Source organism: Phyllobates terribilis, unplaced genomic scaffold (assembly GCF_046119375.1).
Source record: "Phyllobates terribilis strain yellow unplaced genomic scaffold, ASM4611937v1 Scaffold_136__1_contigs__length_4911898, whole genome shotgun sequence".
NCBI lineage: Eukaryota > Metazoa > Chordata > Amphibia > Anura > Dendrobatidae > Phyllobates > Phyllobates terribilis.
Genome location: NW_027362896.1, coordinates 3,232,450 through 3,290,963, shown reverse-complemented (window position 1 = coordinate 3,290,963; position 58,514 = coordinate 3,232,450). Strand labels below are relative to the sequence as shown.

The 58,514-nt window shown below is 44.2% G+C and overlaps 1 protein-coding gene across 1 annotated transcript; it reads right to left on the bottom strand.

Moving 5' to 3' along the window:
• Positions 1-26,926: 26,926 nt before the first annotated feature.
• On the bottom strand, positions 26,927-53,632 carry LOC141204978 (uncharacterized). Its single transcript, XM_073664021.1, has 7 exons — positions 53,550-53,632; positions 34,215-34,364; positions 33,906-34,085; positions 33,699-33,822; positions 33,518-33,615; positions 33,232-33,322; positions 26,927-28,936 (listed from the first exon to the last, which is right to left on the bottom strand). The coding sequence occupies exons 2-7, from the start codon at positions 34,284-34,286 to the stop codon at positions 27,588-27,590; spliced, it is 1,914 nt and encodes a 637-aa protein (XP_073520122.1). The 5' UTR covers positions 34,287-34,364; positions 53,550-53,632; the 3' UTR covers positions 26,927-27,587.
• Positions 53,633-58,514: the final 4,882 nt, after the last annotated feature.

Here is a 58,514-nt window from a genome sequence, read left to right as displayed (position 1 = left end):
CTGCAACGCATCAGGGACCTTCCAGAGGCTGATGGAATGCTGTCTAGGGCACCGAAACTTCGAGACAGTCCTCCTTTACCTGGACGACGTGATCGTCTATTCGAAGACCTACGAGGACCATCTAAAGCACCTGGCCGAGGTGTTCGAAGCCCTGGCAGGCTTATGGCCTGAAGGTGAAACCATCGAAGTGTCACCTGTTGAAACCAAAGGTCCAGTACCTAGGGCACGTGGTAAGCGCGGAAGGAGTGGCCCCCGACCCTGACAAGGTCACGGCAATCAAGAGCTGGCCAAGCCCCTCGAACATCAAAGAGGTGAGACAGTTCCTCAGGTTGGTAGGCTACTACCGAAGGTTCATCCCCGGGTTCACTAAGATGGCAGCTCCTATGCAGGACCTCCTAATCGGACAGTCTAAGTCCAGGAGCCAAAAGCCGCCCTTCAAGTGGGATAAACCGGAAGAGGAGTCCTTCCGCCAGTTAAAGATGGCCCTCACGGGGGATGAGATCCTGGCCTACCCTGACTATGGCCTGCCTTTTATCCTCCACACAGACGCAAGTAATGTGGGACTGGGAGCCGTACTGTCCCAAAACCAACAGGGCAGAGAAAAGGTGATCGCATACTCCAGCCGGAAGCTGAGGCCCACAGAGAGGAACCCGGAGAATTACAGCTCCTTCAAGCTAGAATTCTTGGCGGTGGTGTGGGCCGTGACGGAACGCTTCAAGCATTACCTGGCCTCCGCAAAGTTCACCGTGTACACGGACAACAACCCGTTGACACACCTGGACAATGCAAGACTGGGTGCCCTAGAACAGCGGTGGATGGCCCGTCTCTCCAACTATGACTTCGTGATCAAGTACCGGGCCGGCAAAACCAATGCCAACGCTGACGCCCTATCGAGGATGCCTCACTTACCTGAAGGTGACGAAGACCCAGAAGAGCTGGAGGAGGTAGAACTCCCCGCGTTTCACCGGTATGGAGCCGCTCAATACTCCCACCGCGTGAAGGAGGAGGATCTAACAACCGTGATGATCAATCCCCTACCTCACCACAGCTGGGCCGAGACCCAAGATAGTGACCCGGCCATCCGCCTGGTGAAAGACCTGCTGACCCAGGAAGACGCCCGCATGGATCCGGATGCTCCAGAGGAAGCTAGACAGCTATGGAAGGAGAAGAGCAAGCTGTTCCTCTACGAAGGCAAGTTGTGCAGAAGGATTGTCAACCACTGGACACACGAGCTGACCTGGCAAGTCGTGGTCCCAAGGCAGGATGCAGCTATGGTCCTGGGGGCTTACCATGACAGAGCGGGACACTTCGGTTGGAAGAAACTGGAGTTCCTGCTAAGAGGAAGGTTCTTTTGGGTCGGCATGAGAGGAGCTGTAGAAAAATGGTGCAGAGACTGTGGCCCTTGTCACCTAAGGAGGAAGGACCGTGCCAGCCAGAAGACACCCTTGAGGCCCATCGTCACCACGCAGCCTCTTGAGCTGGTAGCTCTGTACCATGTCAAATTGGCTCCCAGCCGGTCAGGATACATCTATGCCCTGACAATCGTGGACCCCTATTCCCGTTATCTAGTGGTGGTCCCGGTAAAGGACTTGACAGCCCAAACAGCGGCCAGAGCCTTCCAGCAATACTTCTGCCGTCCACACGGGTATCCGGAACAGGTCCTGACAGACCAGGGTCCAGCGTTCGAGGCTGAAATCTTCCAAGAGTTCTGCAACCTCTATGGCTGTAAGAAGATTCGGACAACGCCTTACCATCCACAAACCAACGGGATGTGCGAGAAGATGAACAATATAGTCATTGATCTCCTGAAGACGTTGCCCCTGGAGGAACGCAGCCTGTGGCCAGAAAAACTGCCGGACCTGATAGACTTATACAATCATATCCCGGTGAACGCTACCAACTGCACCCCGGCTTACCTGATGCGAGCCAGACCAGGTAAGCTGCCCGTAGACCTGGAAATGGGAGTCCTAACACCTGAGGACACCTCTCCGGATGCAGACTGGGATACGGAAAGGCAACTGCAGTACAAGAAGGTACAGGAGAGTGTGGAGAAGAGCCTGGCCCAGGTGAGAGAGAGGCAAGAAAAACTCTTCAACCAACACGCCCCTGCTGGTCCCCTAGAACCTGGTGAGCAAGTCCTAAAGCGAAAAAGAAGGCTACATAAGTTGGACGACCAGTGGGAAAGGGAACCCTACACCGTACTGCAGTCTGATCACGACAACCCGAAGGTGTGCGTGATCACCAAGGACGGAGGAGAAACCACTAGCACAGTCTCCAGAGACCACCTCAAAAGATGCCCCGAGCAACTCCGTAGTGCAGAAGAGGATAAGAGTGACCTTGAACCCGCAGAGGACAAGGAAGAAATGATCAGCACCGTTCTCGGAGAGTTCCCTCAGTCCTGGACTCGCATAAATGATGCCATAGTGGTACCCGTCCTGCATTTCCTGCAACCGGCACAGCAACAACCAACACCAGAGCCGGAAGGTGAAGAGGAGCAAGCAGTTCCAGAGGCAGAAGAGCCTGTACCAGCAGCCCAGGAGAGTCAACCCTCTGCTGACCGTGAGCCTGCCATGCCTGCGGTAAGCCAAAGGACCCGCAGACAGCTGCCTGCCCTACCTGTACACCCAGCTGGTAGCTGTACCCCTAACGCTACTGGGGATAGCCAGGTTGGTCCACCACCAGACAGTGGGCTACGTAGGTCAACCAGGAGCACAAAGGGGCAGATACCCGCTCGCTGGAAAATATAAGAGCGCGCTAAAATTGTAAATAACCCAGTTGCCAAATGTTGAATTGTTTGCCAAGTTACATGCCTGTTTGGTAATTCTGTGTTTCAGTTTCTTGCAGCTACCGTAAGGACTCACAGGTTATGGACTTTTTATAACCGGGACCTTGTATGGACTGCGTTCGGAGCCTGACCAAGGAATGAACTAAGACTGTGAAGGACTTGGGGTAGGACAGACCCCCACCTGGTTAAGGCTCCCCGTTATATTGGTGATATGGACACCCGGTCACAGACCACACTGTGACCTTAAGAACTCAATTTGTGCGTCACTTTCCTGATAATGTTTTATGGTCATGCATATTGTCTCTGTTTATTGTTTAGTCCCGGAGTACTAAAGTTTACTAGGGGGGAATGTGTCACCCTGGCCTGGATGCCACAAAATGTAATAAAGCTGTGTCTGAGAGCAAGGGGGAGGTTCTCTAGTCAGGGGAACATTAGCATGCAGTACCTCCTGTCTCGGGCCAGTAGGGGGAGCAGGCTGCTCCTATAAAAGCTGGTGCTGGGGGCAGGGTTAGAGAGAACTTGAAGGCCTGTCTCAGGACTGAGACGTGTCCCAGAGCAGAGCAGGGACAGAAAGTTGTATTGCACCTAAGAGGAAGTGTGGCAGGAGGAGAGCCACAAGCCAGAGACAAGAGGCGAAGAGAGCCTGTCTTGGCAGATCACGGACTTAATTTACCAGACTTTGGTGTCTGAGGCTGGAAGGATTCCACATCCCCCAGCAGAGAACCAGTCCACAAGGGACTGTATATTCCTTGGCCTAAGAAGCCTGGAGGCCCTGCCACAACCGAAGGGACCAGTAAAGCCGTACAAGGCTGGGAGCAGAAAGGAACCCACGTCGCAGGCCATACAGGCGAGAATACACGGAAAGCTCGGAAACGTGGGCTGTTACCCTATAACGAGGAGATAGCCAGAAGGAGCGCAGGAAGCACGGTAGGCCTACACCCTCACCCTGACCAGGGCCAATTTCCCCGTTGCTCTCAGACATCCAGGTCCCCTCCTAGCTGGGATTGTTTATGGGTCAGTTTACCTGTTTCAGTAAAGACCCTGGACCGCAACCTATTGTCTGTGTGCTCCTTCGCGCCTCCAGCACTACCGGTACTGGGACTCTCACCACCATCACTCCCACCATCCACTACACTGCCCTGGGGCCGCACTCTTCCCGTGGGGAGTCGCTCCATCCCAGCTGCACACCTCATCAGCCCCAGCGGTCTGCCTTGCAGCGGCGGTACCTAATGACCGCAAATCCACGGGTGGCGTAGTCGGACATAATCAATAGCACATAACGGACTACCACTGGCCTGACCACCCTGAGCCACGGAACCGGGTTGCCACTACTACTCCCACCGTTTCCCTAATTGCCCGGATCCGAGTGCCCCACGGCCCAGGGGGCGAGTCACAAACCACCCTCGGGGATTAAGGGGTTAATTGCTCTTTGGAGAGCCGGTCATCCTAATGTATACCAATACCCCTGCTTCTCGTCCACATTCTCCTCTTTGTGGAGAATGGATTTGTCTCTTGGAAATGAACTGATGCAGGGTCTTATATCTGACATCAGCTCCTGCCCAGAGCGTTATCCCATCATTCTCCTCTGTGTCTCCCTAAACTTAATCTCCCAATGCAGTACAGACCCACAGGGAAATTAACCCCTTTTAGTTGCAAGTTATGGATCTTGAGGGGAAAACTGAAGGGGAACTAAAGGAGAATCTTGTGATTAATAAAAATACACCTTATTTTTTATATGTATGGGAAGCCATGAAGGACGACCTTAGAGGAATATTTATAATAGACATCTCAGCAGCTAAATCCCGAACTAAGCAGCAGGATCAATTGGTGTTTCAGGAATTGGGAGATGCAGAGAGTGCGATGATTACAGATCCAACGCCGGCTGCGCAAAACAGGCTGAAAGCAGCTCAGGACCTGCTGGATCAGGGAACATTGCTGCTGCAGGAAGGAAGAAGATGTTTCACAAGATGCAATATTGTGAAGAGGGGGATAGACCAGGTCACTTATATCTGTGAAAGCTGACGCCCAGAGGGACTCCGCCTTTATATCCAGTCTGCAGACTAGGAAAGGTAATGTGGTACAGTCCACAGTGGACATACTGAAAGTGTTGGAGGAATACTATGCAACGCTGTATACTTCTCGGGTTCAACCCTCAGAAGAACAGACCCAGACCTTCCTAGATAAAGCTCAGCTCCCGGTCCTTTCCTTAGACTCTCAGAATTTATTAGATGAACTACTTGATATAGAAGAGCTAGAATGGGCACTGAGCTCAATGGCCAACAATAAAGCACCGGGAATGGATGGTATTCCAGTGGAAGTACAGTACAGACCAAAAGTTTGGACACACTTTCTCATTTAAAGATTTTTCTGTATTTTCATGACTATGAAAATTGTACATTCACACTGAAGGCATCAAAACTATGAATTACCACATGTGGAATTATATAGTTAACAAAAAAGTGTGAAACAACTGAAAATATGTCTTATATTCTAGGTTCTTCAAAGTAGCCACCTTCTGCTTTGATGACTGCTTTGCACACTCTTGGCATTCTCTTGATGAGCTTTAAGAGGTAGTCACCGGAAATGTTTTTCACTTCACAGGTGTGCCCTGTCAGGTTTAATAAGTGGGATTTCTTGCCTTATAAATGGGGTTGGGACCATCAGTTGTGTTGTGCAGAAGTCTGGTGGATACACAGCTGATAGCCCTACTGAATAGACTTAGAATTTGTATTATGGCAAGAAAAAAGCAACTAAGTAAAGAAAAATGAGTGGCCATCATTACTTTAAGAAATGAAGGTCAGTCAGTCCGAAAAATTTGGAAAACTTTGAAAGTGTCCCCAAGTGCAGTTGAAAAAACCATCAAGCGCTACAAAAAACTGGCTCACATGAGGACCGCTCCAGGAAAGGAAGATCAAGAGTCACCTCTGCTTCTGAGGATAAGTTTATCCGAGTCACAAGCCTCAGAAATCGCAGGTTAACAGCAGCTGAGATTAGAAACCAGGTCAATGCCACACAGAGTTCTAGCAGCAGACACATCTCGTCAACAACTGTTAAGAGGAGACTTTGTGCAGCAGGCCTTCATGGTAAAATAGCTGCTAGGAAACCACTGCTAAGGACAGGCTAAAGAACACAAGGAATGGACGTTAGACCAGTGGAAATCTGTGCTTTGGTCTGATGAGTCCAAATTTGAGATCTTTGGTTCCAACCACTGTGTCTTTGTGCGACGCAGAAAAGGTGAACGGATGGACTCTACATGCCTGGTTCCCACAGTTAAGCATGGAGGAGGAGGTGTGATGGTGTAGGGGTGCTTTGCTGGTGACACTGTTGGGGATTTATTCAAAACTGAAGGCATACTGAACCAGCTTGGCTACCACAGCATCTTGCAGCGGCATGCTATTCCATCCGGTTTGCGTTTAGTTGGACCATCATTTATTTTTCAACAGGACAATGACCCCAAACACACCTCCAGGCTGTGTAAGGGCTATTTGACCAAGAATGAGTGATGGGGTGCTACGCCAGATGACCTGGCCTCCACAGTCACCAGACCTGAACCCAATCAAGATGGTTTGGGGTGAGCTGGACCGCAGAGTGTAGGCAAAAGGTCCAACAAGTGCTAAGTATCTCTGGTAACTCCTTCAAGATTGTTGGAAGACCATTTCCGGTGACTACCTCTAGAAGCTCATCAAGAGAATGCCAAGAGTGTGCAAAGCAGTCATCAAAGCAAAAGGTGGCTACTTTGAAGAACCTAGAATATAAGACATATTTTCAGTTGTTTCACACTTTTTTGTTAACTATATAATTCCACATGTGGTAATTCATAGTTTTGATGCCTTCAGTGTGAATGTACAATTTTCATAGTCATGAAAATACAGAAAAATCTTTAAATGAGAAGGTGTGTCCAAACTTTTGGTCTGTACTGTATATAAGAGATATAAGGAAGTATTACTACCAGTATTATTGGAGGTATACAATTCAAAGGGGAATCATTGCCACATCCATGCACGAAGCCATAATTACAGTGTTACCTAAATAAGGCAAGGCCCCCGCTTGCTGGCATCCTATAGACTCATCTCTCTTTTAACAGTAGACGTCAAACTTCTTGCTAACAGACTCTCAAAAGTAATCTCAATAATACACCCTGATCAGTCTGGGTTTATGCCAAATAAGTCCACAGCGATCAATCTCAGAAGGCTTTATTAATATACAAGCAAGGGCTGATAATATTGGTCAAAGGGGGATCCTGTCTTTGGACACAGCTAAGGCCTTTGATAGTGTAGAATGGCCACATTTGTGAGCTACATTGCGGCAGATGGGCTTTGGTGACAAATTTATATAATGGGTGCAATTGCTTTATTCTGACTCAAAGGCCAAAATAAGAGCGAATGGCTCTAAGGCTAATCGATTTTTGTTGCACAGTGTTACAAGACAAGGGTTCCCCCTGTCTCTCTTATTGTTTTCAATAGCAACTGAACCTCTTATGGCAGTAATTAGTAAAATGTCTGAGATAAATTGATTTAAATATGGGACCAAGGAAGAGAAGGTGGCATTGTTTGCCGATGATTTACGATTATTCCTTGGGGATGCTCGGGCGTCTCTGGAGAGCATGATGGCGATTATCTCTAGCTGACTTAGTCCTTCCAAAGACCATACTAAGGACTAGGGAGCACTTATTACGGGTGGAGAAATGGCCATTCGGGCAAACAGGAAAAAGAAAGGAAAATTCAAAAAAATGGGGATCATCACCATAATTACAATAAAACGGCGAGGTTCCAGCAGACTGGCTGATCCGACTGTTAGGCCACGGCTCCACGGTCAGTATTTTCCCACGGGAGTGGGAGCCAAAACCAGGTGAAGAACAATCAGAGAAAATGTATAATAGAAACAAGTCACCAATTCTGCATTTATCACCTACTCCTGGTTTTGGCAGTGACTCCTGAGAAAAAATACTGACCAAATACTAATAGTGGGGCGGTGGCCTTAACGGCAAACCCAGCAAGAAGTAAGAATGAAGTCGCAACAAAACACTGAGCTGCAACAAAACACCTTAAAATTTGAGATTGATTTGTCCTTTCTGTCTGACCATTGTTTTCAGGGTGGCAGGCACAGGAAAATAAATGAATTCCCAGTTTATTACAAAAAGCTCTGCAGAATTTGGAGACAAATTACACTCCCCTATCAAACACAATGTTAAGAGGAATCCCATGTAGCCTTACTTTATGAGAAATAATAAACCTGGAGAATGTCTCTGTATTAGGTAATCCTCTGACAAAGGAACAAAATGAGCCCGTTTAATGAATCAGTGAACGACCACCCAAAGACAGTCTTCCCACCAGACAGAGGCAAATTCGTGATGAAATCCATGGACAGATGAGCTCACTGTCTTTCTGGAATTGCAATGGAGCCAATACTCCAACCGCACTGTTATGACAGGCTTTAGCTTGTGCGCAAACTTCACAAGCAGATACAAAATCTTTAATATAATTATTCATAGATGACCACCAAAAAAGCCTAGTAATAGCTTTCTGCATAGCTGTGAACCGCGGATGACCACTCATGATTAAATCATGAAACTCCTGCAACGGACACAATCTTAGGTATACAACTACAAATAATTTGGACCTAGGCGTGGCGAAAGGAGCAAACGATTGGACTTTACGGATCTCAGCTTCAACCTCCAAGGATATCACAGAAACCAGAATGCCCTCAGGGAGAATGGAGGTTTTGGAGGAGAAGCAGAACTAAAACTGCTTGGACCCCGGCCTGAAAGTGATAGAGAAATTGAATCTAGAGAAAAATAAGGACCCTCTGGCCTGTCTAGGAGTTAGCCATTTAGCTGATTGAATATACGCTAAATTCTTCTGGTCAGTGATCACAGAGATTTGATGAACTTCTCCCTCCAGAAAATGTCTAATGGCTAATTTAACAGTGAGTAACTCACAATTCCCAACAGCAGAATTTCTTTCAGCAGATGAAAATTTTCTTGATAAAAAACCACATGGCCACAAATTGGTCAGAATCTTGGACATAAAACGGCCCCTACCCCGACCTCCGAAACATCCACCTCCACAATGAATGGTTCTTGGAGATGAGGTTTGATTAGAACAGGAGCAGACATAAAACACTCCTCAATTTTTCAAAAGCCCTCATAGCTTCCAGTGGCCAAACCTTGAGATCTGCCCCCTTACGTGTGAGGTCAGTAATCTGAGAAAAAAAAACTAAAAGAATTTTCTATAAGGCTAAGTGCCCACGTAGCGTTTTTCAAGCGTATATGCTAAGGAATTTCCGCAGCATAAACGCTTGTTAAACGCTAGGTAATCCGCCCCCCATGGTCCCCAAGGGGATTCCGCAAGTTCTATGCCCATGCTGCGGATTTTTCCGCAGCGTTTATGCTCCGCTCAAAAATCCGCAGCATGTCCATTAATTTTGCGGAAGCGCGGCGTAATCGCCGCCATTGACTTGCGGATCCCATGCACGGATTATATGCGTTTCAATGTGCGGATGGTACCCAAGTCTGGAGGAGAGGAGACTCTCATCCAGACCTGGGTACCATTGTACCTGTAAAAAAAAAGAATAAAATAAAAAATAAAGTTTATATTCACCTTCCGACGGCCCCCGGTCTCCTTCCCTTTGCTTGCGGGCAGGACTGTAGGACCTGCGGTGATGTCACAGTCATGTGACCGCAGGCCCTTCAGTGCAGTGTCCCGTGATCAGCTGGCAGCTAACCTGCAGATGTAGGGTTAATCTGCAGGTTAATAGTGTTTGGGGACATGATAGGTTCTCTTTACATTCTTTGTGGTTAGGCTTCAGACAATAGTGATTTTTCCTACATGCAGCAATGCAAAAGTACTGCTGTATATAGTGCAAGTGATCAAACGATCACAGCCTCAAGTCGCCTAAGGGGACTAACAAAGAAAAATAAATAAATGTTAAAAAAAAATCAACACCTGTTTTCTCACATTAAAAATCAAGATATTAATAGGGTTGTCCAGTCTTAAACTATAAGTCTGCAGACTTGTGAATCCTCATATGGCACGCCCTACTCGCGAGGATTTGCCGGCAACAGCGGTCATGTATGCGACATGCATACTTCCATCCACAATCTGACTAGACTGTTTCTGGCCTTGCATTGAGCAAGCCCATGCACATGTAACCATAATGTGGCCAGGAGGAGTATGCAAATTACATACTTGCTGTCATGCACCAGCCTATACCGGCAGCGGAGAATCCTCAGAGCATATTGCTTTCCATACAAGTATTCACAAGTCTGTAGTCACTCTATGTGGCCTCTTGTAGCCTAAGTCTAGACAATCCCTTTAAAGTACATTTATATTGGCCAACTGGCCGCTAACCCCTTAAGCCCCGAGGCTGGTTTGCACATTAATGACCAGGCCAATTTTTACAATTCTGACCACTGTCACTTTATGAGGTAATAACTCTGGAACGCTTCAACGGATCCCCCTGATTCTGAGAATGTTTTTTCGGGACATATTGTACTTCATGATTGTGGTAAAATTTCTTCGATATCACTTGCGTTTATTTGTGAAAAAAACGGAAATTTGGCGAAAATGTTGAAAATTTTGCAATTTTCAAAATTTGAATTTTTATACCCTTAAATCAGAGAGATATGTCACACAAAATAGTTAATAAATAACATTTCCCACATGTCTACTTTACATCAGCACAATTTTGGAACCAAAATTTTTTTGTTAGGGAGCTATAAGGGTTAAAAGTTGACCAGCGATTTCTCATTTTTCCAACAAAATTTACAAAACCATTTTTTTAGGGACCACATTTGAAGTCACTTTGAGAGGTCTTTATGACAGAAAATACCCAAAAGTGACACCATTCTAAAAACTGCACCCCTCAAGGTGCTCAAAACCACATTCAAGAACTTTATTAACCCTTCAGGTGCTTCACAGGAATTTTTGGAATGTGGAAGAAAAAAAATGAACATTTAACTTTTTTCACAAAAATGTTACTTTAGACCCAATTTTTTTTTATTTTCACAGGGGTAACAAGAAAAAATGGACCCCAAAATTTGTTGTGCAATTTCCCCTGGGCACGCAGATACCCAATATGTGGGGAAAAAACACTGTTTGGGCGCACGGCAGGGCTCGGAAGGGAAGGAGCGCCATTTGACTTTTTGATTGTAAAATTTGCTTGAATAATTAGCGGACGCCATGTTGCGTTTGGAGAGCCCCTGTGTGCCCAAACATTGGAGCTCCCCCACAAGTGACCCCATTTTGGAAACTAGACCCCCCAAGGCACCTATCTAGATGCATAGTGAGCACTTGGAACCCCCAGGTGCTTCACAAATTGATTCGTAAAAATGAAAAAGTGAAAAAAAAAAACACTTTTTCATTTTTATGAATCAATTTGTGAAGCACCTGGGGGTTCCAAGTGCTCACTATGCATCTAGATAGGTGCCTTGGGGGGTCTAGTTTCCAAAATGGGGTCACTTGTGGGGGAGCTCCAATGTTTGGGCACGCAGGGGCTCTCCAAACGCAACATGGCGTCCGCTAACAATTTGAGCCGATTTTCCATTCAATTTGTTAGCGGACACCATGTCGCGTTTGGAGAGCCCGTGATGTGCCTAAACAGTGGAGCTCCCCCACAAGTGACCCCATTTTGGAAACTATACCCCTCAAGGATTTTATTAAGGTGTATAGTGAACATTTTGAACCCAGAGGTACGACACAGAATTTGTTTACATTAGGTCATCATATTGAATAAGTTGTCATTAGTCTTGAGCGCAAGTGCTCGCTACTTGAGTTTGCATCGGGTACTCAGGTATGCACCATGTACAGCGTGTGCTCGAGTGACATGCTCGAGTCCCTGCTCCGCATGTTTCACGGTAATTAGACACCCAAAAAAAAACATGCGGGGATCGCTCGTGCATGGCAGGCAATCCCCGTAAAGTTTTTTTGGCCGTGAAGCATATGGGGCAGAGACTCGAGCATGTCACTCAAATACCCACGATACTCAATGCATACCAGAGCACCCGATGCAAACTCAAGTAGCGAGCACTTGCGCTCAACACTAGTCGCCATATCGTCATCTTTTTTTCTTACTATTGAAAAAAAATCCCAACCCCATCACAACCCTAACCCCAACCCTAACCCTAACCCCAGCCCTAACCCTAGCACAACCCTAACCGTAGCACAACCCTAACCGTAGCACAACCCTAACCCTAGCACAACCCTAACCCCAAACCCAGCCCTAACCCTAGCCCAATCCTAACCCAAGAGTTTATTTTTGACGCCGTTCCTCGTGCGGCATAAGTGATTAGACGACTTTATTCTTCGGGTCGGTGTGATTACAGCAATACCAGAATCATATGGGGTTTTTATGACTGACAGCTGTCACACACTAAAAGACACATTTTTTGTAAAATCTAGTTTTTGCATCGCCATATTTTGAGAGCTATAATTTTTCCAGATTTTGGCAGACAGTCATGTGACGGCTCGTTTTTTGCGGGATGAGTTGACGTTGTTATTGGTGCCATTTTCAGGCACGTGACATTTTTGATCGCTTTCTATTCCGATTTTTGGGAGGCAGAATAAACAAAAACCAACAATTCAGGAATTGTTTTTTTTTTGTTTTTTTTTTATTCTGTTCCGCGTGTGGTAAAATTGATAAGGTAGCTTTATTCTTCGGGTCAGTACGTTTACAGCGGCACCACATTTATATTATTTTTCTATGTTTTGCACTTTTACATAATAAAAGCAATTTTATAGAAAAAATTATTTTTTAGCATAGCTTTATTCCGAGAGCTATAACTTTTTTATTTTTCGGCTGATGGAGCTGTATGGCAGCTTGTTTTTTGCGGGATGAGATGACGTTTTCAGCGGTACCATTTTAATTTATATTTGTCTTTTTGATCGCGTCTTATTCCATTTTTTGTTTGGCGGTATGGTGATCAAGCATTGTTTTTGCTTCGTTTTTTTTTTTTTTTGACCGTGTTCACTGAAGGGGTTAACTAGTGGGACAATTTTATAGGTCAGGTTGTTCCGGACGCGGCGATACCAAATATGTGTACTTTTATTTATTTATTTTTTTATAATAATATTTATTGATGGGTACATTATATTTTTATTTTTGGTGGATTATTTTTTTTTAATTTTCTTTTTTCACTTTCTGATAGTTTATACACTTTATTACTTTGTCCCACTCTGGGACTTTCACTTTTTTTTCTCTGATCGCCTGCATGGCACAGGAATGCAGCACCATCCCTGTGCTATGCAGGCTGTCAGCGCTGGACAGGGAGAAGACTGTTTGGAGATGCACTGCGCATGTCCAAACAATCTTCCTGCTGTCTGGTGACCCGGATGTTGTCATGACGACATTGGGTCGTCATGGCAACACCCGGGAAGCCTTTGCAGACAGCGCTGGAAGAGGAGGTGAGTATCTGCGATCACCTCCCCTTGCCCCCGCAATGCTGCGATCGACTGAGATCGCAGCATCGCGGGGGTTAATGTGCTGGGAGCAGTGCAGGACCGCTCCCTGCACATAGTATCGGGTGTCAGCTGTGACAATCAGCTGACACCCGGCGGCGATCGCGCCCGCACAGCCTGTGTGTGCGCGCGATCGCCATGACGTACTAATACGGGTCTGGCTCTTAAGTCCCAGGGCACAGACGCGTATTAGTACGTCAAATGTTGTTAAGGGGTTAAAGGGGTTGTGCCTCAAACAAAAGTACATTTTAATCAACAGATCTTGGAATAAAAATAAGTTCCACAATTGGATGTGTTAAAAAAAAATATTCCTGTGCTGAGATAATCTTATAAATGTGCCCCTGCTGTGTACTGTGTAATGGCTGTGTCTGACCGTGCAGGAACATGGTCTGATCATACCACAGCTCCTGGGCAGTGGAGGACGCAAAAGAGTATACAGAGAGGACAGAATGCAAATTATTCTTTCTTGTGAGGTAAAACATTTCCCTGCCTCTTTTTAAACAATATTTTCCTCAAAGAATCATTTGTGATCCCCTGTTATAACGTCTGTATACTTTTTTCTGCCCCCCACCCAGGAGATGTGGTATGATCAGACCATGTTTTGTACACGGTAAGACACAGCCATTACACAGTACACAGCAGGGGCACAATTATAAGATTATCTCAGCACAGGAACATTTTATTTAAACACATCCAATTGTGGAAGATATTATTCCAGGATCTGTTGATGAAACTGACGAGGGGCAGTACCCCGAAACACAGTGTCTGTAAATTGAGTTTCTGGTTCTGGCCTATATCCTAAGTCATGTGATAAGGCTCGTTAAAGGGTCACTGTTGACTTTTAGAATTGCTACTTCCTGTAGGTGGCACTAGAGTTCTAGTCCTCTTGCTCGCTGAAGAGACAATTTGCATATTTCCCAGAGGAGCATTGTGGCTTTAAAAGTCTCCTCACCGTGATGTGCTTAACATGTCACTCTCCACAAGGAGAAATGTTACCCCTTAGATACCGGTCTGACGCCTCTCACCCAGCCAAACCAGAACTCACACTTTGCACTGACGAGGGGCAGTAGCTCGAAACACAGTGTCTGCATATAGAGTTTCTGGTTCTGGCTTCTATCCTCAGTCACGCGATAAGGCTCGTTAAAGGGTCAATATTGACTTTTAGGATTGCTACTTCCTATAGGTGGCACTAGAGTTCTAGTCCTCTTCCTCTCTGAAGAGACAATTTGATTAAAATGTGCTTTTGTTTGTGGTACAATCCCTTTTCCATCTCAGAGAAAACTTTCGGCAAGCAATGCATCTTACCATATAACTAAGTGTGTAATAGTATATGTGAGAATTTGGCTGTGCTTGCTGGTTCTGATGGTGGCCACGTAACTGCAAGTGTTTGATTTCCATAGTTGTGATTACCTGCCTAATAGATTCTCATTCGATTCTCTTTACTGAGAGAAGTAGATGACAATCTGGTGAACTGATTCACATTACCTTTTTCGGGGTTTGTCTACAGGAACTTCTCTCATGCTTTGACCAATGGAACAGGTGTCAGGAGAAAGACAAAACTAGAGAGGAACAGAGACCCAGTGACTTTCTAGTAAGTGTTTCACAAGTACACACATGACACACCATCAGATTCACCAGGTGTAAGCAGATGTTGTTATAGAAAACTTAGTTTTTGCATCATTTCTTTTATCCTCTTCATCCTCAAAGTACCAGACAAACTGGAAGTTACTCACAAAACACACGGACTGACGGCAGCCATTTTTAGTTGTTATAACTATTCTTATACTTTATCGTCCTATGCCCGTAGATGCATTCTTCACTAAAATCGGGTGCTTAGAAAAGAAAAGAGCAGCGACAGAAAGCTCCACAAATAAATGAAGAGATTTGTAAAATTCCTCAAGTTACAGACTTTCTTTAAAAGAAAATCTACAGAATCTGATCGGCCGACTGAACGTGATGTCAATAACAACAGCGGTGAAAATGTCCATCTCCATCTCACTGCTCTGAGCATGTGGATTATTTCATTGTAGAGCCCCAAACATCTGACGCAGAGCCAGAAAATGTCCATCTCCATCTCACTGCTCTGAGCATGTGGATTATTTCATTGTAGTGCCCCAAACATCTGACGCAGAGCCAGAAAATGTCCATCTCCATCTCACTGCTCTGAGCATGTGGATTATTTCATTGTAGTGCCCCAAACATCTGACGCAGAGCCAGAAAATGTCCATCTCCATCTGACTGCTCTGAACACGCGGATTATTTCATTGTAGTGCCCCAAACATCTGACGCAGAGCCAGAAAATGTCCATCTCCATCTCACTGCTCTGAGCACGCGGATTATTTCATTGTAGTCCCCCAAACATCTGACGCAGAGCCAGAAAATGTCCATCTCCATCTGACTGCTCTGAGCACGCGGATTATTTCATTGTAGTGCCCCAAACATCTGACGCAGAGCCAGAAAATGTCCATCTCCATCTCACTGCTCTGAGCACGCGGATTATTTCATTGTAGTGCCGCAAACATCTGACGCAGAGCCAGAAAATGTCCATCTCCATCTCACTGCTCTGAGCACGCGGATTATTTCATTGTAGTGCCCCAAACATCTGACGCAGAGCCAGAAAATGTCCATCTCCATCTCACTGCTCTGAGCACGCGGATTATTTCATTGTAGTGCCCCAAACATCTGACGCAGAGCCAGAAAATGTCATTGACGAGATGCGGGTGCTCAGGAAGGGGTGGAAGCGGCTTCAGAGTTTCCATCAGATATTGGGCTGTGCAAATGGAAAGTGAAAAGTTATATTGGCGCAAAGTCTTAAAAAGATCCCTCTACACCAGATGTTTCCAACTGTGACCAGCTAACATTTATTGTCCGATATGTTTTGCCCACTGGACTCCTTGAAAGATTTCTACAATTCATTCCTGTTATTGGTCACACTGGCAAACAAACAGCCGAGGTGATTGGTGATATGCCTTGTAAAAATGGTATTAATATTAAAGATTGTAGGGGTCAGTCTTATGATAATGCTGCCAATATGAGTGGGAACTACAATGGGGTCCAAGCACATGTTAGGAATTCATTCCCTGTGCGGTCCATTCCCTTAACCTGGCAGGAAAAATAGTGATGAAACTATTCCAGAGACATAAAGTTGTTCCAAAGTGTTAAAAAAATCTGTATGTATTTTTTTCAGCATCTGCTGGTAGAAAAACTAAACCCTCTCTGGTTACCAGTTGTGAAATCGCTTTCTACCACAAGGCGGTCAGCAAGATAAGAAGCAGGTTTAGCTTTGTACAAAGGATCCAGCCAATATGTAATCGTATAGACAGCATGGCTACAGACCCTGACTTCAGTTCATGTAAAGTCTGAAGCTTTGGGTGAGAAATTCAGTGAACTTGATTCTCCCTTCATTCTTCTAGTGAGGCATGAGATTTTGGATCGGTTTCATAAAACCAATCTGTCCCTTCAAGAGGCATGTAAATACTGCTGTAGTTTTACTTCAGTCTTTGTTAGACTTTGTCAAAAGTCTGAGAGAAGAATTTGATACACACAGAGGGTACGGAAAGTATTCAGACTCCTTTACATTTTTCACTCTGTTTCATTGCAGCCATTTGGTAAATTCTAAAAAGTTCAATTTTTTTCTCATTAAAGTACACTCTGCACCCCATCTTGACTGAAAAAAAACAGAAATGTAGAAATTTTTGCAAATTTATTAAACAAGAAAAACTGAAATATCACATGGTCACAAGTATTCAGACCCTTTGCTCAGACACTCATATTTAGGTTACATGCTGTCCATTTCCTTCTGATCCTCCTCGAGATGGTTCTACTCCTTCATTGGAGTCCAGCTGTGTTTAATTAAACTGATAGGACTTGATTTGGAAAGGCACACACCTGTCTATATAAGACCTCACAGCTCACAGTGCATGTCAGACTAAATGAGAATCATAAGCTCAAAAGAACTGCCCAAGGAGCTCAGAGACAGAATTGTGGCAAGGCACAGATCTGGCCAAGGATCCAAAAGAATTTCTGCATTACTCAAGGTTCCTAAGAGCACAGTGGCCTCCATAATCCTTAAATGGAAGAAGTTTGGGACCACCAGAAGCCTTCCTAGACCTCGCCATCCAGTCAAACTGTGCAATCGTGGGAGAAGAGCGTTATTGAGAGAGGTAAAGAAGAACCCCAAGATCACTGAGGCTGAGCTCCAGCGATGCAGTAGGGAGATGGGAGAAAGTTCCACAAAGTCAACTATCACTGCAGCCCTCCACCAGTCGGGCCTTTATGGCAGAGTAGCCCGACGAAAGCCTCTCCTCAGTGCAAGACATATGAAAGCCCGCATAGAGTTTGCTCAAAAACACATGAAGGACTCCCAGACTATGAGAAATAAGATTCTCTGGTCTGATAGAACTTTTTGATGATAATCCTAAGCGGTATGTGTGGATAAAACCAGGCACTGCTCATCACCGGCCCAATACAATTCCAACAGGGAAACATGGTGGTGGCAGCATCATGCTATGAGGGTGTTTTTCAACTGCAGGGACAGAACGACTGGTTGCAATTGAAGGAAACATGAATGCGGCCAAGTACAGAGATATCCTGGATGAAAACCTCTTCCAGAGTGCTCTGGACCTCAGACTTGGCGGAAGGTTCACCTTCCAACAAGACAATGACCCTAAGCACACAGCTAAAATAACAATGGAGTGGCTTCAGAACAACTCTGTGACCATTCTTGTCTGGCCCAGCCAGAGCCCTGACCTAGACCCAATTGAGCATCTCTGGAGAGACCTGAAAATGGCTGTCCACCAACGTTCACCATCCAACCTGATGGAACTGGAGAGGTTCTGCAAGTAAGAATGGCAGAGGATCCCAAAATCCAGGTGTGAAAAACTTGTTGCATTATTCCTAAGAAAACTCATTGCTGTACTAGCTCAAAAGGGTGCTTCTACTCAATACTGAGCAAAGGGGTTTGAATACTTATGACCATGTGATATTTCAGTTTTTCTTTTTTAATACATTTTCAAAAATTTCTACATTTGTTTTTTTCAGTCAAGATGGGGGGCAGAGTGTACTTTAATGAGAAAAAAAAATGAACTTTTTAGAATTTGCCAAATGGCTGCAATGAAACAGAGTGAAAAATGTAAAGGGGTCTTTCCTTACCCACTGTATAGAACATCGAGACTTCTTTTTAGAATTGGGCCACGTCCAAATGCAGATTGTCCAAGATGTGCAACAGGAGATGCACATTTGTTACACATGTTCTGGGAGGTCTGTAGATTGAGCTCCTACTGGAAAAACACACTATCTTTAATAAAAAAGGGTATTTGGTGTGCAAATCCAAGCAGACCCCAAAATATGCATATTGGGATATTGGAGAGAATCTGTCGATTTTGAATCCCCCATGGCTATAGGTCTTTTGCGAACATTGTATCAAGCACGCAAACTTATTGCACAACATTGGCTAGACGCTCAACCACCGACAATTTATAAGTTAATAAATAAGCTAAACAATATTATTTGGTTAGAAATAAAGGTATACAGAAAGAGAAAAGCAACCAAGAAATTTGACAACATCTGCGGACCCTGGTTGAATATTCCAGACCTGCCATCTGGAGTTATTCTGAGAGATATCATATGGCAAGTTCTGGTTTCATGAACACTTGTGGTATGATCATTCCAGGTTAAATGATGTAAGTATGTTCAGTACACATGCAAACTAATTATTATAACTGAATGGCAGATATTCTAATGTATACACATCATAAAAAGTAATAATCATATGAATATAGATTTCCCTGGAGTGTTATTGGGGAGGGGGGTATTAGTTTGTTTGAATGAAAAAAAATCGAATCCTTGGAAGCAGATGACAATTTTATTGTATTTTATGTATAACAATAATATATAATGATACCATGTAACATTGAATCTCTCTCTGTTCTACTGATCTTTCTTTGTAAAACGTTATTGTGTCATTTTCTTAATAAAAATGATCTGATTGAAAAAAAAGTGTCTTATAGTCCAAGTCCAAGAAATACGGTAAGTTCTAAAGTAATTTTCCTTTCTCATTTAATTATATGATGGTCTTATGTGTTTTTCTACAATTTGTCAATAAAATATATAGTTTCTCCACGTCTGGGTTATTTTTGATGGTTAAAAAAATACGATTTTCCAGTAATTAATTTTTTATAATCTAGGCATGATAATGGCTTCTCTGTGTGTGAGATATTAACCCCTTAAGCCCCGCGGGTGGTTTGCACGTTAATGACCAGGCCAATTTTTACAATTCTGACCACTGTCACTTTATGAGGTAATTACTCTGGAACGCTTCAACGGATCCCCCTGATTCTGAGATTTTTTTTTCGTGACATATTGTACTTCATGATTGTGGAAAAATTTCTTCGATATCACTTGCGTTTATTTGTGAAAAAAACGGAAATTTGGCGAAAATTTTGAAAATTTTGCAATTTTCAAAATTTGAATTTTTAAGCCCTGAAATCAGAGAGCTATGTCACACAAAAGAGTTAATTAATAACATTTCCCACATGTCTACTTTACATCAGCACAATTTTGGAACCAAAATTTTTTTTTGTTAGGGAGCTATAAGGGTTAAAAGTTGACCAGCGATTTCTCATTTTTCCAACAAAATTTACAAAACCATTTTTTTAGGGACCACATCACATTTGAAGTCACTTTGAGAGGTCTTTAAGACAGAAAATACCCAAAAGTGACACCATTCTAAAAACTGCACCCCTCAAGGTGCTCAAAACCACATTCAAGAACTTTATTAACCCTTCAGGTGCTTCACAGGAATTTTTTGAATGTGGAAGAAAAAAATGAACATTTAACTTTTTTCACAAAAATGTTACTTTAGACCCAATTTTTTTATTTTCACAGGGGTAACAAGAAAAAATGGACCCCAAAATTTGTTGTGCAATTTCCCCTGGGCACGCAGATACCCAATATTTGGGGAAAAAACACTGTTTGGGTGCACGGCAGGGCTCGGAAGGGAAGGAGCGCCATTTGACTTTTTGATTGTAAAATTTGCTTGAATAATTAGCGGACGCCATGTTGTGTTTGGAGAGCCCATGTGTGCCCAAACTTTGGAGCTCCCCCACAAGTGACCCCATTTTGGAAACTAGACCCCCCAAGGAACCTTTCTAGATGCATAGTGAGCACTTGGAACCCCCAGGTGCTTCACAAATTGATTCGTAACAATGAAAAAGTTAAAAAAAAAACAACACTTTTTCATTTTTATGAATCAATTTGTGAAGCACCTGAGGGTTCCAAGTGCTCACAATGCATCTAGATAGGTGCCTTGGGGGGTCTAGTTTCCAAAATGGGGTCACTTGTGGGGTAGCTCCAATGTTTGGGCACACAGCGGCTCTCCAAACGCAACATGGTGTCGCTAACAATTTGAGCCGATTTTCCGTTAAATTTGTTAGAGGACACCATGTTGCATTTAAAGAGTCCCTGTGTGCCCAAACATTGGAGCTCCCCCACAAGTGACCCCATTTTGGAAACTAGACCCCCCAAGGCACCTATCTAGATGCATAGTGAGCACTTGGAACCCCCAGGTGCTTCACAAATTGATTCGTAACAATGAAAAAGTGAAAAAAAAAACACTTTTTCATTTGTATGAATCAATTTGTGAAGCACCTGAGGGTTCCAAGTGCTCACTATGCATCTAGATAGGTGCCTTGGGTGGTCTAGTTTCCAAAATGGGGTCACTTGTGGGGGAGCTCCAATATTTGGGCACACAGCGGCTCTCTAAATGCAACATGGTGTCCGCTAACAAATTTAACGCAAAATTGGCTCAAATTGTTAGCGACACCATGTTGCGTTTGGAGAGCTGCTGTGTGCCCAAACATTGGAGCTCCCCCACAAGTGACCCCATTTTGGAAACTAGACCCCCCCAAGGCACCTATCTAGATGCATAGTGAGCACTTGGAACCCCCAGGTGCTTCACAAATTGATTCGTAAAAATGAAAAAGTGAAAAAAAAAACACTTTTTCATTTTTATGAATCAATTTGTGAAGCACCTGGGGGTTCCAACTGCTCACTATGCATCTAGATAGGTGCCTTGGGAGGTCTAGTTTCCAAAATGGGGTCACTTGTGGGGGAGCTCCAATGTTTGGGCACACAGGGACTCTCTAAATGCAACATGGTATCCGCTAACAAATTGAATGGAAAATCGGCTCAAATTGTTAGCGGATATCATGTTGCATTTGGAGAGTCCCTGTGTGCCCAAACATTGGAGCTCCCCCACAAGTGACCCCATTTTGGAAACTAGACCCCCCAAGGCACCTATCTAGATGCATAGTGAGCACTTGGAACCCCTAGGTGCTTCACAAATTAATTCGTAAAAATGAAAAAGTGTTTTTTTTTTCACTTTTTCATTATTACGAATCAAACACTTTTTCATTTTTACGAATTAATTTGTGAAGCACCTAGGGGTTCCAAGTGCTCACTATGCATCTAGATAGGTGCCTTGGGGGGTCTAGTTTCCAAAATGGGGTCACTTGTGGGGGAGCTCCAATGTTTCGGCACACAGGGACTCTCCAAATGCAACATGATATCCGCTAACAATTTGAGCCGACAATTTGTTAGCGGATATCATGTTGCATTTGGAGAGTCCCTATGTGCCCAAACATTGGAGCTCCCCCACAAGTGACCCCATTTTGGAAACTAGACCCCCCAAGGCACCTATCTAGATTCATAGTCAGCACTTGGAACCCCAGGTGCTTAACAAATTGATTCATAAAAATGAAAAAGTGTTTTTTTTTTCACTTTTTCATTTTTACGAATCAATTTGTGAAGCACCTGGGGGTTCCAAGTGCTCACTATGCATCTAGAAAGGTGCCTTGGGGGGTCTAGTTTCCAAAATGGGGTCACTTGTGGGGGAGCTCCAAAGTTTGGGCACAGAGGGGCTCTCCAAACGCAATGTGGTGTCCGCTAACAATTTGAGCCGATTTTCCATTCAATTTGTTAGCGGATACCATGTTGCATTTAGAGAGTCCCTGTGTGCCCAAACATTGGAGCTCCCCCACAATGACCCCATTTTGGAAACTAGACCCCCCAAGGCACCTATCTAGATTCATAGTGAGCACTTGGAACCCCAGGTGCTTCACAAATTGATTCATAAAAATGAAAAAGTGTTTTTTTTTTCACTTTTTCATTTTTACGAATCAATTTGTGAAGCACCTGGGGGTTCCAAGTGCTCACTATGCATCTAGATAGGTGCCTTGGGGGGTCTAGTTTCCAAAATGGGGTCACTTGTGGGGGAGCTCCAATGTTTGGGCACACAGGGGCTCTCCAAACGCAACATGGCGTCCGTTAACAATTTGAGCCGATTTTCCATTCAATTTGTTAGCGGACACCATGTCGCGTTTGGAGAGCCCGTGATGTGCCTAAACAGTGGAGCTCCCCCACAAGTGTCCCCATTTTGGAAACTATACCCCTCAAGGATTTTATTAAGGTGTATAGTGAACATTTTGAACCCAGAGGTACGGCACATTATTTGTTTACATTAGGTCATCATATTGAATAAGTTGTCATTATTCTTGAGCGCAAGTGCTCGCTACTTGAGTTTGCATCGGGTACTCAGGTATGCACCATGTACAGCGTGTGCTCGAGTGACATGCTCGAGTCCCTGCTCCGCATGTTTCACGGTTATTAGACACCCAAAAAAAAACATGCGGGGATCGCTCGTGCATGGCAGGCAATCCCCGTAAAGTTTTTTGGCCGCGAAGCATATGGGGCAGAGACTCGAGCATGTCACTCAAATACCTACAATACTCAATGCATACCAGAGCACCCGATGCAAACTCAAGTAGCGAGCACTTGCGCTCAACACTAGTCGCCATATCGTCATCTTTTTTTCTTACTTTTGAAAAAAATCCCAACCCCAGCCCTAACCCTAGCACAACCCTAGCCCCAGCACAACCCTAGCCCAATCCTAACCCAAGAGTTTATTTTTGACGCCGTTCCTTGTGCGGTATAAGTGATTAGACGACTTTATTCTTCGGGTCGGTGTGATTACAGCAATGCCAGAATCATATGGGGTTTTTATGACTGACAGCTGTCACACACTAATAGACGCATTTTTTGTAAAATCTAGTTTTTGCATCGCCATATTTTGAGAGCTATAATTTTTCCAGATTTTGGCAGACAGTCATGTGACGGCTCATTTTTTGCGGGATGACTTGACGTTGTTATTGGTGCCATTTTCAGGCACGTGACATTTTTTGATCGCTTTCTATTCCGATTTTTGGGAGGCAGAATAAACAAAAACCAACAATTCAGGAATTGTTTTTTTTTTTTTTTTTTTTATTCTGTTCCGCGTGTGGTAAAATTGATGAGGCAGCTTTACTCTTCGGGTCAGTACGTTTACAGCGGTACCACATTTGTATAATTTTTCTATGTTTTGGCGCTTATACACAATAAAAGCTATTTTATAGAAAAAAATATTTTTTAGTATCGCTTTATTCTGAGAGCTATAACTTTTTTATTTTTTGGCTGATGGAGCTATATGGCAGCTTGTTTTTTGCGGGACGAGATGACGTTTTCAGCGGTATCATTTTTATTTATATGCGTCTTTTTGATCGCGTGTTATTCCACTTTTTGTTTGGCGGTATGGTGATAAAGCATTGTTTTTTGCTTGGTTTTTTTTTTTTTTTTTTTTTACCGTGTTCACTGAAGGGGTTAACTAGTGGGACAGTTTTATAGGTCAGGTTGTTCCGGACGCGGCGATACCAAATATGTGAACTTTTATTGTTTTTTTTTTATTTTTTTTATAATAATATTTATTGATGGGTACATTATATTTTTATTTTTGGTGTATTTTTTTTTTATTTTTTTATAATATTTTTGCACATTTTTTTTTTTTTTTTTTCCACTTTCACACAGTTTATACACTTTATTACTTTGTCCCACTCTGGGACTTTCACTTTTTTTTTTCTGATCGCCTGCATGGCACAGGAATGGAGCACCATCCCTATGCCATGAAGGCTGTCAGAAGTGCACAGTGTGAAGATTGCTTGGAGATGCACTGCGCATGTCCAAGCAATCTTCCTGCTCTCTGGTGACCCGGATGTTGTCATGACGACATCGGGTCGTCATGGCAACACCCGGGAAGCCTTTGCAGACTGCGCTGGAAGAGGAGGTGAGTATCGCAGATCACCTCCCCTTGCCCCCGCAATGCCGCGATCGACTTCGATCGCAGCATCGCGGGGGTTAATGTGCTGGGAGCGGTGCGTGACCGCTCCTTGCACATAGTACCGGGTGTCAGCTGTGACAATCAGCTGACACCCGGCGGCGATCACGCCCGCACAGCCTGTGTGCGCGCGCGATCGCGATGACGTACTAATACGGGTCTGGCTCTTAAGTCCCAGGGCACAGACGCGTATTAGTACGTCAGATGTTATTAAGGGGTTAACCTCCCATGCCGGCGATGTTCCAGCGGTGTCAGCACTTGCGTTCCGGGGGCTCATATAAGGTTGTTATGTCATGTGAGCCCTGCGTCCAATTAGCGCTGGCATCACTGTTCTCACTTTCGGACAAATCGAACAATGAGACGAAGTCAGAGAGAAGCTGCAGCCCTGGCTTCCTGTAGATGTTCAATACGTCCGAAGGGGGGACAGTGAAGCCAGGGCTGATTGGGCACAGGGCCCACGTGATGTAACAACTTCACATGAGCCCCGGGAATGCGAATCCTGACACCGCTGGAATGGTGCCGTCATGGGAGGTTTGTTTAAGTGTTTTTATTTTAACAGGACCAAACATGAGGAATGAGAAGGGGTTGCCCTACTAGTGGACAACCCCTGTGTGGGTTCTCTGGTGCTTAACAAAAGCTGATTGACGGCTAAAACATTTCCCACATTCTGAACATGAAAAAGGCTTCTCTCCTGTGTGAGTTCTCTGGTGGCCATCAAGATGCGCTTTTCGGTTAAAACATTTCCCACATTCTGAACATGAAAAAGGCTTCTCTCCTGTGTGGGTTCTCTGTTGGCCATCAAGATGCGCTTTCTGGCTAAAACATTTCCCACATTCTGAACAGGAAAAAGGCTTCTCACCTGTGTGAATTCTCTGGTGCTTAACCAAATCTGATTTCTGGTTACAACATTTCCCACATTCTGAACATGAAAAAGGCTTCTCTCCTGTGTGGGTTCTCTGGTCTGATGAGACGAAGATAGAACTTTTTGATGATAATCCTCAGCGGTATGTGTGGATAAAACTGCTCATCACCTGCCCAATACAATCCCAACAGGGAAACATGGTGGTGGCAGCATTATGCTATGAGGGTGTGTTTCAACTGCAGGGACAGGACGACTGGTTGCAATTGAAGGAAACATGAATGCGGCCAAGTATAGAGATATCCTGGATGAAAACCTCTTCCAGAGTGCTCTGGACCTCAGACTTGGCCAAAGGTTCACCTTCCAACAAGACAATGACCCTAAGCACACAGCTTAAATAACAAAGGAGTGGCTTCAGAACAAATCTGTGACCATTCTTGACTGGCCCAGCCAGAGCCCTGACCTAGACCCAATTGAGCATCTCTGGAGAGACCTGAAAATGGCTGTCCACCAACGTTCACCATCCAACCTGACGGAACTGGAGAGGTTCTGCAAGGCAGAATGGCAGAGGATCCCCAAATCCAGGTGTGAAAAACTTGTTGCATCATTCCCGAGAAAAATCATGGCTGTACTAGCTCAAAAGGGTGCTTCTACTCAATACTGAGCAAAGGGTTTGAGTACTTATGACCATGTGATATTTCAGTTTTTATTTTTTAATACATTTTCAAAAATGTCTACATTTCTGTTTTTTTCAGTCAAGATAGGGGGCAGAGTGGAGAAAAAAAATGAACTTTTTAGAATTTGCCACTGGCTGCAATGAAACAGAGTGAACAATGAAAAGGGGTCTTTCCTTACCCACTGTATAGAACATCAAGACTTCTTTTTAGAATTGGGCCACGTCCAAATGCAGATTGTCCAAGATGTGCAACAGGAGATGCACATTTGTTACACATGTTCTGGGAGGTCTGTAGATTGAGCTCCTACTGGAAAAACACACTATCTTTAATAAAAAAGGGTATTTGGTGTGCAAATCCAAGCAGACCCCAAAATATGCATATTGGGATATTGGAGAGAATCTGTCGATTTTGAATCCCTGATGGCTATAGGTCTTTTGCAAACATTGTATCAAGCACGCAAACTTATTGCACAACATTGGCTAGAAACTCAACCACCGAAAATTTATAAGTTAATAAATAAGCTAAACATTATTATTTGGTTAGAAATAAAGGTATACAGAAAGAGAAAAGCAACCAAGAAATTTGACAACATCTGCGGACCGTGGTTGAATACCCAGACCTGCCATCTGGAGTACTCCTGAGAAATAACATGGCAATTTCTGGTTTCATGAACACTTGTGGTATGATCATTCCAGGTTAAATGATGTAAGTATGTTCAGTACACATGCAAACTAATTATTCTAACTGAATGGCAGATATTCTAATGTATACACATCATAAAACAGTAATAATCATATGAATATAGATTTCCCTGGAGTGTTATTGGGGAGGGGTATTAGTTTGTTTGAATGAAAAAAAATTGAATCCTTGGAAGCAGATGACAATTTTATTGTATTTTATGTATAACAATAATATATAATGATACCATGTAACATTGAATCTCTCTTTGTTCTACTGATCTTTCGTTGTAAAACGTTATTGTGTCATTTTCTTAATAAAAATGATCTGATTGAAGAAAAAAGTGTCTTCTAGTCCAAGAAATACGGTAAGTTCTAAAGTAATTTTCCTTTCTCATTTAATTATATGACGGTCTTATGTGTTTTTCTACAATTTGTCAATAAAATATATAGTTTCTCCACGTCTGGGTTATTTTTGATGGTTAACAAAATAAGATTTTCCAGTAATTAATTTTTTACAATCTAGGTATGATAATGGCTTCTCTGTGTGTGAGATATTAACCTCCCATGCCGGCGATGTTCCAGCGGTGTCAGCACTTGCGTTCCGGGGGCTCATGTAAGGTTGTTATGTCATGTGAGCCCTGTATCCAATTAGCGCTGGCATCACTGTTCTCACCTTCGGACAAAACGAACAATGAGACGAAGTCAGAGAGAAGCTGCAGCCCTGGCTTCCTGTTGATGCTCAATACGTCCGAAGGGGGGACAGTGAAGCCAGGGCTGATTGGGCACAGGGCCCACGTGATGTAACAACCTCACATGAGCCCCGGGAATGCGAATCCTGACACCGCTGGAATGGTGCCGTCATGGGAGGTTTGTTTAAGTGTTTTTATTTTAACAGGACCAAACATGTGGAATGAGAAGGGGTTGCCCTACTAGTGGACAACCCCTGTGTGGGTTCTCTGGTGCTTAACAAAAGCTGATTGACGGCTAAAACATTTCCCACATTCTGAACATGAAAAAGGCTTCTCTCCTGTGTGGGTTCTCTGGTGTCTTTCAAGATGCGCTTTCCGGTTAAAACATTTCCCACATTCTGAACATGAAAAAGGCTTCTCTCCTATGTGGATTCTCTGGTGTCTTTCAAGATGCGCTTTCCGGTTAAAACATTTCCCACATTCTGAACATGAAAAGGGCTTCTCTCCTGTGTGAGTTCCCTGGTGTATAACAAGACTGCATTTCCGGTTAAAACATTTCCCACATTCTGAACAGGAAAAAGGTTTCTCCCCTGTATGAGTTCTCTGGTGCTTAACCAAATCTGATTTCAGGTTACAACATTTCCCACATTCTGAACATGAAAAAGGCTTCTCTCCTGTGTGGGTTCTCTGGTGTCTTTCAAGATGCGCTTTCTGGTTAAACCATTTCCCACATTCTGAACATGAAAAAGGCTTCTCTCCTGTGTGAGTTCCCTGGTGTATAACAAGATTCCCTTTCAGTGTAAAACATTTCCCACATTCTGAACAGGAAAAAGGCTTCTCTCCTGTGTGAGTTCTCTGGTGATTAAGAATACTTGATTTGCTTATAAAAAATTTCCCACATTCTGAACATGAAAAAGGCTTCTCTCCTGTGTGGGTTCTCTGGTGTATAAAAAGACTGCATTTCTGGTTAAAACATTTCCCACATTCTATACATGAAAAAGGCTTCTCCCCTGTGTGAGTTATTTGGTGTCTAAAAAGATTCCCTTTCAGTGTAAAACATTTCCCACATTCTGAACAGGAAAAAGGCTTCTCCCCTGTGTGAGTTCTCTGGTGAGTAACAAAAATTGATTTGTTTATAAAAAATTTCCCACATTCTGAACAGGAAAAAGGCTTCTCCCCTGTGTGAGTTCTCTGGTGTCTAACAAGATCTGATTTCTGGTTAAAACATTTCCCACACTTGTGACAAGAAAATCTATTCTCCGCTGTGTGAATTTTTTGATGTTTAAGATAAGATTTTTCGAGGGGAAAACTATTTCCATATTCTGTACATGAAAATGGCTTCTTTGAATTAGGAGCAGTTCGTTTTTTAATGCTTATTTTGCGACTTCGATTTTCCTTAGTAGTTGGTAATGAATCAGAACACAGGACCTGTTTCAAAGGATCAGATGACAGATCTTTGCAGTAAAGGGATGATGGTATATATGGAGGAGTAATGGCATTCACTTCAGTTGTCTGTTGTGGGATCTCAAGATTATCCGATTTAAAAATTGAAGGTGTCAGCTGTCCCTCTGATCTCCTGGTACAGTCATCTGCCAAGAATAAAACCAATTATTATTTTAGAATAAAATATCCTTGAATTTTATATTTTTTAACATTTCTAGTTAAACTGTAAAATGGTCAGTTATGAAAACATATTGAATTATTCACCAAGAAAACCTCATAGGATGAACCAGTAGAGCAAGGTGTGCAAATTTTTGTTCAGTCTGCCTCCGAAATATGCAATAAAAAGCCACCAAAAAATGTTATGTAGGCGAAAATAATACCACTCAAGTCCATCATGTGTTAATGGAAAAAAATGGGGGTTTCCACATCACTAGTGGCTCAAAGGCTCTTGAAAAGCAACTTGGCTTCCATAAACCAATCCAGCAATATCCGCTCTCCCAAAGTCAGATCTCCCCCTCACTTTTGAGCCTTGTGTGTATCCAAACCACATGTACCATCCATGTATTTGGCATTACTATAGTGAGAATAACCCACTTAATTTACGGTGTGTGTCTCCTGGAGCACAATCTGGGCACTATGTGTTGGGTAATAAAATGGTATATTTGCAATTTTCACTCTCCAACATCCACTGAGTGCTAATTTCCGGAAAGTGCCTGTGGAGTCAAAATAGTAACAACTTCTAAAGATTGATTCAATGAGGGTTATAATTTCCAAAATGTAGCCATTATGTGGGGATTTCTACTGCTGATTTTCTGACATTTTATTATATTAGGGCTTCTGGAAATGTTGTGTCCCATCTCCTCTGGGATCTGCACCTGCGATGTCACCAAATAAGAGATAATCAGCCGCACTCATGGAGATATCCTTAGTAATAGATTTATTGTGATAGAACAAAGCCACATGCTGGGTTACGTTTCAACCCTATCAGGGTCTTTCTGAAACATTTCTAGAATAAGAGATATACAAAGTTAGCCGTGCTGTACAAATATACATGAGGTCCTAAAAACTGACTATACATGAATGATATGAACATAAATCATGGGGAACAAAAACAAAACAAAAAACATATTGTATAATAATACTGACCATAAGGAGCGTTGTCCAGGTGAGTTAGTGTGGAGCGCTGTGTGCGTTTGCTGTGGTGCCATTGGTGTCAGTGGCAGCGTGTATATGCGCGCTTAGCTCTGTACACACTGCGTCTGAAGCCTCGTTCTGGCTCTCAGTCCTGGGTCACTTCCGGTGCCTTGACACCGGAAGTACCGAGCTAAGCGCGTATATACACGTTCCCATTGACACCAATGGCGCCAGAGCACCACTGCAAGTGCACACAGCGCTCCACACCAACTCCCCTGGACAACGCTCCATATGGTCAGTATTACTCCTGGTGTCCACTTTTCCTTTATACTACTAATTACATCTCAGCTACTTTTATGTCTTTTCCAACAGCCTCCACCGTACCACGGTTGGACAGTACATTTTTGCTAACAAGCATAAAACTTCCTTATACTTCGGACATTACCATACCTAGGTTTGTACCATTTCAATGTCTTCTTTCCCCCTCCCCCTTCCAGAACATATCCGTCTCACGTATTAACTAAACCCTCCCTAGGTACATATACACCGCGTGAAGAATTATTAAGCAAATGCGTATTTTGATCACATGATACTTTTTATACATGTTGTCCTACTCCAAGCTGCATAGGCTTGAGAGCCAACTACCAATTAAGTAAATCTGGTGATGTGCATCTCTGTAATGAGGAGAGGTGCTGACTAATGACATCAATACCCTATATAAGGTGTGCTTAATTATTAGGCAACTTCCTTTCCTTTGGCAAAATGGGTCAGAAGAGAGATTTGACGGGCTCTGAAAAGTCCAAAATTGTGAGATGTCTTGCAGAGGGATGCAGCAGTCTTGAAATTTCCAAACTATTGAAGCGTGATCACCGAACAATCAAGCGTTTCATGGCAAATAGCCAATAGGGTCGCAAGAAGCGTGTTGGCCAAAAAAGGCGCAAAATAACTGCCCATGAATTGAGGAAAATCAAGCGTGAAGCTGCCAAGATGCCAATCACCACCAGTTTTGCCATATTTCAGAGCTGCAACGTTACTGGAGTATCAAAAAGCACAAGGTGTGCGATATTCAGGGACATGGCCAAGGTAAGGAAGACTGAAAAACGACCACCTTTGAACAAGAAACATAAGATAAAACATCAAGAATGGGCTAAGAAATATCTTAAGACTGATTTTTCAAAGGTTTTATGGACTGATGAAATGAGAGTGACTCTTGATGGGCCAGAGGCTGGATCAGTAAAGGGTAGAGAGCTCCACTCCGACTCAGACGCCAGCAAGGTGGAGGTTGGGTACTGGTATGGGCTGATATCATCAAAGATGAACTTGTGGGACCTTTTCGGGTTGAGGATGGAGTGAAGCTCAACTCCCAGACCTACTGCCAGTTTCTGGAAGACAACTTCTTCAAGCAGTGGTAAAGAAAGAAGTCGGTATCGTTCAAGAAAAAGATAAATTTTCATGCAGGACAATGCTCCATCACATGCATCCAACTACTCCACAGCGTGGCTGGCCAGTAAAGGTCTAAAAGAAGAAAAAAATAATGACACAGCCGCCTTGTTCACCTGATCTGAACCCCATAGAGAACCTGTGGTCCATCATAAAATGTGAGATCTACAGGGAGGGAAAACAGTACACCTCTCGGAACAGTGTCTGGGAGGCTGTGGTGGCTGCTGGCACGCAATGTTGATCGAAAACAGATCAAGCAACTGACAGAATCTATGGATAGAAGGCTGTTGAGTGTCATCATAAAGAAAGGTGGCTATACTGATCACTAATTTTTTTTGTTTTTTGTTTTTGCATGTCAGAAATGTTTATTTCTAAATTTTGTGCACTGATATTGGTTTACCTGGTTAAAATAAACAAGTGAGATGGGATTATATTTGGTTTTTATTAAGTTGCCTAATAATTCTGCACAGTAATAGTTACCTGCACAAACAGATATCCTCCTAAGATAGCCAAATCTAAAAAAAACACACTCCAACTTCCAAAAATATTAAGCTTGGATATTTATGAGTCTTTTGGGGTGATTGAGAACATAGTTGTTGATCAATAATAAAAATAATCCTCTAAAATACAACTTGTCTAATAATTCTGCACACAGTGTATATGTGCACATATGTTTGGCTCTAGTCCTTATCCCTCAAATTCTTGCTTTTAGTGTTCCTATTGTTCTTACCCCTATATGAATCCATTATTACTAGTATTGAGCGAGTATGTTCTATTAACCCTTTCGCCGAGTATGCTCAGGCCGAGCTCCGAGTATTTATAGCTGCTCGGTGATATGTTTGAATCGCTCCCGTGTGCATGATTTGCGACTGTTTGACAGCTTTATTACATGTGAAGAATGTGTAAGAAATAGACATTCCTCCCACGTATTAAAACTGTCAAACAGTCGCAAATCATGCACACGGGAGTGATTCAACCATATCACCGAGCAGCTGTAATTACTTGGAGCATGGCCCGAGCATACTCGGAACAGAACATACTCGCTCAACACTAATTATTACTTTATTTTTTTGTTTGCTTTTTGGTTGTTTTGTTGTCTTCATGTCATGTAGTTGCATAGAATAAATGTAATATGGTTTTTGTTCCCCATGATTTCTGTACATATTATTCCTGTACAGTCAATTTTTAGGACCACAGGTATATTTGTACAGCATGGCTAACTTTGTATATTTCTCTTCTTCTAGCGATGTTTGAGAAAGACCCTCATATTAGGTAATATTAACTCAATATATAACTCTAATAGTTTCTGTCTATATCACACGTCCCTGTTGGACCTTATCTAGGATCTATTGTCCACCTGGCTTATCCTTCTGACACCACTCCTCTACCTCTATATTTATTTTTTTGGTGGGGTTCTAGGAATTGTCACTATAATATTCTGTAGCCTATAATAGGCAGAACCTGCCATATCTGTTATACCTGTATTAATTTTGGTTTGTTTTGTTTAGTGATGGATTTGCCTTGAAAAAGACCGGTAAAACGGTGGAAATGTTGGCCCATGCTCTGGGCTTATGCTCTGTTTACAAGAGGGGTATATTTCTTATTCAATAAAGCATTCAATAAAGGCCCATCATAATATTTTTCTTCAAGTGATTTTCCAACTTGTCAGCACATTCTATGCACGCTGTCATTTGGCTTTAGTTTACAGATCTGGACAGGTAACGGTCAGCAGGAGAATGTTGTGATCTAGAAGCAAAATGGTGATCACACGATTGTGATACGGCCGGACTACACCACCGATAAAACAGCCACAGCCGGTGACTGAGAAGAATCTGTGACTTCTCAGCATTTAGTGGTTACTACTCACCTGGGTGGTCATATGTAGGAATCTTCTCTTTACACCGCTCATCACCCCTCACATATGTCTCTGTAGTATTAATATGGGACAGATCTTCACCCTGAGACAAATATTATAAAAGATACAGACAGAAGAAGTCACATCTATGATCAGCTCTAATCCTGCCATCTCCACCGTTCTCATTACACAAGTATAAAACATATAATACTGGTGGATAAAACAAGACTGAACACAAGACCTTCACAGCCGTCTACACATCATAAGGGAGATCTCATGACACCTTCTCTCCATCTACCTGATGATCCTGAGGAACATTGGGATCTTCATGTTTACAGTCCTGTGGAAGAAGAGGACGGGGACATCTCTCTGGTGTTGTCCTCTTACTGGATAGATCTGGAGGAAACACATACAGGGACTGAATTCATTCTTTACATACAGATAATTATAGGCCGTGTGTATTTAGTCCTGTCTATTACCTGGTGATGTGAGGGGCTGGGGAACCTCCATCATGACGTCCTTGTACAGATCTTTCTGTCCTTTTAAATACTCCCACTCCTCCATGGAGAAATAGATGGCGACATCCTGACACCTTATAGCAATCTGACAGATACAATGATACAGTCATCCCCCCGATCCCTTCATAGCGTTACTGTATAATGTCCCAGCATTCCCAGCAGTGTCACCTCTCCAGTCAGCAGCTCAATCATCTTGTAGGTGAGTTCTAGGATCTTCTGGTCATTGATGTCCTCATGTATCAGGGGGTGAGGTGGAGGCCCTGTGATTGGGCTCAGGGGTCTTCCCCATCCCTCAGACACAGGGTCCTGACGGTGCTCACTAGAGGTCTTCTTCACTACTGTGTAATCCTGGTTATGGAGAGACACATGAATAAATCTCACTACAGACATTTCCAGAGTCCTCACCTCTCCAGTTCTGTCCATTTGTTATTCCCATAGATAAGAATGATGTAATGTGACGTCATCAGAATCTCTCACCTCTCCAGTAATCCGGAAGAGGATCTCTAGGGTGAGGTGTAATATTCTCTCCGCCATCTTGTCTCTGTCCATATCTATCTTTGACCGGTAAATGAGGAAAATTCTCTTCTATAGAAGATCTTCACTGAAAGGGTCCGATATTGTAGAGACCTGAATGGGAAGATGATGAGCTGATGTAACATCATAAAAATCCTGTGTAATAATACAATTACTGGAGATAATAAGGGGAAACATATGAGATCTACTATTTTATACCATTTAGTTTTCTTCTTTAGGGTATGTGCACACGATGCAGAAATGAAGCAGAAAATTTCTGCATCATTTCTGCATCTCCCTGGCAGAAAAAACGCATGCAGATTGTGCATGCGTTTTTCCTGCAGAATACATGCGGATCCACATGCAGATTCACATGCGTTTCCGCATGCAGATTGACAAGCGCTTTCCAGGCGATGTTAGCATCACCTGGAAAGTGCTTGACAACTAGGTCACACTATATAAATCCATGCAAACAGCATGGATTTATACAGTGTGAACCGAGAGAGTGTATATACTTACCTCCGATGGCCCGCGCTGTCCTGCTCACTCCGTTCTCCCGGCTGCCGGCAACTTTGAATTGAAAGACCTGCCGACGTCAGCGTCACGTGACCCGTCACATGACTCTGACGTCACCGCAGGTCCTACAACTCACTGCAAGTGCCGGAAACCAAGCGGGAGCGCTGCGCGGGCCGACAGAAGGTAAGAATACATTTATTTTTTATTTTATTCTTCTTTTTACAGCTTTTTTAATGGTACCTGGGTGTGGATGAGACTCTCCTCTCCTCCACACCCGGGTACCATCCGCACATTAGAACGCACCAATTACGCAAGTACAAATGCTGTCTTGCGGAATTGGCGCGTTCTAATGCAAGTCAATGGCGGCGAAATCGCCGCGTTTCCGCAAAATTAATTGACATGCTGCGGATTTTTGACCGCAGCGTTAACGCTGCGGAAAAATCCGCATCATGGGCACAGCACATGCGGATTTCCATTGGGGAACATTGCTGCCCTTCTACCATGCGTTTTTCATGCGTTTCCGCGGCGTTTACGCAACTGCAAAAACGCCGCGGAAACGCATGAAATACGCATCGTGTGAACACAGCCTTACATCTACTAATAAAACCTATACATTTTAGGTCACAGACAACAAGTAGTTTCTTCCTTGGAGTCTGCAGCTGAATACATTTCTCGTAGATTCATCTTCCATAACTCTAATTCTCGTCTCATTTACCGACACTGGAATAGGCATTAGCAATACTGCAGGAGATATTCATTACACGTGACATGAGAAATAACTACTTCATGATGAGGACAACATATCTTCATCTTCTACTAAGGCTGTAGAAACATATTTGGCCACAGTCTTTCACTGACTATATCATCACCGGCCGTCTATATAAATGTTTCCCGTCTTCCCCAGACTCTTATCTTCTAACTAATTATATCTGATGTCTGATTCACACACAGTAGTTTGAGGCATTTCTAAAAGCTTTTTTGTTTGTACAAACACAGTGCACAGAAATTATTAGATACCAAAATCTCCATGTACAGTGTTTTATGGGGTTTGTTTCTGGCCTTAGGCTTTCCTATATTACAAGAAAAACACCAGAAAAAAGCAGATATTAAAATGTTTCAAAAGAAAATTAGCACCAACAGTTTTTGTAAAAAGAAAAAAACATGCAAAAAGCATAAGCTGGATTTCAGGTTACGGCGCTAGTCAAGTAGGATGCAAATGAAAAGCTCCTGCACCCGACTTAAATAAAACCAGAGATAAGCACCAATAAATGGCCTAGACAAGACTACCAATGGGTAAAAACCTTGACAAACCTGCCCTACTCTTCCATGAACCAGTATCTGCTTTGACGAACAGATGGCGGGACAATATAGTGCTGACCCCAGAATGCGTCTCAGCAACGCAAACAGCTTTACCTCCATCTAACAGTGAATATACCGAGGATGCATCATTAACAAAGGTACCCTCCGATTTGCTGGACTATAAATAACTGGCTGTTGAAAGCAGAATTGCTCCTGATATTCAAAAGATCTGGAGCAACCATCCAAACCTCCCTCAACCACTTACAGTGAGAACTACGTGGCCACAAAGATAGAATCGCAGAGCTTGAACAACGGGTCCTGCAAATAGTTAAGTGAAAACTTACATAGGGATTTTATTAATACTTTTATTAAATCACTAGAGTAATATAAAATATAACACTAATCAAAAAATTATAAACGGGTTTATTTTTAATTGTAAAAGAGAAGCAATAATAAAAATGGTAATAATAATACATTTGTGAGGCCTAGTCCCAGTTAGTTAGTAAGTTAGTGTAGTGTTACTGTAGGGGGTACAATTGGGGAAAGAAGGTTGAACTTGATGGACCTAGGTCTTTAGTCAACCTATGTTACGATGTACTATGTTGCGTTAAAGAAATGTCTACAGAATCTAGCCGCCTCAGTGAAAGGCCGGAGTCCCATTAGCGTGCGGCATCCGATGCGAGAGCGACATGCGAATGACACCCGGCTCCTGCTCTGCTGAGAGTGAGAGCGAGAGCCGAGTGTCAGTGCTCTGATCCTCTCACATGAGAGGATTGCAGCACAGTTGCAGAGAAGATGGAGAAAATAATTTCTCCATCTCCTCTTTTGCTGGTGTCGGCGGGAATCGCAATGCATTAGGGTGATATCAGAGTGAAGTGCGATGTTTCACATGCAGCCATAGACTTGTATGGGTGCGTGTGATCCGAATTCAGCATGTAATCGCACCATCATGCATTTTTTTTTTTTAGTCCAATCGCAATCCGATCGGAGCTGGAAAAAAAAATGCATATGAGCACACACTCAAAAATTAACACTGGACCTAATGCAATCCAATGTTTTACTGGATTAAATTAGTCCGAATTAATCACAAGTGACAGCGAGTCCAAAAGGTGGAAGATCTAGAGAATAGATACAGACGCAGTAACTTGAGACTAATAAGGCTAATGGAGTCGGTTCCTGCCTCAGAATTACAGCAACTTTGTGAGAGAGATCTGCCTCAATCACTGGGTCTAAGCCATAGCTGCAGGATTGAAAGAGCACAGAGAGTGGGACTGGATATACGTTCTCACCAACAATGAAATTCTTAGATTACAACGACAAAGCAGACATTATGAGAGCTTACAGAAAAAGGTATCACTGTCACGGGTGTGTCAGAAGTGACAGACAGTCGCCCTACAGCAGGTTGCAGGAGATCTCTACGTTTGACATTACAGACACCTTCTTAGAGGCTGTCTCTCTAGGACGCAGCGGCTATCTTCCTCTGGCTAATTAACACCCAGGCCTGGGTGTATAAATACCTGCTGTCTGCTAGAGGGAGGTGCCGGCGACACTCACATTACCCTCTGTGAAGGCTCGGAGCAAAGTGCATTACTTCATCCTCTCTGAAGCTAGGACGGGTGTTCATCTCTCTGAAGTTGACTAAAAGCTAAGCTAAGCTATCTTCCCTTGTTTGTTACCCCTTGTTATCATTAGTAGTCAGTGGGGATTGACTAGCGCTCATCCCGCTCCCTTCCCTAGCCAGGGCCAAACGCCAGGGAAAGACAGGGTGAGGTTTGCGTGCGGCGATTGGTGAAGAGCAAATGTAGGGACGTTAGTGGAGACAGGGTGATACTAGATCAGCCTAGGAGGTCTCCACTTCCCCCTTTCCATAGAGTCTGGGCTCCCTTTTCCTCTTCCCTTTGTGTTGCACTGTCTTTCTTACACCTTACATGACTATCGCCCTTTGATAATGAAAGTAATGAGGCTCTTACTATTTGAAGATTACATAGTTACATAGGTTGAATAAAGACCTAGGTCCATCAAGTTCAACCTTCCTCCCCCAATTGTACATTTTGTCACTAATTTAACTATAATCCACAATGTTATGCGTAGTGAGGAAATCATCCAGCCCTTTTTTATTCGGAAGATGTCACCAAACACAAGAGGTCCTTTAAAAAAAATCTGTTCAACTTTATTCCAGTAAAAGTGGAGGTTTACACTTCAGTACCCTGCTCTACTAAGAATTTTCCAGGAAAGGTTATTACTTTTAAGTCGCCTCAACAGGCTGAAAGGGACATGGACACTTCACTCTCCAAATCATCGAGACATGGAGGTTAGGAAAGAAGTGAATGAGAAGAAGTCGGACCCTACTCAACACCAAAGGGCCAAGGACAGCATAGACACCGGAGCAGATCACCTACTTGAATGGTAATCACTTTCCACAAGTCAGCCATTCTTTTCGGCCTATTCAAAAGATTCGTAAATGTTGAAAAAGTTATGTCTCCGACTGGTTTACATGTCAGGAAGTGAATTGCTTGTTTACATCATCTTAATTCTCCATGTAGAGATTTACATTATTTTTCCTGACTTTAATGAGAGGGACCAATATTGTTTATTGTTCTCTTTGAAAAACCGTCTCAATGTTGATGCTATATATTTTTTCTTTGACTTTTCTATCATAGGAACATTGCTGCTAAATAATTCACAGTAGCATTTATAGACACAGTACATAAAGTTCTTAGAGTTATTAATGCTACATAAATGATTAAGGCTATGAAGTTACATGCACCCTGTTGGTGAACGAGTTGACCCAGGTGCGGGAAGAGTCTCTTCTTTTCCCTTTCTTAGTTTTTAATTTAGCTTAATATTCTGAGGTCCAACTCACCAGAAAAAAAGAGGAGTCCACAGCGTGGTCAGTGGTGCAAATACTATTAGCAGGGCAACTTACTGCAGAGCATAAACAGTTAAGTGGTTAATTGTTAAGGGTTTGGGGTTTCCCCCATGTAGTGATGTCTTCCCCCCCCTCCCCTTCCCTCTTGTAACGCTCTGGCGGGCTGACCCTAGGTCCTCCCTATCACTACTATACTGAGAAATAAAAATAACTATTAATAAAATTACCAAAATCAAAATAGGACTATCAATAGCCCGGAGTGATGTACACTCGATTATTAACCAAATGGGGAAAACCCCATATAATATCCCTCACTATAAGGCTATAAAATTTCACTTTTATTTAATTATTCCATTAAAATGAAGAAAGGGTATTAAAAGTTTGTCCCTAATCTACCAAAGCGTTTTGTTTAGAAATAAAAACAGACAACATGACCAAAATAGCAATTGCGAGATTATTGTTTATTGCCAGAAAATTTATTGCAAAATATTGGATTAGAGAGGAGCCCCCGTCCAGACGAGAATTCATTGCCCAAACAAACTATATAATTCAACCTGAAAAAAGTATTTACACCAAGAAGAATAAGCAGGAATACTTCCATAAATTATGGCAGCCACGGTTGGATAGGATTAATTAGATTAGAGTAACACCTATATATACTACTGTAGAGTAAAAAAAACTGCATGGCAGAGTGGAGAGGGAAGAAGGAAAGAAGAAAAGGGGAAGAGAAGGAAAGGGAGTAGGGGAAGGAAAGAAAAGGAGTAAAGTAAGGAAGAAAAGGAAAGGAAAGGGGGGGGGGGAATAAAATAAAAAAAAGAAACAAAGAAAGGTCTACATGGGGGGGGGAGGACTTACTGTAATATTGTAAAACGAGTATTGCCATGTCACAGGAAGGAACTGACGTCATACACCAGCGACGTGCGCGTGACGTCAGCCTGAGGCCAATGATTGGCTGGTGGCCGTTAACTATTGACATGCGGGAAGACTCCCGCACGTGAGGACACAAGTTCAGTTCCCAGGGGTCCGGTGAGCACCGGGCCCCATACGCCAGTAAGGGCAGTAATGCCCTGTTGGTGGCCCTGTACTGAGTGGTATTGTTTGGAGGATCTGGGGGCTACGCTGGGGATTCTTCAGGTCCCATATTCCAGTTGAAGGTTTAAGTATATTAACAGTGTGTACAAATGTTTGCAGTGGGAGATATTCTCTCTTCTACCCTTTCCACCACTTCCTCACTAAATACATTTACCTCCTCTCTCCCCTCCTTTTCCTTTCCTTATACAAGTTATAATGTATACGATGTAATGCTGACATGGAATGTCAAACGTTTTACTCAGTTGTATCTTTTCTGTATTGTAATGTTTGAAAATCTTGAATAAAAAGATATTTGAAAAAAAAAAAAAAAAGCATAAGACACATTTTGTTATTTTTTAACACGTTAAACATTTGTTTTAAAAAAAATTCACACTTTTGAGCACCAGAACATAGATGTTCACCGCAGGGATGGCACAGGTGTGGCTACAACAAAAACCCTGGCAGTTTAACCACTTGTTGTCCAAAGGAAACATGGCATCTAAGAAGGTTTGACAGAGTCCGGCTCAGTGCCCCTCCTCCCCCAAGTGCTCAATAGTAGGGGGCTGCCTAGTTACTAAGATACTTAAATGCCTAATAATGGTGTCTGGGCCTGCAATGTACTAAAGTCTATTAGGACGGGCCAAAGGCAGCGTCCAATAAGTTATCTTTTAACGCCTCCATAAATATTAGACTAAAGTTGCATGAAAGCACTGATTTTGGGGGTTTGGTTGACTATATAATGTATTTGGGGACCTCCTGTCAGATGATGTCAGGGCAGAGAAGGATCTATGATCCTGAATTTCAGAGGCTAAAATGTTTGTTCTTCCTGTAGATAATCCTCCACTAGAGAAGTCTGGAGGAGACTCTCATACACACCACAGGAAATCTGGAATATTTGTGTGCATGGGAGAGTCGGGAGAGATAGTCATCTGCCTAATGACCAATCAGTCAACATTTATCTCATGTGTATGGGGCTGTTCCTATTACACTAACAGGCAGGGATAATACACGGCACTACAGTAGTACAGTGCATTATCTGAGCAATCAGAGGCTTCTGTGTTGTATGATCGCACTAATCAGAGTTGTTTAAAAGTTAAAAAAAGGTTTAAAATGAAAAAATATATCACAGCTTTAGCAACAAGAAATATCGGTCACTATAGGGAAAACAGACTCACTGCACAATTTTAGTTAAGTCACGTCCATAACAACTTTATTTTACTCTATTATCCTATACACATCCTATAAACAGTGGTATAGATAAAATCACAGGTACCACAGCAATAGCTGTAATTGGCCCCCCAAAGTCCAAAAAAACTTTTCTTACCTAACAAGAACTTGACGATAAGTACATATATCAGATAGCAGGCACAATACTTTATGAATGCTTCTTCCGTACAGTGTCCATTTTAGGACATAATCAGATATCAAAATCAAACATCAGAATGATGTCAGCCTGAGGCTAAATACCCTGTCTGACAAGTGATTCTGACAATTGATCTTGGCAAGGGACTTTTACAACTGTAATAATAATAAAAGAAAGTCACTGTTCGCTGATGGGACTTGAACCCAAAATTCTGTCCAGAAGTCAGTACACTAACCACTGAGCTATAAACTCAGCTAATGAAAGCTAAGCGTTCGGTTTGGTTATATGATTTTCAGTGCAAACCTACAGTATCTGAAACTGATTGGGGCTTTCATAAATACCTGCTCCAAGCCAAATTCAAATGATGTTTGATTTTGATGTGTGACTTTCTTCAAACACCAGAATCACAATAACTTTTAGTCATCCTGGGTATTTTCATGGTTGATCTCATAAGACAAGAAAAGCTCCCAGGCACTATGTCATGGCTGGATAGCTCAATGGTAAGGCATCAGCCTCTGAAACTACAATGGCTCGGTTCAAATCCCAATAGGAATGTTTTGTGTTTTTTTGTAATTATGCCTATTTAGCACACAAACTACAGGGGTACTCTTCTAGACGTAGAGTTTTGGGTTCAAGTCCCATAAGTGAACAGTGAATATTTTTTTATTATTATTACAGTAGTAAAAGTCACTTGTCAGAATCACTTGTCAAAAATGGACACTGTACTTCTGCATTATGCAGTCAATAACTTTCTGGTTATATGTAGAAGTACATAACTATTGTTACAAGCTACAACAGTCCAACAAACCATTATGGTAAGGCCCATAATCTCCTGTGGGGACCATATGGGTTGAGATGTGTCGCTACAGTCCCTCACAGCTACTCTCAGCTCCCAGTTGATTTGTGAGGACCTCACTGGCTGAGGTGCATCGGTACGCAGGGTCGGACTGGGGTGCCTAGGGCCCACCAGGGGAACTGACTTTCTAGGGGCCCACACTACAGCCAACCATAAACGGTTTTATTACTTGTTATGCTTTTCTATAATGTACTATAATTACATGATTGGCCGCGCTGTGGAGCACCAAGCGGCAGGACTTTGTTCGAACAGTCATTCCGTACTGCCAGAGTCCCTTTAATGGTAACTTGTCACCTTGAAAAATGCTATTTATCTGCAGATATAGGGGTAATCTGCAGGTAAAAAGGGTTTAAAGCCTGGTTAGACGGCTTAATGGAAAGGCATTGGCTACACAGAGAAAATTACATTTTATTCTCCCTGCCGCCACTCGCTTCCTGTTATTGGGTCGGTGCAAGGAGGGAGACATTACAGTCACCGCGAACTACAAAGTGAGGGTGCTGCAATAACGTCCGGCACCTTGATTGTGACACTTCCATGGAGCCCAACCTCAGGCTGAGCTTCATTGAATGACTAACATGGCAGGAGCACCTGGCAACTAGTGCTGAGCGAGCGTGGTCGGATAAGGTGTGATCCCAGCATGCTCGGGTGTTATCCGAGTATCTTGTAGTGCTCTGCTAATATGCTCGAGTCCCTGCGGTAACATGTTTTGCGGCGGTAGACAGAAGCAACACATGCAGGAATTACCTAACAAACAGGCAATTCCTGCATGTGTTGCGTTTGTCTACCGCTGCAAAACATGCTACCATGCAGAAATGCACACACACACTCAATCACACACAAAAATGCAGACACGCAGGGAAGAACGCACACATGTGTGAAGACACATATACACATGTAGACAGGCTGGCACTCAAATACATACACACAAACACATGCAGGCATATACACACACACACACATATGCAGGTATATATACACACACTACACACACACACATATGCAGGTATATATACACACACTACACACACACACACACATACACTGTACACACAGGCATATACACACACACTGTACACACACTGTACACACAGGCATATACACACACACACTGTACACACATGCAGGCAGGCATATACACACACAAATGCAGGCATATACACACACAGGCATATACACACACTGTACACACATGCAGGCATATACACACACGCAGGCAGGCAGGCATATACACACACACACACTGTACACACATGCAGGCATATACAGTACAGACCAAAAGTTTGGACTCACCTTCTAATTTAAAGATTTTTCTGTATTTTCATGACTTTGAAAATTGTACATTCACACTGAAGGCATCAAAACTATGAATTAACACATGTGGAACTATATACTTAACAAAAAAGTGTGAAACAACTGAAAATTATTAAATGGAAAGAGGGAGGCATATCTAAAGAAGATTATAATGCAGTCTGCAGATCCTGCAGGGCACGTATCAGGTTAGCTAAAGCTGACAATGAATTAAGGCTTGCAAGAGATGTCAAAAGCAATAAAAAAGGATTTTGGGGGTATGTCAAAAGTAAAAGAAAAGTCAAAGATGCTATAGGATTTTTACAGGATGAAAATGGAGAAATGGTAAGAGGATGTCGAGAAGGCCGAACTTTTTAATTCCTATTTTGCATCTGTTTTCTCTCAGAAAGAAAATGTAACATCAACTGATCTTCACTGTCCTTTTAAAGGAATAGAGGAATCCAAGTTATCTGTAAACAGAAAGATTGTGAGGGAATATTTAGCTAACATAAATGAGTTCAAGTCTCCAGGTCCAGATGAATTACACCCCAGAGTACTGAAGGAGATCGTAGAAGAAATTTTAGAACCACTCTCCATAATCTTTGAAAATTCTTGGAGAACAGGAGAAGTCCCAGAAGACTGGAGAAGAGCAAATGTTGTTCCTATCTTCAAAAAGGGGAAGAAGGTGGACCCAGGGAACTATAGGCCGGTGAGTCTGACTTCTATACCAGGAAAGATCTTTGAACAAATTATTAAACAACATGTATGTAAGTACCTGGATAAGAATGAAGTGATTAACCAGAGTCAGCATGGGTTTGTAACTAACAAGTCATGTCAGACTAACTTAATTTTCTTCTATGACAGAATCACTGACTGGGTGGATCAGGGAAATGCTGTAGATATAGTATATCTTGACTTCAGCAAAGCATTTGACAAAGTATCTCACACCATCCTTATTGAAAAAATGACCAAGTATGCAATGGACCAGGCAACTGTTAGGTGGATTCATAACTGGCTTAGTGATCGGACTCAAAGGGTGGTTGTAAATGGCTTCACATCCAGCTGGATGAATGTCTCAAGTGGGGTACCACAGGGCTCCGTCCTGGGACCTGTATTGTTCAACATCTTTATCAATGATTTAGATGAAGGAATTGAGGGTAAACTGATTAAATTTGCTGATGACACAAAGCTAGGAGGGATAGCTAATACTAGAGAAGAGAGAGAGAGGATTCAAAAAGACCTAAATAAACTGGAGCAGTGGGCAGCAACCAACAGAATGGTTTTTAACAGGGAAAAATGCAAAGTACTACATCTGGGCAATAAAAATGAAAAAAGCATACACAGAATGGGAGGAATAGAGCTAAGCAACAGTACATGTGAAAAAGACTTAGGTATACTAATAGATCATAGACTGAACATGAGTCAACAGTGTGATGCAGCAGCAAAAAAGGCAAATACAATTCTGGGATGTATTAACAGAAGCATACAGTCTAGATCACGTGAAGTCATTATCGGTCTTTACTCCTCTTTGGTCAGACCTCATTTGGAATACTGTGTACAGTTTTGGGCACCACATTTTAAAAAAGACATAGACAAACTGGAGCAAGTTCAGAGAAGAGCGACCAGAATGGTGACTGGTCTGCAAACCATGTCCTATGAGGAACGGTTGCAGGATTTGGGAATGTTTAGCTTGCAAAAAAGAAGACTGAGAGGAGACTTAATAGCTGTATACAAATATGTCAAGGGCTGTCACATTGTAGAAGGATCATCTTTATTCTCATTTGCACAAGGAAAGACTAGAAGCAATGGGATGAAACTAAATGGGAGGAGACACAGATTAGATATTAGAAAAAACTTTTTGACAGTTAGGGTGATTAATGAGTGGAACAGGCTGCCACGAGAGGTGGTGAGTTCCCCTTCAATGGACGTCTTCAAACAGAGGCTGGACAGACATCTGTCTGAGATGATTTAGTGAAACCTGCTTTGAGCAGGGGGTTGGACCAGATGACCCAGGAGGTCCCTTCCAACTCTACCATTCTATGATTCTATGAAAATATGTCTTATATTCTAGGCTCTTCAAAGTAGCCACCTTTTGCTTTGATGACTGCTTTGCACACTCTTGGCACTCTCTTGATGAGCTTCAAGAGGTAGTCACCGGAAATGGTCTTCCAACAATCTTGAAGAAGTTCCCAGAGATGCTTAGCACTTGTTGGCCCTTTTGCCTTCACTCTGAGGTCCAGCTCACCCCAAACCATCTCGATTGGGTTCAGGTCTGGTGACTGTGGAGGTCAGATCATCTGGCGTAGCACCCCATCACTCTCCTTCTTGGTCAAATAGCCCTTACACAGCTTGGAGGTGTGTTTGGGGTCATTGTCCTGTAGAAAAATAAATGATGGTCCAACTAAACGCAAACCGAATGGAATAGCATGCCGCTGCAAGATGCTGTGGTAGCCAAGCTGGTTCAGTATGCCTTCAATTTTGAATAAATCCCCAACAGTGTCATCAGCAAAGCACCCCCTCACATTCACACCTCCTCCTCCATGCTTCACGGTAGAAACACTGCCCCCCGAGGAAGCCCACCACGCGAAACGCGCGTCGGGGCGCGATCACAGTGGACAGATATGGGTAAGCCTGATTTACATTGATTTATATACTTTAGAACAAACGCATAGATATACCCATATACTAGAGGCTAAATTGACACCGGTAGTTATATGTAGTACAGTGGTACCGCTATATGGGTCCATGCATGTTTGCACGTCTAATGATGTACACTGTTCTTTTTTGTGCTAATTTACATAGAGGATCTCTCATGCACTGTCTATTGAGCCCTTATGCCCTCCTGTGATCGTCTTTTTCATGTATTTCTCACTTTCATACCTATTGACTTCTATCTTATACTTTTGTAGTGTTTTTTAACGTTTTTTAACGTATTCAAATAAAATATATACCTTTTAAATCCATCTGTTTGTACTAATTGTACTTTCTGGGGTGTACCATTTTTCTTATAGGTCTATATATATTGTTATATGGTTAAATCCCCACTTTTTCCATGAATGGGACATTATGTGAGTTTATTACCCACTGCGTAGGTAGTATGCATACAGGCATGTAGAGTCCATCCGTTCACCTTTTCTGCGTCGCACAAAGACACGGTGGTTGGAACCAAAGATCTCAAATTTGGACTCATCAGACCAAAGCACAGATTTCCACTGGTCTAATGTCCATTCAATGTGTTCTTTAGCCCAAACAAGTCTCTTCTGCTTGTTGCCTGTCCTTTCCAGTGGTTTCCTAGCAGCTATTTTACCATGAAGGCCTGTTGCACAAAGTCTCCTCTTAACACTTGTTGTAGAGATGTGTCTGCTGCTAGAACTCTGTGTGGCATTGACCTGGTCTCAAATCTGAGCTTCTGTTAACCTGCAATTTCTGAGGCTGGTGACTCGGATAAGCTTATCCTCAGAAGCAGAGATGACTCTTGGTCTTCCTTTCCTGGGGCGGTCCTCATGTGAGCCAGTTTCTTTGTAGTGCTTGATGGTTTTTGCAACTGCACTTGGGGACACTTTCAAAGTTTGCCCAATTTTTTGGACTGACAGACCTTCATTACTTAAAGTAATGATGGCCACTCGTTTTTCTTTACTTAGCTGCTTTTTTCTTGCCATAATACAAATTCTAACAGTCTATTCAGTAGGACTATCAGCTGTGTATCCACCAGACTTTTGCACAACACAACTGATGGTCCCAACCCCATTTATACGGCAAGAAATCCCACTTATTAAACCTGACAGGGCACACCTGTGAAGTGAAAACCTTTTCCGGTGACTACCTCTTGAAGCTCATCAAGAGAATGCCAAGAGTGTGCAAAGCAGTCATCAAAGCAAATGGTGGCTACTTTGAAGAACCTAGAATATAAGACATATTTTCAGTTGTTTCACACTTTTTTGTTAAGTATATAATTCCACATGTGTTAATTCATAGTTTTGATGCCTTCAGTGTGAATGTACAATTTTCATAGTCATGAAAATACAGAAAAATCTTTAAATGAGAAGGTGTGTCCAAACTTTTGGTCTGTACTGTACACACACAGGCATATACACACACAAACTGTACACACATGCAGGCAGGCAGGCATATACACACACACAGGCATATACACACACACACTGTACACACATGCAGGCAGGCATTTACACACACAGGCATATACATAAAAATTCATACAAACACACAAATATTACACTACCTGTACAGTACAGACGCGCTCCTAAGGCGGGAGATTGCAGTGCAGGGCGCGCTGTGATGTCACTTTTAGCAGATGTGCGGTCCTGTCTGCTGAGTGTGACGCTGCAGTGCAGCCCCTGCTCTGCTCTTTGGCTCTCCTGCTCCCAGGCCCCTCCCGCTACTGTCCTGGGCATCGCGGAGGTGAGAGTGTGTGCGCGCGCCCTTAAAGGGCCCGCGACCACTTTTTTTTTTTTTTTAAATTTCTCCTCTGTCTTCTCTGCAGGGGGCCCACCGGGAAATTTCCCGGCACCCCGCCAGGCCAGTCCGAGCCTGTCGGTACGACTCTCAAAGTCCATTCGATGAGGGCCACACACTATTGGTTGTGGTACTGCATATCCATCCCTTGAGAAAGCAACGCATTGTTCACGCGAAACGCGCGTTGGGTAGGTGTCCTTGCACCCTTTCATCCCCACTGGGGGGGGGTTCTCAGCCCTTGGGTAAGTGTTGTACTATTTATGGTTTTTTACATTGCACTTCTCAGCATACTGCATTCCCATGTTCCTTCACCTGTGACCTTCCATCTCTTTGGCTTTGACTTCGTGTGGATGCACCTTAGCAGTATTGTCTGCTTCCCTCTCTAGCTCCATAAGCCTTCACGTGCCATATTTTTTGCTCTACTTTGCACCATTTACCCAGGGCTGACTACTCTCTTTTGGGGTGTCTGCTCTTTTCTTAACACATCGTCTGTTATCCTGTTTATGGACTCCCTATGAATTTTATGGTGTATCATAATATTTAATAAATATTTTTCTACTTTCATCAAAAAAGCTCCCGCTGTCTCTTGTTTTCAGATATTCAGCTGTGTAGGAGAACTTGTGTCCCAGTTTGGCGACACTATAGCTTCCTCTCTAGTATAACAGACAATCCCTGCATGTGTTGCAGATGCCTAGCAGCCGCAATTTATGCAACTGTGACGATGCAAACATATTTTTCGAGCACGCAGAAGATACTCTTAGCACCCGAGCGTGCTCGGATAACACCTGTTCGTCCCTGACCAGATGATAAAAATGTTGTCAATATATCTATACCATACTCCAATATATGGATGCCACCGCTTATGATTATCCCTGAATATTGTGGTTTCCTCCTATGAGCCCAAGAATAGGTTAGCATACGAGGGGGCACAGGGGCTCCCCATCGCAGTACCCCTGAGCTGGTGGAAGTACTTCCTGTCAAAAAGAAAGAAGTTATGAGTAAGAGTGAATTTTAGAAGATCCTCCATGAAGTCATTATGTCTGCTACACTATTGATCTCGATTTCAAGAAATGTCTTACTCCTCTGATACCATCCTCATGTGGTATATTACTGTACAAAGCCTCGATATCTAGTAAGGCCTGCTCCCCTACATGCATGTATACATGATCGAGGGTATACATGGAGGGGAGCAGGGAAAGGGAAAACCAACTCCAGAGGGATTATTCCAACTACAGGACCTCAGGCGCTACTGGGGGAACATTATACTGTGTGGGGGCATCATACATACAGCATAAGGGGCATTACACTGTGTGGGGCATCATACATACTGCATAAGGGGCATAATGGGGGCATTACACTGTGTGGGGGGCTTCATACATACTGCATAAGGGGCATAATGGGGGCATTACACTGTGTGGGGGGCATCATACAACCTGCATAAGGGGCATTACACTGTGTGGGGGGCATCATACATCCTGCATAAGGGGCATAATGGGGGCATTATACATACTGCATAAGGGGCATAATGGGGGCATTACACTGTGTGGGCATCATACATCCTGCATAAGGGGCATAATGAGGGCATTACACTGTGTGGGGCATCATACATCCTGTATAAGGGGCATTACACAGTGAGGGGGCAACATAAATACTGTATAAGGGGCATAAAGGGGGCATTACACTGTGTGGGGGGCATCACACATACTGCATAAGGGGCATAATGGGGGTATCATACATCCTGCACAAGGGGCATAATGGGGGCATTACACTGTGTGGGGGGCATCACACATACTGTATAAGGGGCATAATGGGAGCATTACACTGTGTGGGGGCATCATACATCCTGCATAAGGGGCATAATGGGGGCATTACACTGTGTGGGGGCATCATACATCCTGCATAAGGGGCATAATGGGGGCATTACACTGTGTGGGGGCATCATAAATACTACATAAGGGGCATAATGGGGCATTACACTGTGTGGGGGCATCATACATCCTGCATAAGGGGCATAATGGGGGCATTACACTGTGGGGGCATCATACATCCTGCATAAGGGGCATAATGGGGCATTACACTGTGTGGAGGCATCATACATACTGCATAAGGGGAATAATGGGGGCATTACACCGTGTGGGGGCATCATACATCCTGCATAAGGGGCATAATGGGGGCATTACACTGTGTGAGGGCATCATACATACTGCATAAGGGGCATAATGGGGGCATTACACTGTGTGGGGGGCATCATACATACTGCATAAGGGGCATAATGGGGGCATTACACTGTGTGGGGCATCATACATCCTGCATAAGGGGCATTACACTGTGTGGGGCATCATACATACTGCATAAGGGGCATAATGGGGGCATTACACTGTGTGGGGGGCTTCATACATACTGCATAAGGGGCATAATGGGGGCATTACACTGTGTGGGGGGCATCATACAACCTGCATAAGGGGCATTACACTGTGTGGGGGGCATCATACATCCTGCATAAGGGGCATAATGGGGGCATTATACATACTGCATAAGGGGCATAATGGGGGCATTACACTGTGTGGGCATCATACATCCTGCATAAGGGGCATAATGAGGGCATTACACTGTGTGGGGCATCATACATCCTGTATAAGGGGCATTACACAGTGAGGGGGCAACATAAATACTGTATAAGGGGCATAAAGGGGGCATTACACTGTGTGGGGGGCATCACACATACTGCATAAGGGGCATAATGGGGGTATCATACATCCTGCACAAGGGGCATAATGGGGGCATTACACTGTGTGGGGGGCATCACACATACTGTATAAGGGGCATAATGGGAGCATTACACTGTGTGGGGGCATCATACATCCTGCATAAGGGGCATAATGGGGGCATTACACTGTGTGGGGGCATCATACATCCTGCATAAGGGGCATAATGGGGGCATTACACTGTGTGGGGGCATCATACATCCTGCATAAGGGGCATAATGGGGGCATTACACTGTGTGGGGGCATCATAAATACTACATAAGGGGCATAATGGGGCATTACACTGTGTGGGGGCATCATACATCCTGCATAAGGGGCATAATGGGGGCATTACACTGTGGGGGCATCATACATCCTGCATAAGGGGCATAATGGGGCATTACACTGTGTGGAGGCATCATACATACTGCATAAGGGGCATAATGGGGGCATTACACCGTGTGGGGGCATCATACATCCTGCATAAGGGGCATAATGGGGGCATTACACTGTGTGGGGACATCATACATCCTGCATAAGGGGCATAATGGGGGGCATTACACTGTGTGGGGGCATCATACATACTGCATAAGGGGCATAATGGGGGCATTATGCATACTGCATAAGGGGCATAATGGGGGCATCACACTGTGTGGGGGCATCATACATCCTGTATAAGGGGCATTACACTGTGAGGGGGCATCATAAATACTGTATAAGGGGCATAAAGGGAGCATTACACTGTGTGGGGGGCATCACACATACTGCATAAGGGGCATAATGGGGGTATCATACATCCTGCATAAGGGGCATAATGGGGGCATTACACTGTGTGGGGGGCATCAAACAAACTGCATAAGGGGCATAATGGGGGTATCATACATCCTGCATAAGGGGCATAATGGGGGCATTACACTGTGTGGGGGGCATCAAACAAACTGCATAAGGGGCATAATGGGGGCATTACACTGTGTGGGGCATCATACATACTGTATAAGGGGCATAATGGGGGCATTACACTGTGTAGGGGCATCATACATCCTGCATAAGGGGCATAATGGGGGCATTACACTGTGTGGGGGCAAAATAAATACTACATAAGGGGCATAATGGGGCATTACACTGTGTGGGGGCATCATACATCCTGCATAAGGGGGGCATTACACTGTGGGGGCATCATACATCCTGCATAAGGGGCATAATGGGGCATTACACTGTGTGGGGGCATCATACATACTGCATAAGGGGCATAATGGGGGCTTTACACTGTGTGGGGGCATCATACATCCTGCATAAGGGGCATAATGGGGGCATTACACTGTGTGGGGGCATCATACATCTTGCATAAGGGGCATAATGGGGGGCATTACACTGTGTGGGGGCATCATACATCCTGCATAAGGGGCATAATGGGGGCATTATACATACTGCATAAGGGGCATAATGGGGGCATTACACTGTGTGGGGGCATCATACATCCTGTATAAGGGGCATCATAAATACTGTATAAGGGGCATAAAGGGGGCATTACACTGTGTGGGGGGCATCACACATACTGCATAAGGGGCATAATGGGGGTATCATACATCCTGCATAAGGGGCATAATGGGGGCATTACACTGTGTGGGGGGCATCACACAAACTGCATAAGGGGCATAATGGGGGCATTACACTGTGTGGGGCATCATACATACTGTATAAGGGGCATAATGGGGGCATTACACTGTGTGGGGGCATCATACATCCCGCATAAGGGGCATAATGGGGGCATTACACGGTGGGGGCATCATACATCCTGCATAAGGGGCATTACACTGTGTGGGGGCATGATACATACTGCATAAGGGGCATAATGGGGGCATTACACTGTGTGGGGGCATCATACATCCTGCATAAGGGGCATAATGGGGGCATTACACTGTGTGGGGGCATCATACATCCTGCATAAGGGGCATTACATTGTGTGGGGCATCATACATCCTGCATAAGGGGCATAATGGGGGGCATTACACTGTGTGGGGGCATCATACATCCTGCATAAGGGGCATCATACTGTGTGGGGGCATCATACATCCTGCATAAGGGGCATAATGGGGGCATTACATTGTGTGTGGCATCATACATCCTGCATAAGGGGCATAATGGGGGCATTACACTGTGTGGGGCATCATACATCCTGCATAAGGGGCATAATGGGGGGCATTACACTCTGTGGGGGCATCATACATCCTGCATAAGGGGTATAATGGGGGCATTACACTGTGGGGCATCATACATACTGCATAAGGGGCATAATGGGGGCATTACACTGTGTGGGGCATCATACATCCTGCATAAGGGGTATAATGGGGGCATTACACTGTGTGGGGCATCATACATCCTGCATAAGGGGCATAATGGGGCATTACACTGTGTGGGGGCATCATACATCCTGCATAAGGGGTATAATGGGGGCATTACACTGTGGGGGGCATCATACATCCTGCATAAGGGGCATAATGGGGGCATTACACTGTGTGGGGCATCATACATCCTGCATAAGGGGCATAATGGGGGCATTACACTGTGTGGGGGCATCATACATCCTGCATAAGGGGCATAATGGGGGCATTACACTGTGGGGGTCAGTAAAGGGGTGCTGTACTATGAGAACAATACGTTTCCTCCCTTCCTGTCTCCATAGTTGGGTCGTATGTATCTACTACAGGAAATAGAACAAAAACCTTATAATTCTTATAAAGGGTCAACACAAGACCCCAAAAGAGTCTCCGTGCTTTAGGGGTTAATGCCCCCTGCGCCCAGTAATGGGGTCTCCACATACCTCCACCTGCAGAGCCGCCACCACATATATGGCTGCTCTGTGCGCACAGGAGCTGTGATGAGGTCACAGGAGGGGAGGAGTCAGGGGTCACATGATCAGGGGCCTCAGTGGATGCAGGAATCTGCTGTGCTGGTTGTCATGGTGCTGGATGAGCTGAAGTTTATGTGTGGGGTCAGGAGGGGTTTACAGTGTGGATGTAGCAGAGCCGCGTGTGTACGAGGTGTACGGAGCGGAACCTCGTGTGTACGAGGCGTACGGAGCGGAGCCGTGTGTGTACGAGGTGTACGGAGCAGAGCCGCGTGTGTACGAGGTGCACGGAGCGGAGCCGCATGTGTACGAGGTGTACGGAGCAGAGCCGCGCGTGTACGAGGTGTACGGAGCAGAGCCGTGTGTGTACGAGGTGTACGGAGCAGAGCCGCGCGTGTACGAGGTGTACGGACCGGAGCCGTGTGTGTACGAGGTGTACGGAGCGGAGCCGTGTGTGTACGAGGTGTACGGAGCGGAGCCGTGTGTGTACGAGGTGTACGGAGCGGAGCCGCGTGTGTACGAGGTGTACGGAGCGGAGCCGCGTGTGTACGAGGTGTACGGAGCAGAGCCGCGCGTGTACGAGGTGTACGGACCGGAGCCGTGTGTGTACGAGGTGTACGGAGCAGAGCCGCGTGTGTACGAGGTGTACGGAGCGGAGCCGCGTGTGTACGAGGTGTACGGAGCAGAGCCGCGCGTGTACGAGGTGTACGGACCGGAGCCGTGTGTGTACGAGGTGTACGGAGCGGAGCCGCGTGTGTATGAGGTGTACGGAGCGGAGCCGCGTGTGTACGAGGTGTACGGAGCGGAGCCGCGTGTGTACGAGGTGTACGGAGCAGAGCCGCGTGTGTACGAGGTGTACGGAGCAGAGCCGCGTGTGTACGAGGTGTACGGAGCGGAGCCGCGTGTGTACGAGGAGTACGGAGCAGAGCCGTGTGTACGAGGAGTACGGAGCAGAGCCGTGTGTACGAGGCATACGGAGCGGAGCCGCGTGTGTACGAGGTGTACGGAGCAGAGCCGCGTGTGTACGAGGAGTACGGAGCAGAGCCGTGTGTACGAGGCATACGGAGCGGAGCCGCGTGTGTACGAGGTGTACGGAGCAGAGCCGCGCGTGTACGAGGTGTACGGACCGGAGCCGTGTGTGTACGAGGTGTACGGAGCGGAGCCGCGTGTGTATGAGGTGTACGGAGCGGAGCCGCGTGTGTACGAGGTGTACGGAGCGGAGCCGCGTGTGTACGAGGTGTACGGAGCGGAGCCGCGTGTGTACGAGGTGTACGGAGCGGAGCCGCGTGTGTACGAGGTGTACGGAGCGGAGCCGCGTGTGTACGAGGTGTACGGAGCGGAGCCGCGTGTGTACGAGGTGTACGGAGCAGAGCCGCGTGTGTACGAGGAGTACGGAGCAGAGCCGTGTGTACGAGGAGTACGGAGCAGAGCCGTGTGTACGAGGCGTACGGAGCGGAGTCGCGTGTGTACGAGGCGTACGGAGCGGAGCCGCGTGTGTACGAGGCGTACGGAGCGGAGCCGCGTGTGTACGAGGCGTACGGAGCGGAGCCGCGTGTGTACGAGGCGTACGGAGCGGAGCCGCGTGTGTACGAGGTGTACGGAGCGGAGCCGCGTGTGTACGAGGTGTACGGAGCGGAGCCGCGTGTGTACGAGGTGTACGGAGCGGAGCCGCGTGTGTACGAGGTGTACGGAGCGGAGCCGCGTGTGTACGAGGTGTACGGAGCAGAGCCGCGTGTGTACGAGGTGTACGGAGCAGAGCCGCGTGTGTACGAGGTGTACGGAGCAGAGCCGCGTGTGTACGAGGTGTACGGAGCAGAGCCGCGTGTGTACGAGGTGTACGGAGCAGAGCCGCGTGTGTACGAGGTGTACGGAGCAGAGCCGCGTGTGTACGAGGTGTACGGAGCAGAGCCGCGTGTGTACGAGGTGTACGGAGCGGAGCCGCGTGTGTACGAGGTGTACGGAGCGGAGCCGCGTGTGTACGAGGTGTACGGAGCAGAGCCGTGTGTACGAGGTGTACGGAGCAGAGCCGCGTGTGTACGAGGTGTACGGAGCGGAGCCGTGTGTGTACGAGGCGTACGGAGCGGAGCCGGGTGTGTACGAGGCGTACGGAGCGGAGCCGGGCGTGTACGAGGCGTGCGGAGCGGAGCTGCGTGTGTACGAGGCGTACGGAGCGGAGCCGCGCGTGTACGAGGCGTGCGGAGCGGAGCTGCGTGTGTACGAGGTGTACGGAGCGGAGCCGGGTGTGTACGAGGTGTACGGAGCGGATGCTGCCCCTCTCCAGGAGCGATCACAGCAGCTCGGCATGAGACGTTCTTGTACTACACACACTGTCCTGACAGAACACAGCTCGTCAGGACATAGCCCCGACCTCCAGCGACAGCCGGACAGTCCCATTGGATCGGGGACGGTTGGGCGGTTTCTGTATATAAGTTGTGTGTGATAATTGTAGAATTATTAATGTCTTAGCATAAAAGGATGGACCTGAGTGTTTGTGCCGGGGTCCACATGCATGGAGGGGTTGAGGCGGTGCTGGCTGTGTTATGCAGACGGCATCTGCCTGTAACAGTAGTAACCAGAAACTACTAGAAACTCTGCACCAAAATGAAGCAAATCCTTATTCTGGGACCTTCGCCTTGTACGTAACACCCCCGGATCCGGTACAAGCCGGGCAGATGTTCTCATTCATGTCATTTTCTGCTTACGGTTCTGCGGTTTTCTGGCCAACTATAAAAAAGAAAAAGCGTAAAACAATATTTGTTGCTGCTGCATTGACATAAGTACAATCTTTCATTATATATAAATCTATTACACGTCGGGTCAATGCTGTAAAGGACAGTAAAGTGCCATGGTTGTGGTTGTGGTTTTTGGGTCTCTCTACTTCCCTCCCAAAAATGCAATCAGAAACTTGTAACTACTGATCTCTCCCCAAGAAAAAGCCGACAACTCCATCAATGGGATCATTTTATAAAATTAGGTCTTTGCAAGATGAAAATGGTCTCACAAACCACATTTTTTTTAAATGTTCATAAAAAAACCCAAACAAACAAAAATAATAACCTTACTTTGATTTTTTCCCCATTTTTCAATACTTTATGTGCTAAATTGAATGTTGTCATTCCAAACAACAACTAGTCCCACAAAACACAAGCCCTCCGTCTATGTGAATGAAAAAACAAAGTTATATATTTTGGGATAAAGGGGAGGAAAAAAATAAAAAATTGCTCTTGTCAGAATAATGTAATTGCTATATATATATATTTTTAAAATTGAATAATTTTACCCCCAAATTGTGATCTGTTATAATATTATCATTCTTCATGCGAGATTAATCATTAGTCTGTAAATAAATCCAAACATCTGGAAGATGTAGAACAATATATCTGTGATCCTCTTCTGCCAGGATAAGCGCCTCCTTTCTGTTCTTTCTGTGATGGAGAAAACGCTTGAAAGATTCAGAAAGTCCGATGAGTTTTTGGAGCTTATTGTAAAGGGCCTTAATGACGACCTGGGAAAGAAACCACCATAAAAAAAGGATCCAACCAGGTAAGTTCTAATGATCCCATCTGATAAAATGATCAGCTTTATTTCCATGGGATTGTTCTGTAGAAGAGATGGGACCTGCAGCATTTTGATCCTGAACTTCACTATGTATAGATGTAGCAAAGCTTAATGTGACAATTCACACACCGCAGTGATAAATTGTCTCAGAAGGTTAGCTCTCATAACAGAATTAACATCACTAAGGCTGTGTGCCCACGTAGCATTTTTCAAGCGTATATGCTGCGGAATTTCCGCAGCGTAAACGCTTGAAAAACGCATGTATATCCGCACCCCATGGTCCCCAATGGGATTCCGCAAGTTCTATGCACATGCTGCGGATTTTTCCGCAGCGTTTATGCCGCGTTCAAAAATCCGCAGCATGTCATTTAATTTTGCGTTTCCGCAAGCGGAATTGCCTTTGTCCAATGCATAAAAAACGCAAGGCAATTCCGCATGTGGAAAACGCGTGATAAACGCGCGAAAAATGCGCGATAAACGCGTGCGGAATTCCGCATGCGTTTTTCCGGGAGAGGACTTGCATTTATGCAGCAGAAATTTTCTGCTTCATAAATGCAACGTGGGCACATAGCCTTATAGTGGAACTAAACTTACAATTTATTTTCAGAATTGTGAAAATTATGGCACTTTGCAAAGCACTTCATTAGTTTCTTTGGCGTCATATCCGTAAAATGATATTAAAGTGGCCTCCAGACCCTGCTTTTCCCCAGTGCAGGAGCGTTGCTGGGGTCCTAAGAGATCAGGGACCCCAGCCCCAAAGTACTTGTTTCCCCATATAACCTCCCTGCCACTTAAAAGAGGATTTATACATATATAATTACAGTATACCACTGTTACTAATCTAAAATACACTATACAAAGACCAATATTCCCAAAATTACTACTATACAAGGCCAAAATGATCCTGCTACACAATGTCCTCTACCATCACCACCACACAGTGACTCCATATATGAAAGAAAACCCCGCAGGGTAAAAGACGATCAAAGGAGTCCAGGGAGTATAAAATATATCATATTTATTCAGCAATAGAAGAATAGGATGATGGGGGAAGGGACACAACACATATGTGATTGTTAGACGTGTAAGCCAAAAAAAGCAAGGCACCAAGGAAGGGGCCATTCCAGGTATAATGGCTGTCTATAGTATCATCATGGGTATACTAAAATATCCCAAAATACACACCGCATATATTCCACTGGGGGCAACAGTCATCATATGCAGGTGCATCTCACTAAATTAGAATATCAGCAAAAAGTTAATTTATTTGAGTTCTTCAATACAAAAAGTGAAACTCATCTATTATATAGAGTCATTACAGACAGAGAGATCTATTTGACATGTTTATTTCTGTTAATGTTGACGATTATGGCTTACAGC

Coding starts and splice junctions, on each gene's coding strand:
- LOC141204978 (XM_073664021.1), bottom strand. CDS start 34,286: ATGGACAGAGACAAGATGGCGGAGAGAATATTACACCTCACCCTAGAG. Junction 34,086..34,214: donor TCTTCCGGATTACTGGAGAG/GTGAGAGATTCT, acceptor CTCCATAACCAG/GATTACACAGTAGTGAAGAA. Junction 33,823..33,905: donor TTGAGCTGCTGACTGGAGAG/GTGACACTGCTG, acceptor TGTATCTGTCAG/ATTGCTATAAGGTGTCAGGA.